Source organism: Apium graveolens, chromosome 9, assembly GCF_009905375.1.
Source record: "Apium graveolens cultivar Ventura chromosome 9, ASM990537v1, whole genome shotgun sequence".
Classification (NCBI taxonomy): Eukaryota; Viridiplantae; Streptophyta; class Magnoliopsida; order Apiales; family Apiaceae; genus Apium; species Apium graveolens.
The window spans coordinates 20,191,933-20,264,021 of NC_133655.1; the positions used below are offsets into that span (position 1 = coordinate 20,191,933).

The 72,089-nt window shown below is 35.3% G+C and overlaps 3 protein-coding genes, 1 long non-coding RNA gene and 1 pseudogene across 6 annotated transcripts; 3 read left to right on the plus strand and 2 right to left on the minus strand.

Moving 5' to 3' along the window:
- Positions 1-36,712: 36,712 nt before the first annotated feature.
- LOC141687509 (transcription factor GTE8-like) lies at positions 36,713-44,003 on the plus strand. 3 transcript variants are annotated; one of them, XM_074492808.1, is made up of 12 exons: positions 36,721-36,857; positions 37,042-37,077; positions 37,385-38,615; positions 38,721-38,769; positions 38,860-38,991; positions 40,998-41,074; positions 41,166-41,238; positions 42,706-42,783; positions 42,851-42,981; positions 43,087-43,153; positions 43,292-43,422; positions 43,507-44,003. In XM_074492808.1, the coding sequence occupies exons 3-12, from the start codon at positions 37,416-37,418 to the stop codon at positions 43,756-43,758; spliced, it is 2,190 nt and encodes a 729-aa protein (XP_074348909.1). In that variant the 5' UTR covers positions 36,721-36,857; positions 37,042-37,077; positions 37,385-37,415; the 3' UTR covers positions 43,759-44,003. The 3 variants fall into 3 exon arrangements, with proteins under 3 accessions (XP_074348910.1, XP_074348911.1, XP_074348909.1); XM_074492809.1 differs by having other exon boundaries at positions 36,713-37,077; positions 41,172-41,238; XM_074492810.1 differs by having other exon boundaries at positions 36,716-37,077; positions 42,866-42,981.
- On the plus strand, positions 41,253-42,572 carry LOC141687510 (uncharacterized). Its single transcript, XR_012561033.1, has 2 exons — positions 41,253-41,814; positions 41,931-42,572. It is a non-coding gene; the product is annotated as an uncharacterized LOC141687510 (long non-coding RNA).
- Positions 44,004-44,743: 740 nt separating the features above from the next.
- On the plus strand, positions 44,744-45,763 carry LOC141684626 (TLC domain-containing protein At5g14285-like). Its single transcript, XM_074489689.1, has one exon. The coding sequence runs from the start codon at positions 44,918-44,920 to the stop codon at positions 45,659-45,661; it is 744 nt and encodes a 247-aa protein (XP_074345790.1). The 5' UTR covers positions 44,744-44,917; the 3' UTR covers positions 45,662-45,763.
- A 3,565-nt stretch (positions 45,764-49,328) lies between these two features.
- LOC141685086 (lysine histidine transporter 1-like) lies at positions 49,329-53,009 on the minus strand (annotated as a pseudogene).
- Positions 53,010-53,223: 214 nt separating this feature from the next.
- On the minus strand, positions 53,224-57,235 carry LOC141687145 (lysine histidine transporter 1-like). Its single transcript, XM_074492313.1, has 8 exons — positions 57,058-57,235; positions 55,597-55,754; positions 54,852-55,238; positions 54,243-54,636; positions 54,044-54,149; positions 53,879-53,970; positions 53,716-53,784; positions 53,224-53,617 (listed from the first exon to the last, which is right to left on the minus strand). The coding sequence occupies exons 1-8, from the start codon at positions 57,100-57,102 to the stop codon at positions 53,519-53,521; spliced, it is 1,350 nt and encodes a 449-aa protein (XP_074348414.1). The 5' UTR covers positions 57,103-57,235; the 3' UTR covers positions 53,224-53,518.
- Positions 57,236-72,089: the final 14,854 nt, after the last annotated feature.

Sequence of the window (72,089 nt, forward strand, 5' to 3'; positions counted from 1 at the left end):
GTTCAGGACATATGACTGGAAATAAAGTCTTGCTATCAGACTTTGTGGAGAAAGTTGGCCCAAGTGTTTCTTATGGAGATGGCAATATTGGAAAAACATTGGGATATGGCAATATCAATCTTGGGAATATCATCATTAAATAAGTAGCTCTAGTCTCAGGACTTAAACACAATCTGCTGAGTATAAGTCAAATCTGTGACAGAGGTTATCATGTTGATTTCTTTGAAGAACATTGTGAAGTTGTGAGTAAATCTAAAGGAAAAGTTGTTCTGAAAGGATACAGGCATGGTAACATTTATGAAGCTAAGCTTTCAACAAGTACTGATGGTTCTGCAATCTATCTGATGAGTAGAGCATCAATTGAAGAAAGCTGGAATTGGCACAAGAAACTCTCTCATTTAAATTTTAACAATATAAATGAACTAGTCAAGAAAGATCTTGTGAGAGGACTGCCAAAGTCTGTATTTGCTCCTGATGGCCTTTGTGATTCTTGTCAGAAGGCCAAACAAAGAAAATCTTCATTCAAGAGCAAGACTGAATCATCAATTCTTGAGCCTTATCATCTACTACATATTGATCTATTTGGTCCAGTGAATGTCATGTCTATTGCAAAGAAGAAATATGCCTTGGTCATAGTAGATGAGTTCACTAGATACACATGGGTGTATTTCTTGCACACAAAAAGTAAAACTGCATCTATCTTGATTGATCATGTCAAACATCTGGATATATTGGTCAAAGACTCTGTGAAAACCATAAGGAGTGATAATGGCACTGAATTCAAGAATTTGATAATGGAAGAGTTCTGCAAAAACCATGGAATTAAGCAGGAATTCTCTGCTCCTGGAACTCCACGGCAAAATGGAGTTGTTGAAAGAAAGAATAGAACTCTCATTGAAGTTGCACGTACAATACTTGAAGAAGCAAAGCTTCCAACCTATTTTTGGGCAGAAGCTGTGCAGACTGCTTGTTTTACTCAAAATGCAACACTCATTAACAAGCAAGGAAAGACACCATATGAGATGGTGAAGAAAAAGAAGCCAAATCTAAAGTATTTTCATGTATTTGGACGCAAGTGTTTTGTTCTCAAGACTCATCCTAAACAGCTATCCAAATTTGATCTAAAAGCTGATGAAGGAATCTTTGTTGGATATCCACTTTCCACAAAAGCCTTCAGAGTCTATAATCCGAGAACAAGAGTGATCATGGAATCTATCAATGTCTCTTTTGATGACAAGAAGATTACTGGACTTGAAGATTTTATTGATCATGATCAGTTGAGATTTGAAAATGAAGACTCAAATTCTGATACTGAAAATCCTGACAGTCTAAGTCATGATATTGTAAACTCTGATGGATTAAACTCTGATGTTATTGAAACTGTGGTGACTACGCCAAAGGAAGATGCACCTATGCAGGGGGAGCATACTCAAGATCTTACCACATCTCAAGAAGCATCAGAACATACATCTGGCTCTTCAAGTTCTGATCCGTCAAGTTCTGATAAGCCAAGTTCTGATAGTTCTGAAAATCTAAATTCTGAAGAATCCAACTCAGAGAGCATAGTTTCAGGGGGAGCACCAGAAAATGAAAATGAAGACAACATGGATCATGGGGGAGCATCCAGTTCTAGAGAAAACCTTCCATCTGCAAGGAAGTGGACTAAATCACATACACCTGATTTGATAATTGGAAATCCTGATGCAGGTGTCAGAACTAGAACAGGCACTTCAAACGAATGTCTTTACAATTCTTTTCTCTCTCAGACTGAGCCAAAGAAAGTGGAAGAAGCTCTTCAAGATGCTGATTGGGTGCAAGCAATGCAGGAAGAGCTAAATGAATTTGAAAGAAACAAAGTCTGGACCCTAGTGCCAAGACCAAAGAATAGATCTGTTGTTGGTACAAAGTGGGTATTCAGAAACAAAACTGATAGTGATGGCATAATTACAAGGTATAAGGCAAGGCTGGTTGCAAAAGGATATTCTCAACATGAGGGAATTGATTATGATGAAACATTTGCACCAGTTGCTAGGTTAGAAGCCATAAGGATATTTTTGGCTTATGCTGCTCACGAAAAGTTTACTGTCTTTCAAATGGATGTGAAAAGTGCTTTTCTCAATGGAGAATTGGAGGAGAAAATATATGTCGAACAACCTCCAGGCTTTGTAGATTCCAAATATCCAGATTATGTCTACAGGCTAGATAAAGCACTTTATGGACTTACGCAAGCTCCTAGAGCATGGTATGAGACTTTAGCTCAGTTTCTTCTGGAAAGTGGATTTAACAGAGGAACAATAGACAAAACACTGTTCTACCTCAACCATGGAAAGGACTTACTTCTGGTCCAGATTTATATTGATGATATCATTTTTGGATCAACAAATGACAGACTTTGCAAAAAGTTTGCCAAACTGATGCAGTCAAGGTATCAGATGAGTATGATGGGGGAACTTAGCTATTTTCTGGGCCTTCAAGTCATGCAGAATGAAGAAGGCACTTTTATTTGTCAAACTAAGTACACCAGAAACTTGCTGAAGAAATTTGGAATACAAGATTGTTCAAGTGCATCCACTCCCATGGCCACTGCAATAAAACTGGACAAGGATACTGGTAAATCAGTAGATATTACTGATTACAGAGGTATGATTGGCTCTCTACTCTATCTAACTGCTAGTAGACCTGATATCATGTATGCTACCTGTCTTTGTGCAAGATTTCAAGCAGATCCTAGAGAACCTCACTTAACAGCTGTAAAAAGAATATTCAAGTATCTTAAGGGAACAGCTGATCTGGGATTGTGGTATCCTAGAGAATCAGATTTTAAACTAATAGGTTACTCTGATGCAGATTTTGCAGGTTGCAAAATTGACAGGAAAAGCACAAGTGGAAGCTGCCAATTTCTTGGAGGCAGATTGGTTTCTTGGTTTAGCAAAAAACAAAAGTCAATTTCCACATCAACTGCAGAAGCATAGTATATTGCTGCAGGAAGTTGTTGTGCACGGATTCTTTGGATGAAGAATTAGTTACTGGATTATGGGTTAACATATTTCAAAATCCCTATTTACTGTGATAATCAAAGTGCTATTGCTATGACAGGTAATCCAGTTCAACACTCTATGACAAAGCACATCAGCATCAGGTACCACTTCATCAGGGAACATGTGGATGAAGGTACAGTGGAATTGCACTTTGTTCCAACAGATCAACAACTAGAAGATATCTTCACAAAACCACTGTGTGAAGCTACCTTTACAAGATTGGTAAATGAACTTGGAATGATTTCAGGTTCTTTCTCTAAATCTGCTTAGTTTTGTTCAGATGCATTAGACCTTATGATCAGTATTTACAGAAATGACTCTTTTTGTGTATTCTGTGCTTAATTGAAAATTTGCTAAAGTACTGACTGTTGTCTGATGTAAGTTTCTAAACTCTGATTGTGATATGTCTGTTAATATAATTACTCAATCCTATGAGGATACTTGTGCTAGATGCTGACCTAGTAATCTTCAATATACTAATGATCCAATGTTAGAAGTAATTATTTCTGTGGAAATCTATTGACACTAGCAAATTCTGATATTGAGCTTAGTTGAATTTACTTTGTCTATCTTATTATTAAGTCACAAACTAGAATAATACTACTCATCTGTTAAGTTCTGATGCTAATAAATCTGTTGAATGTACTAAGTGCTGATAAACCTCACTTATCAAAAGAAATAGAAAAAGAAACAAGGATTAAAAATCAGGTACTCCTTTGAGATCTAGAGTAAAAAATGTGGAAGGGAAGACCCAAGTGCATTGCTGGTATTAAGTAATATGTATCAGAAAAGCAAATAAAATATTTTCTTGGTGACTTTTCACACTCTATGATTACTCGAGAAATACTCTGATAATAGCATAAATTCTGATAAGCAGTCGTGACTCACTTACACAGAGAAGCCACTGTAAACTGGAATTTAAAAAGATGCACAAAATTAGCACAAAATAGTTGAGGTGGACTCAAGCATGAATTCATTCAATAGTAGGTTTCAGAATAATGACAGGTTTTTAGTAAAGTTTTAGTTATGCCTTATTTCTAAGATGTACTGAAGGGAATCAGAATTTTCTCTTTGTCTGATATTTAGCTTAATGCACACACTAAACACTCCATATGAATGATGAACATTACTGTGGTGATCTATGTTATTTTGGATGAACAGTTATTGTGTCACATTGCACAAATTCTGAGGACAAGTTCTGATTGCACGTTCTGATGATTAAGTTCTGAAGAACCTATATCAGAACTTGTGTGAGGACTTACTAAGATAGGCACTCATTTATCAAGTTAAGAAATTATGTTCTGATGACTGTTAAGTTCTTATATAAGTCTAAAGTTCTTATATTAAATTTTGATTCTCTATTTGACTTATTTGTGGATAAAATTTGCAAACAGTCTCAGTTTAAACCAGAAAATGTTGAAGTGGAAGATTAACAGTCACTATATTTAGGGATAGTGATACTCGTACATGCACAGTCAATTTTTACTTGCTACTTGTGTGCATTAAACCATTTTTTACCTTTCCAATGACTGTTTTTCTTTTTCCAAGTCTGGGGAGACGAGGTAGAATTAATTCTACCTGTCAGCATTAAATTTCTTTGCGTCTCCTAGCATTCTCTTGCCTATATAAACAACCACTTCACATTAGCCTTCCCATCAAATCTTTTATCACAAACTCACCTTCATAATCTTTATATCAACAACACCATGGTCAATTATAATATGTTTTTGAACTATGAAACATTCAACATGGAGCTGAGTTGTGCCGATTAACAGCAGGAATGGCACATCACTGTCATTCCTGATAGATATGGGACTCAGTTCCCCAGAAGGTACTCACCCACCTCATGTTCTTCTACATGGACTACCATCGCCATCTGGAGCGATTGGAGGAGGAAAGGCTGGAAGCTCTCCGCCAGCAAGAGCGAATCATACGACTCGCTATTCTGTTTGTCGAGAGTAGGAAGAAGAAATGATTTATTTTCTTCTTCCTATTTTTCTTCATCATCAGCCTTGCCCTGCTTCTTGAGCTAGGACAAAGGCTGTTGACGTTAGGTTTAGCAGCTTAGGACAATCTTGTAAAAGTTCTGATGTAATTTAAATTTCATGAATGTATTCTCTTGATATATTAATGAAATTTGTTTTTTTCAAGATCTTGTCTCTGAGATATTCTGTAATGCATTGATAAATCCTGATAAATATTCATATTCTATTGACCATATAAATTTTGTTTTAAATTAAGTTCTGATTTTACTTTATCAGTACTTGCTCATCTGATTTATTTTGGTCATTTTTACTCGATTTTTTTTTCAGAATATTGGTGTTGCAGTAAAAAAAAAATTGAATAAGTGGGAACAGTTTCAATTCTGAATTAAAATTGATTTACCTTGTTTAATGGAATAACTGGGTAAGTGGAACGGTTTTTCCTTGAAAAACTGCAAGTGGGTAAGTAATGATTACTGTTTTCCTGTGCCCATTAACTATTCGTTATTACTGCATGTCTGACAGGTGTCCAACGGTTACATTTTTTCAAAAGTATAAGTAAGACAGAGAGAGGATTTTCTAATCTTTTATTCACTTTTATACTTTTTCTCTCTATTTGCTTTTACTCTCTTTCTTCTTCTAACGTTGGTTTTTCATATAGACATTCTATCAAACACCTAACAGGCACTTATAAATCTTGATTAATTTCATGACACCTAAGGATTTAATCATTGATGGAGCTAAATTTGTTCCAAACAACTATGCTGCAATTCTTGATAATGCTGAAGCTCCGTCTGAATTGCATTTTGTGCAAGATCTTCTTGCACACAGTGAAATCGGGTATACATTGACCCAACCTTCAGTCTTCTCAAGCCAACAAGTTCTGACATTCTAGAGGACTGGAAACTTTGATAATGGTGGTCAAAATGGTACTCCTAGTATTATTTTCGAAGTGGGTGATTCTTCATATGCAGTCACTCCTGGTACAATACGCAAGGCTCTACATCTACCAGAAGGATGTACTTTTTCAACTCCAGAGGAATCAGCTCTTCAGGAGGTAATGGCCAGTTTGGGGTATGAGCAGAGTTTGGCCAAGCTTGGGCAGTTGAAACGGGCTCATATCAGGAGGGAATGGAGCTTCTTCTTCGACTGCATCACTAAAGCTTTTGGGAACAAGTGTTCAAATTTTGATGCCATCCCTATAATGAGTCAGCACATCGGGTATGCCATCATTAACCAAACTCATTTTGATTTTGCAACTGCTGTAATAGGTTTTATTGGGGATAGGATGACAGAAGATAGGAATGTTGTCTACTTTGCTAGATTCTGTCAACTTATATATACTTTTTGTACTGATGAACCTTGACTAGCCAGTACCTTAACTCCACCTTTCAAAGTTGCAAAACGTTACTTTAATGACCTGGTAAATGCTGACACTAAGAAACAAGTGGTCAGACCTTTACAAATTCCTCAGTCTGTAAAACAGATCTTAGTAAATGTTGATCCTGAATCCTATAGATCTGTTTATCCTGATGTTCAACCAACAACAACCTCCCAAACACCACAACAACCATCAGAACATACTACCCATACTACTCAACCAACCCTCAGGCAATATCTCAAATCATATCTCACCACTTCACAGAAAGTTCAATCTTCATCCTCAGAACCTACTGTGAAGCCTTCATCTTCCAAGCCTAAGAGGACAAAGACTGTTCCTCAAACACCTCAAAAGAGAAGAAGGATTGCTTTGAGAGATGAGTCAGACAGTGAGGAACAGGTTTCTACATCAGAACCTGTTGTCAAAGAAGCAGAGAAAGTGACTTCTCAGAAGGATTCTGGAATTGGGGGATCTAAGCTTCTCAAAAGGCTTAGAAGAATGAATGTTGCTGAAACTCCCAAGGAATCCATATCTTCAAAGAGGTACAAGAAACAGAGGGCAAAAAGCCAATTTCAGATGATGAGGAAGCAGTAGCTAAGGAAGGAGATCAGGAATCTCTGATCTCACAAGAACCAGAATCTGCTAAAGCCACTGTTTCTCCATCAACTCCAACTCAGGAAGCTGTTACTGAAAATGCCAACACACCATCTGTGTCTCCTAAGACTTTATCTCCTGTTAATACAGGCACAAGTGCTGATATAGATATCCAGACCTTGGTTGTGCCTGAAGTAATTTTCTTAGAAGCTCCAATAGCAACTAATCCATCAACAACACCTGTTACTGATGCTGCTCAAACTCCAGAATTATCTACTACACTTTCTCTGCATCTACATGCTGATGATCAGAATATAGGTGAGCATCAGGATATGGCTGTTGATCAGAACTTGGAACCAGATCAGCAATTAGAGGATGCTGAAGCCTCCATTGCTACTCACACTGTTATTTTATCAGAAGATACTGATTCTGTAAATTCTGATGCTGCAAATGCTGGAGATACTGGTGATGCTGCTCCAAATGCAGATGCTGATGAAGCAGGTCCTTCAGGACATGCCCCTCAACAAACTGTTCTTAAATCTGAACTTGTTAAAAAGTTTGTTACAAGAGAAGCACCAGTGCCTTGGAGTGAAACTCCTGCAGGACAGGAGTGGACTAAGGAATGGAACTCAATTACTTGTGTTCCATCTGCAAAGAATCTGGCTGAGTAATTGACAAAACCTGATGAGATGTTAAATACTGATGATTTCAAAACACAGCTTAGAGTCACTGCATTGAGTACTAAACATCTACAAGGTCTTCATTCTACTACTCATGAGAGCTACACAAGATTCATGAAGAATTCATCAAACAAGAACAAATTCAAAAGATTGATAAGAAAAAGTTCTTCCAACCTACCTTTGATAGGATTGCTTATATTGAGAAGACTCAAGAGACTCAACAATCTCAGATTGATGATATTCTGAAAAATCAAGCTTCTCAGCAATCTCAACTTAATGAAATCCAAGCCTCAGTGGAATTGCTTGTCTCTCTTCTATTACGTGCTGATGCCAAAAAGGGGGAGAAAGTAATTAAGTCCAAATGCAAGACTGATAAGACACTGCAAGGGAAGGATGATGAAAGGGATGATCAAGGAAACAGGAAACTCTGGAATGGGTAGAGGTCATAGTCGAGGTAGAGGTTTCTCATCAAGAAAAGCTGAAATCACAAGTCACGGGACAAGTTCTGATACTGGGAAAAGAATTAGTTCTGCTACTGGTAAAAGGAAAAGTTCTGATGAACTTTTAGATCTTGATGAAGAAATGTCAAGACAGTTATTTCTTCAGGAAAATCCAGGAATGGACTTGGAGAGTTTAATGGAAGAAGAAGCCAGACTTAAATCAGAGAAAGTCACATCTAAATCTGAAGCTTCTGGTGAAAAGACACTTCCAAAACTCAAAGGCATTGTGATAAAAGAAAGGACAAATACTGAAACAATATTGGCTAAATCACAACCGCAGATAGATCCAAGATCCAAGGGTAAAGAAAAGGTTGATGAACCTATCAAGGTTTATGTGCCTCCTGAGAATGAAGAAATCACTGATGAAAAGGATGATCTTGCTCTGACTTCAAGAAAAGTTCTTAAAACAACCTCTGACATGGCTCAAGTTGTTCAGAGTCAAGAGACTGTAAGATCTGATATTTTGAAGAAGCAAGTAACCTCTGACACAGCTCAAGTTAACTTGATATCAGAAGATAGATCAAAGAAACTCCTACCAGGATTCACTAAAGCAAAACAGACTCAACCTTTGAAGACTGCTGTAAGTGATTTTGAAGCAAGAGTAGTTACTGGAAAGGAAGCAAGAGATAAAACTGGATTGGGAAGTGCTGATGAAAGAAGAATACAGAACACTACCAGTGATCCAACTTCCTTGAGTGAACCAGGTATTGGAGCAACTCCTGAGAGATTGAATCAACTGGAATCTGTACAAATGGTTTACCATACCTACTTGAAAGAACACATCTTGTTGTACTTCATGACAGATGGTAGGGTTTATCATATAAGGCCAAATGCCATTCCATTGAAGTATTTTGAAGAATTGGAGCATGTATTATTCTTACTTCAAGTGGATGACAGATTGATAGGAATTGCTGCAAACTATTTGAAAGATCAGATTCAGAGACAGAAAAGGCTTTATTCTGTTAAGTTTGACAGCACATATGTTCCAAAGTACAGAGATCACAAGGGTGATATAGTTGAAATGAAGCCCAACACTGCTAAAATTATAACTACCTTTCTGGGTTACAGGGCTGTGGAATTCAATCTTGAGTCTGATAAGGCATATTTGATCAGACTGGATCAGGATATAAGAAAAGCCAAGATTAATGATCTCAGGGCTGCAATCTTTCAAATTGGTGAAGATACTCCAGAGCTTAAAGATGCTAAAAGGAGGATGATTGATGAACTTAGATATGTTGAGAGATGTTTGTTGAAGAACTATCTCAGAACAACTCCTGACATCAGAGAGATCAGAAGATGAAGCCAAGTCGAGATCTACAACTGATTAAATTCTGATATTTGTACAGACCGAAGCTGTTATCAGAAGTTAAATATTGGTAAAGCTTTAAGGACTGTAAGTTATAGTTATCTAGTCTAATTCTCATGCATTTGTACTTAATGTTTTTGACATCATCAAATATCTATTAAACTTGTATATTATGCTAATTTACAAGTTGGGGGATATTGTTAGATATATTTGATAATGTCATGGCTAATATGATTTATGTTTAGATCTTACTTTTATAGGATAAATCAGTACTTACTGGAGGTCAGGACTTAAGGATATCAGTACTTATATTATCATGAGATAATCATCAGAAGATGGATATCAGAACTTAAGTGTTGAAGGACGTTCAGATAAGGACAGTAGCTGATTAAAGGAAAGAAGATCGAGATAAACATAAGAAGAGATATGCATGAAGAAGGAATTCTATGAAGAATAGAATACTTGGAAGAAAAGATATCTGATTGATATATTTTAGGAAGCAGAATTATATTTTATATCAATTAGCGATTATCTTGTAACCGTGTAGTATATAAACACAAACATAGGGTTTACACTATAAGTGTTATCATATTTTGAGAAGATTATTCATTGTAACCCTAGCAGCTCTCGTGATATTTATTCATCACTGAGAGGTAACAGTTCCATACTGTAACAGAGTTTATTGTTTCAATAAAGTTTGTTTTCTGTTACTTGAGTTTTTAGAGTTCGATTTGATTGTACTTTACACTGTATTCACCCCCTCTACAGTGTGTGTGATCTAACAAGCTTCTTTCTACAAACTAACTAAAGGAAAGTTTAAAATTACCTAGATATCGCTTATCAACTTTTCCTTCCTTTTGGATCCATATCTATCAATCATAAATCATTACACTTTCATCTTTTCATATCAATCAATTAATGCAGTGAAAAAACAATTAAAGATTATGAATCAAGTTTTTGACCAAGCATTAAAATCTCTTATAGCTGTGATTTTGTACAAGGTCATCCTTAAGAGACATAATGTTAATATTATTACTTTTAGTTTCATATTTTTCACATAATAATTTATAACTTATTAACAATTATTGCACTTTTATATTTTTGAAAGTCTCAATAACAATAACCAATTTTCCTACATCAAAAATATATCTTAATCCTGATTTGGAGGTGGTAATAATAATGAGAGAAAAGGTGTTTTTATTATAAGTTATGTTATATTAATATTAAATATTAAATATCTTAACTTTATTTATTTATTTATTTATTTACTTTTAAATTATAGTTATATTGTTTATACCTTTTTCTTGTTAATATCTTATCAAGTTTTTTTGTTTCAATCTTGAATTTGAAGGATTTGATGAACCGCTTTTTGCGAGTAAAACTATTAGTCATCATCAAAGATCTTGAGGATTTAAAATTGCCAATATATTCGATAAAATATTAATACCGAAGTATTTTCAAATGCGCAGTGATATTGGATATTGGATGTTTTAACCAGTTCATTGAATGTTTGTGGTGGGAATTCATAAAACATTATAAATTTTATTTATATTTATTAGCAATTTATCAATATTATGTCTTTAAATTATTATACAGTATTGTATTGCACGCACAATTTGTTTTAGTGATGTAATTTAACTAACATAATTAATTTAAAATTATTTTTAACAAATTTAAAGTTTAATCCGTGTACATTTTCATAATCGTAAATAATTAAATATAATTATGTGTTTCAACATACTAATTCAAGTATCAACCACCTATGCTAACCTTTGCATTTTTTTAAAAATACCAAGGTATGATGAATTTTGCGATATTGCACTAAATTTTTTTTAAAATAAATTTTGTATATTGCAAGAAATTCCCGTGTGCGAAGCACGGGCTATATTACTAGTTGATATTGTAAAAGAAAGATATTGAGTTTATATAGCATCTTGTGTTAGTGTTGTTTACAACTACTAGCATAAGTGGAATGCTTGTGTAGCCTAGTGCTAGTGGGAACTCTTATATTTTTCTTTTCAATTACAAGTTTAATTATTTATATTGTTTATTTAATTATTAATATTAAATATATTGAGTAAGGATTATTTTAATCATACTATGAATATATTTTGTAATATTAATATTAATTAATCAGGATATAATATAAATAACAAGAAAAACCCATTTTGTTTACTTTTTCTGTTTTGTTACTTGAGATACCACATCAAGTAAAATAGAAGAGCAACTTGAGATGCCTATATATTAAGAGGTATACTGAAAAAAAACACAAGTCTCGGTGCCTACCTCGCAAACATATATGAGTTGCATAGGTTTTTTATGGGCAAACTGAGGTGCAAATCGTCGTTGATCTTTGTTGGTTCTGTGGTCAGATTGGTTTGTTGTTGTTTTATCCTGAAAGCAATATTGCTGCATTCCATCACATCTTAAGTGGGGGTCAATAATCTCTTCAAGAACAGTCAAGTCCTCTTGAAGGGTTTGGCGACTCAGCTGTTGTGTTCTTCTTCTTATCAGAATTTGGAAAGCGATAAGAGATCAGTTTTCCTTACTTTCTTTGTCAATTACAGTCTTTATAGTTTGTTATTGCCTTCGTGTTTTGTTTCGTTAGTTGGTTATTTAGTTATTTGCCTTGTTCTTGTTATTATATATATAACTGCTCATTGTTGTTGTGTAGTTAGAATTATACCCAACAATCTTGAAGAGATTATAGTTATATATAGTTAATTATCAAGATGGTTAATGAAACTGGTGATGTTTCTAAAACTGTTGAGACTGGTTCTGGTTCTAGTGTACTACTACCATTGAAACCATGTATCATTTTCCCCAGCCAATTGATTTATCGGGCATGCCTAATAAATTCAGTGGTGGAGCTTTTTTTTCTCGTTTGCAGAAAAAGATGAAGCTCTGGTTAACGGTTAAGGGTCTATGGTTAGTGGTACAATATGATCCTCCTGGGTTAGATCAAGAGAAGACTGAATCTATTAAGGCATATGCTTTATTGGCTGAGAAGGATGGGGTGGCTAGGGTAGCCATATTGGCAGCCTTGGAGAACACCTTATTCGATGTTTATTCATCAAATGCTTATACTGCTAAGGTCTTATGGTATAAGCTGGACCAAACCCATAATACCGATTCTCATGGACTTGATAAGTATTATGTGGCTAGGTTTCTTGAATTCAAGCTGGTGGATGGAAAATCCATGATTGAACAGGTTCATGAGTTTGAGATGTTAGTTCATGCTTTGGGTGAGTCCGGTATGGTCTTGCCTGAGAAGTTTTGAGTGATGTCTGTGATTGAAAAGCTCCCTAAATCTTGGGAAGAGTTTGCTCTCTCCCTGAAATAACAGAAATGAGAGATCACTTGGAATAACTTGATGTTAGACATCTATGTGCATGAGCAGCACAAGTCTAAACAAGAACATGTGATGCATGTGGAACATGGGAGCTCGAAGGTGAATTTAGTGACTGTAGGACAGAAAAGAAAGGTAGTCACTAAGAAGGCTAACATTAAACCTGACAAGACCAAAGCTAAGAAACCAAAGGCAAACAAACCGTGTTGGTCTTGTGGACAGGTTGGTCATTGGAGCAAGGACTGTTCAAGTAAGAAAGCTAAGAAAGCTGGAGTGGTAGCTCAAGCAAATACTGTGCTTGGACTTGGAACCACGAGTGGGCCAGTAGCTAACATGGTCATTGGTGAGGTTGTTGCCTCTGCGACCGATGACGAGTATTTTACTTACAACCCTTTACTACTTTCCACTTATCTGTCACATGAGTGGTTGATTGATACTAGAGCTAATGTACATATTTGTGCTGATATTAGCTTGTTTGTATCTTATCAACAGATTCATGGAGTGACAGTGACGATGGGGAATGCTAGTGTTGCACAAGTGCTTGGAATAGGAAACGTTGACCTGAAGTTTGATTCTGGGCGGATTCTATCTCTCACTAGAGTGCATCATGTTCCCTCTATTCGTAGAAATATTATAAGTGGAAGTTGTTTAGTTAAAAACGGCTTTGAACTTTCTTTGAAGTGTAATAAAGTAGTTATTACTCATACTGATACATTCTTTGGTAAGAGTTACTTGTATGATGGTTTGTTTTTAATAAATGTTGAACCCATTTTGGGTGGTTTTATGAATGATAGTATTGCACCTTCAGTTTATTGTGTAGAATCATCTGATTTGTGGCACTTACGACTTGATCATTTAAATTTTGGTGCTCTAAATAATATGATGAATTTAGAGTTGATTCCAAAGTACCCCATTGATAAGAAATCTAAGTGTCAAGTGTGTGTAATTGCTAAACAAATAAGGAAACCTTTTCATAATGTTGTTAGGGATTCAGACTTGTTAGATTTATTGCACTCAGATATATGTGAATTTGGTGATGTGTTGACTAAGGATCATTGTAGATATTTCATTACCTTTATAGATGACTGTAGTAGATATTGTTATGTTTATTTTCTTAAACATAAGGATGAATCACTAGATAAATTCATTATGTATAAAAATAAAGCTGAAACACAAACTGGCAAAGTACTTAAACGTTTGAGATCTGATAGAGGTAGTGAGTATACGAGTACCTTGTTTAATGAATTTTGTGCAAGCAATGGTATAGTTCATGAGGTTACTCCACAATACACACATGAGTCCAATGGGGTGGCAGAGCGAAAGAACAGAACTTTTAAAGATATGATTAACAGTATGCTAATTAATTCTGGGTTGCCTAAGTACATGTGGGGATAGGCTCTGAATTCGGCTTGCCATAATCTGAATAGAGTCGCTCTGAAACATATGGACAAGATACCATATGAATTATGGAGAAAGCGTAGGACAAGTTTGAGTTATCTTCGTGTGTGGGGGTGCCTTGCTAAGGTGCATGTCCCTGAACACAAGAGAAAGAAACTGGGTCCAAAAATTGTTGATTGCATCTTTATGGGTTATCTTGAAACCACAACTGCTATGAGATTTTTAGTATTAAAATCTGACATAGATGGTATTGTGGAGAATACGATAGTTGAGTTTCGTGATGCAACTTTCTTTGAGGAAGTATTCCTTATAAAGACTGGTATACCTTTGGGTAGTTCTGAGGATGATCCCACTCACACATCGAGTTCTATTCCTGACCATGTGGAAAATATGACAAATGTGGGGGTGGATCCTGGTAGTAGCTCTACTCCTAACGAAGTAGAGGAACCTAGAAGGAGTAAGTGTGCAAAGGTAGTCAAGGACTTTGGAAGTGACTTTATCACTTACAATGTCGAGGATGAGCCTTTAACTTTCCGTTAAGCCATGGATTCTTCGAAGTTAAGGCATTGGAAAGGCACTGTAAAGAGTGAAATTGACTCAATTGTTTCAAATGGAACATGGGAGTTATTTGATCTCCCTCCTGGGTGTTCTACTATTGGATGTAAATGGATCTTCAGGAGGAAGCTAAACCCTGATGGCTCAATAGATAAGTACAAAGTTAGGCTAGTTGCTAAGGGCTTTAGGCAAAGGGAAGGCATTGATTATTTTGATACATATTCTCCAGTTGCCCGAATGATAACAATCAGAATACTTATTGCATTGGCTTTTGTACATGGTCTTATCATCCATCAAATGTATGTAAAGACATCTTTTCTTCATGGTGACCTTGAAGAAGAGATTTATATGGATTAGCCCGAGTAATTTGTTGCTTCTGGTAATGAGAGGAAAGTATGTAGACTAGTCAAGTCCATCTATGGCCTTAAACAAGCACCTATAGACTAGCATAAAAAGTATGATGAAACTATTTTAGACTTCGAGTTTTTAGTTAATAAAAGTGAAAAGTGTGTCTACTATAAGGTTAGAGGTAATGATTGTGTGATTGTGTGCTTGTATGTAGATGATATCTTGTTATTTGGAACCAATATTGAGATTATTAATGAGATAAAGAGTTTCTTGAAGAGGCTCTTTGAGATGAAGGATATGGGTGAGGCTAGTGTGATTCTTGGGATCAAGTTAACTCAGTCAACTGATGGAATAACCTTGTCACGGTCTCAATATATAGAGAAATCTATACTTGAGAAGTACAGTTATTCAAATTGTAGAATCTCTAGTACACCATATGATTCAAAAGTTGCCTTAGTCAAGAATATTTCAGGAGTTCCTATGTCTCACTTAAGGTATTCTCAGATTATTGGGAGTTTGCAATATGTTGCTAATGTGACTAGGCCAGATATTTCTTATTATGTGTCTAAGTTGGCTAGATTTACAAGCTGTCCAAACAAGTCTCATTGGGAGACACTGGATAGAGTTCTTAAATATCTGAAGGGAACTATTTCCCTTGACTTGCATAACCGAAGATTTCCGGGGTACTCGAGGGGTACAATGATGCAAGTTGGATAGCTAAGAAATCTGGTTCCAATGGAGTGACTGGATATGTGTTTACCCTTGCGGTGGAGCAGTGTCCTGGAAGTCTTCAAGACAGACTTTGATTACTCGGTCTACTTTTGAGGCTGAGTTGTGTGCACTTGATGCCACAGGGACGGAGGCTGAATGGATACATGGACTCATGTCAATGTTACCTGTAGTAAGCAAGCCGCTTCCCGCCATTTTTGTTCACTGTGATAGTCGTACAACTATCGACAAGATCAGAAGTGTGAAGTATAATGCTAAAACAAAGAGACAGATCCAAGTTAGACTGAAGTCTATAAGGGTTCTTGTGTCTGATAGGATTATTGCTATAGAGTTCATATGAACTCGGGATATATAGCTGATTCGCTGACTAAGGGGCTTGAGCATGCTGTAGTCCTTAAGTCGAGGTTGGGGATAGGACTGGTAACCCATCATAATTCATCGACAGCGGGAACTCAATACATCTGAGAGGAGATCCCTCGAAGTGTATTCAGTGTGGTAATAAAAAGTTGTAAGGATGAATTGGTAGTACCTCTACCATATACATTTAGATACTTATGTATCTGAGTCTATCCCCTGTAAATCATAAGAGGTACTTGAACTGCTAGTTAGCAAGAGTTTTAATAACTCTGATTATAACAGTTTTGGATCAGGATTTGATAAATTCTGATGGACCAAATACCGTGTCAGAATTTGTAAACTCTGAATGGGGTCAAGTCGAAAGACGAGATGTTAGCAGTACATATTTGGAGATGCCCAACTAAGCGAATGTAATTGTGTGGTCACAATTAGAGAAAATGGTTATTCCTCGAAACATTTGACGAACAGGATCGAGACATGACCATTAGAGTCTCAAAGCCGTAGATTGGCACCATAGCCTTTGACTTGTCGTCGTCTATGGAGTGTGGTTACACCCAACGAATAAAGATTCAAGGTGAAACATTCCATCTGTATCTGGTAGCCATCGAAGTAGAGGACTTAGGAGGGTTCAAACCCGGAAGGGTACCGACAATTATGGATTTGTGGGGGATTGTTAAAAATGGAAAGTTTGAGTAATATTTTATATATGTTCTTGATATGATTTCCGGAAGCTAACACTTAGAGGTTGTTCCTTGACATGAGGACTTAAACTTTCGTATTTGGATCTCAGACATTTTCTTAGTGGAATCCATGAATATATTGAGACAAAGTTGTTTGTTTGAAATGGGTTATGGGGATTGTGTTCCATATTGATATTGTAAAAGAAAGATATTTAGTTTATATAGCATCTTGTGTTAGTGTTGTTTACAACTACTAGCATAAGTGGAATGCTTGTGTGACCTAGTGCTAGTAGGAACTCTTATGTTTTTCTTTTTAATTACAAGTTTAATTATTTATATTGATTATTTAATTATTAATATTAAATATATTGAGTAAGGATTATTTTAATCATACACTGAATATATTTTGTAATATTAATATTAATTAATCAGGATATAATATAAATAATAAGGAAAACCCTTTTTGTTTACTTTTCCTGTTTTGTTACTTGAGATACCACATCGAGTAAAATAGAAGAAGAGCAACTTGAGATGCCTATATATTGAGAGGTATACTTGAGATAAAAATAATAATAATAACACAAGTCCCGGTGCCTACCTCGCAAACATATATGAGTTGCATAGGTTTTTTATGGATAAACTGAGGTGCGAGTCACCGTTGATCATTGTTGGTTCTGTGGTCAGATTGATCTGTTGTTGTTTTATACTGGAAGCGATATTGCTGCATTCCATTATAGCTAAAGTGGGGGCAATAATCTCTTCAAGAATAGTTAAGTCCTCTTGAAGGGTTTGGCGACTTAGCTGTTGTGTTCTTCTTCTTATCAGAATTTGGAAAGCTATAAGAGATAAGTTTTCCTTACTTTCTTTGTCAATTACAGTCTTTATATTATGTTATTGCCTTCTTGTTTTATTTCGTTAGTTGGTTATTTGGTTATTTGCCTTGTTCTTGTTATTATATATATAACTGCCCATTGTTATTGTGTAGTTAAAATTATACCCAACAATATCATCAAAGATTGTCTCATCCGGCCTCCAAAGAAATCTGGAACTGCCTACATCGCCTCAGTTGGATCCACAAATGCTCCTAATTTTGGTCAGTCTTCTGTTACTCCTGAAATGATCCCGCAAATGATAGTTAATGCTTTTTCAACCTTAGGCATATCAGGTAAAAAAAATTTGCTCATAAGCCTTGGTATTTTGATTCTGCTGCTTCAAATCACATGACTAGCTCAATATTATCTCTGAATAATGTTTAAAAATATAAAGGAGATCTTCAAATCCAAACTGCCGATGGTAAAACTTTATCTATAAATGCTATTGAAGATATCTCAAGCTCTCTAAATAATGTTTTTGTGTCACCAAAGTTGTCCACTAATATTATATCTGTTGGCCAATTAGTTGACAACAATTGTACTTTTCAATTTTCAAACTTTGGTTGCCTTATGCAGGATCAAGTATCTGGGAAGATGATCGCGAAGGGGCTTAAAGTGGAACGTCTATTTCCTTTACTTGTATCACCCTCTCTAGTGTCAAATAATGTTTCTTGTAATGTTGTTGAGTGTAATAATCAAGTGTGACATAAGGGGTTGGGTCACTCGAATCCTCATGTTCTTGGTATTTTGCTTAAATGTGGTGTACATGGGAATAAAATTTCAACTTCTTCAAATAAAGATATTGTTGGGTGTGCATCTTGTAAACTTGGCAAAAGTAAAACACTTCCTTTTCACTAAATAAATCATGCACCACCACAACTTTTGAACTCGTATATACTGATGTTTGGTGCATTGCACCTGTGATTTCTCATCAACATTACACATATTTTGTTACTTTTATAGACAATTTCACTCATTTATATGGGTATATTTTCATTGATCCGTAAGTGAGGTTTTTCATGTATTTAAAACCTTCCATGCATTAATTGAAATGCAATTTTCCAGTGAAGGTCAAAATCGTACAGTCTGATTCAGGTGGTGCATATATGTCAAATGAATTTCAATCTTTCCTTCAAAATTATGGGACTATATCTCAACGTTCTTGTCTTTCAACTCCACAACAAAATGGTGTCTCTGAAAGAAAGAATCGTCATCTTCTTGATGATGTTTGCACTATTCTTATTGAGTCTTATGTATTGTCTCAATTCTGGTGTGAAGCTTTGTCTACTGTTATCTATTTGATTAATAGATTACCATCTCCTAACTTGAACAACGAATCAGTTAACTTTCATTTGTTTAAAGATGCACCGGATTATTTCAATCTACATATTTTTGGATGAGTTTGCTTCGTTCACCTTCAACCACGTGAAAGGAATAAACTTATTGCCCGATCAGCCTAGTGTGCTTTCTTAGGATATAGTGGCCCTTAAAAAGGTTTTCTTTGCTATGTCCATAATGTTCATAAAATTCATGTATCTAGAAATGTGATTTTCTAGAAATGTGATTTTCTTTGAAAATCAACTGTTCTTTAGCACACAAATTATTTCAGAACCCTCATCTATAACTACATTGCCACATTTTTCTGAGTCATCATCATCAAAAGAAAGATTTAAACCTGGTCATATTTATAATAGACGCACTTTGGCTCCTCAGAATCTTCTTGAAGTATCTGATCTTGTGATATCTACTTCTAATGATCAACCTCCTCCTCGGAGAAGTTCTGTAATTCAAAACTCCCTGACAAGTATGGTTTTTCAAACCAAGTAGCCATGCCCGGTACTCTGTCTTCTATTATTATCTATACTTGTTATAAACATGCCATAAAATATGAGTAGTGGAAACAAGAAATGGAAACGAAACATCAAGCTCTTGCTAAAAATCATACTTGGGACATTATTTCTTTACCTCCAAATGTCAAGTCAATTGGTAGTGAATGGGTCTACATTGTGAAATTCAAGTCTGATGGCTCCTTAGAAAGATACAAAAGTTGAATGGTTGCACTTGATAATAAGGAAGAATATGGCATTTGTTGTGCAAGACATGCCTGATTATAAGGAGACTAAGTCAAATTTACAACCCTAAGATTTAGTTGTCTAATAGTCTAAATATGTATTATGTATTGTATTACTTGAGTCTGTAAAAGGTTAAAGATTATACTAGAGTATTTTTTTGTAAACAGCTTCAAGGCTAAGAATAAACTCTGGAAGAAGATCAAGTAAAGATCATGCCTCGGAAAAAAGATGAAAAAGCTTGGAGTTGAATAAATATATTTTATGAAAAATGTTGTAAGTCAAGATATCTACAAATCACATATCAATTCGTATAGAGAAGTTATTAGAGAAATCCAGAATGACTTATCGAGAAGTACAAAATGGCTTATAAAGAGGTTACAGAGATATCGACAAGTCAATGAAGATGTGAAAATTTGGAGACTTCGACAAGTCAAGTTCACTTATAGAGAACTCAGAGACCTCGATAAGTCAAAGACACTTATAGAGAACTCAGAAATATCGACAAAGGAATTATACTTATCAAGATGTCAGTTTTCCATAGAACAAACTGAAGATCTCGATATGAACCTCAAGTACAAAATGCAGACAAGAAAAAGATTTAAGATTATCAATCAACAAATGATCTAATCACTTAGATTTAAAAGTCTACAAAAGCAGCTTGAAGAGTGCAAGATCAAGGGCCAAGATTAACTGACAAAGGATGGTCACAGACCTACAAGATTTGAAAAAGATTTATTAAGCCATAAATAGAAAGATTCAGTGTTAGCTTAAAAAAGGGTTTAGTACATCTTATCGCATGCTATGTAAACCAGTGTTCTACTAATCTACAAAATAAACATTGGTTCTTTGTTTTTAGGAGTAACAAACAGATTCAAGTTTCTTGAATTCTCTCAAGATAGTAGCTGAGTTCTTTACTTAAAAAGAACCCATGATTTGTAGCAATGCCTAACTTAATTTTAATACAAAATTAAGTGAGTTTTGAAATATTGTGTATGATATTTTATTTCTGCTAACATAATATAACTGCATCTTTTATCTGCTTTGTTCACACAACCAAATAAATTGAAAAAGGCTTAAAAATATCCAAAACACATTCACCTCCACTATGTGTTGTATTCAATATCTAACAAGTGGTATCAGAGCTGAATCTGAAAGTAAACATATTAAGATCTTGGAAGAATGAATATCCAAAAGATAAGAAGTATCAAGATACCATCCTTTGATAAAATCAACTACACAATATGGAAGAAAAATATGATGTTATTTCTAAGGATGGCCAACCCTATGTACATCCAGATTCTGAAGAATAGACCTTTTATTCTTATGGAAATGATTGAGGAATCAACAGATGGAGACATGGTCATCCCAGCTCATTATGGTCCTAAAGATCCTTCAAAATTCACAAAAACTGAAAAAGAAAAAGTCTCTCTTGACAATGGCCTACAATTAATTCTAATAGAGTCACTTGTGTACAACAATATTTTCAACTGTGACACAACCAAGCAAATTTGGGAAAAGATTGAGATAATGTGTGAAGGTATAGAGGAAGTTAGGTCAAATCAAAGGAGAATATTGGTATCTCAATATAAGGTCTCTCAGTATATTTCATTCTCCTTTGATAAACCTCTATAGTTCAAAGGTAGACTCCAAAACAAATATTTTGTGACCATATTTTTTTTTAAAAAAATGTTATTTTCTCTCCTTCTCATTTCGTGTAAACTGAGAAGCACAACCCTTCCAGAAGGGGAGGTATTACTGAATGACTATCTATCTGTGTGATAGAAGCCTAGTAGGATACCATATGTTGTTTAATTGCTTGTCGAGTACTAAAGGCTGGTCACCTTCTGTACTAACTATGCGATGTAACAAGTGTTCATGATCATAGTGACCTCTCAATAAATTCTTTTAATTCTATACGATGGATCAAGCTTCAAAGATGGAAGCAGCTAGAAATGAAGTAGTATCGGTGTGGTGGTATTCTGATTCTAACACTTTCATGATACTAAGGTTGACGCGTTTATTAAAAAGTTATAGAACGCTAGTGAGCAAAAGTGTAACCAGTATAATATTAGGTACGGAAGATAGTAACGATTACGAACTGGAAAAGAATGGGTATTGAGAAGCAAAAGCTATAGTGCTAGAAACTATGATAAGAATTTGTATGAAAGACTTGAAAGAAATTTGGAATGATCACTTAGCACGGATTGAGTTTTCTTATGACAATGGATGATATGACAATATCGGAATGTCGCCTTACGAGGCCTTGTACATAAAAAGATGTCGATCTCCCTTGTATCAGAATGAAGTTGGAGAGCGCAAGATGTTCGGACCCGAAGTGGTCCAAAGGACCAAAGACATAGTGGATCCAATCAGAGGACGGATGGTAGCAACCTCGGGATGGACAAAAGAGGTATGCTGATTTGACTCGAAAGGATAAAGAGTATGAAATAGGGGACCTAGTGATGTTAAAAGTATCCCCTTGGAAAGGATTGATGAGGTTCGGAAAGAAAGGAAAGCTAAGTCCACGATTTGTTGGACCCCTGGAGATATTAAGACGTATTGGGAAGTTAGCATATGAGCTAGCCCTACCCTCGAACCTGCAGCAAGTTCACAATAAGTTCCAAGTATTAATGTTAAGGAAGTATGATCCAGAGGCGAGACACGTAGGGGAATATGAACACGTAAACCTCCGACCAGACTTAACCAATGTGGAGCAACCAGGGTTATGAATCAAAAAGGAACAAGTGCTTAGGAACATGGTTATCAAACTAGTTAGAGTTTGGTGGTAGAACCACCATGTGGGGAAAATTGACTTGGGAGTTAGAAAGTGCAATGCTAGAAAAGTATTCCCAACTATTTTCTATCTGATTCCGAGACAGAATCCTTTTTAGGAGGGGAGACTGTAATAACCCCAATTTTTGAAACCCTGATGAATATTAACTTTTTGCTGATGATGCTGATTAAGGAAAATTATCATACCACGCTATATAGGAGTACTGTTATAGAAATTCTAAGATCATATTAGTATTCCATAAAATAAATGAGTGTATGTAAAGGTCGTTAGAATTCGAATCCGGGCACTTTGATTTTTCCCGAAAATCTATCAGATAATGAAAGAATTGAGTATAAGGTAACATGATTAAAAGGATTTAAATTCAAGTGTAATAAGAGAGGATCATAAAAGGAATATAAAATATTGAGAAAGCTTTAGTAGCACCCAAGTAATAAGATCCCGGATATGATCCCTCAAACGATAAACAGAAACGAAAGTTAAGCGAACCGTATAACAGATAAGCGGTCATTAGCCAAGTAATTAAGGGTTAATCAAAGAGATTAGTGGATGATGATTTCATCACATCTCAAGGATAAACCATGTGTTAAAATATGACACAAGCATGGTGACATAAGCATGACAAGGAGTTTTGATTTGTTGGTTGATTTATAGCCAAGTAAAACTTACCATGGTAAAAAGCTATTAATTTGCCAAGCCAAAAGGAAAGCAACCAAGCATTTCATTTCACACTTCCCAAAATCAACCAAGCAAACTCTCTCTTCTTCCCCCCATTGTTTTGCTTCGACTTCTTCTTGAAAAAAGCAAGGAGAAATTTTCAAAACTCAAGCTACACACCTTCAAAAACTAAGAGGTTTGTTTCCTTAGCTTCCATAATTCATGACTTAGTTATGTTATGAGTTTGAAGCCAAGAATTCCAAGGTTTACTAAGCTAATCAATCCATCAAAATTCTTGATGAATAGTGTTTTCAAGAAACTAACTTTGTGTTTTCTTATATTTTCTTCTAGATCTAAGCTTAGTAGAGATAATTAGTGGTTATTCAAGGCTCCCTAAGTGATTTTCCACTCTCCAAGGGAGGTATAACTTCTCAAACCCTTAGTCTTAAGTTTTGTTTATTTGGATTTCCTAATGTTTAGATGATGGGTTAGTGTAATGGGTGTGTAATCATGTTTAGAGCTTTGTTTAGTAAGTGGTTTTGTTGATTTTGGAGTTAGGAGTGTTACTTGTTAGATTTGAAGTTCTTGGTCACATTTTGACTTGGTTTAGATGAATAAGTTGAGGTCTTGAGTTATGGTTGAATGATCTTGTATTGTGGTTGAATGATGGTGGAATGGTGTTGATTGGTGGTGGTTTGATATTGTATTGATTTGGTAAAATTTGGGAATCGCTAAGTTATAGCCGTCGTAATGCCCAATTTTCCTTAGACTATTTTGTGCATGACTTTTACACCCGAACACTCCCTGCCATGAACTAACCATTACCATGCTTAGAAAGTTTATGATTCAAGATTCGTTTTGATATGTCGTTCGCTTAGATACGATTTACGGTTTAGGAGAAACGACCATTTTAAGTAATGGCGTTTCGCGAGCGAACTCCGAAACCTCGAGTTACTTTGAGACCATAATTGAGACCCGTAAATGATTAATCGAAACATGAAACAATTATGAAAGGTGGATTAGGCAGTTGGTAAAGTACTCGCGAAAAAGTTGCCTTAAAATTCGTAACGGTTAATTTATTAAAATTGGTGGAGTCGAGGGTACGCAAGCGATTTACGCAAATCGTTAAGCGTATAAGCGACCGTTAGGGTATGAGTGAGTTTTGACTAGTTTCTTAAGCGACCGTGGTCTAATTCCGGATTATGTTATTGTTCATAGGTTACCAGACCCACTCTAAGCTTAAGTCTATCCCGGAACACTCAGGCAAGTTTTCTACCCGTTATACTGTTGTTGTGATGTAAATATATTGATGCATTATCTTGAGATAAGTGCATGACTGTTATTAGCAAATCTTGCGATATATTGGAGCACGTTAATATGGTATATATATGCATGTTGTGAAATCTTGATATTCTATTATCAATTCAAATGCTTATAACTGCATAATACCTATGCTAGAGATAAGCAGTGGTTGCATATACCCTTAGTATAGGGGACCCAAAGGTGAACATTTTTCTAAACCGGGAGTCGATGTTCCCGAGTATAATAATGTATATATATATATATAGTTTTCTATAACTATTAATCGAATAAGTTATATTCGATGGTTTTGAATAATAATCAAACTTATTTTCGATTATTCAAATAAGGATCGTACTTTCGTATAAGTATATTTTTTGTTATTTATTATTCGTTTCAAGTATGAGTTTTAAAACTTTTACTTCAATTATTTTTATAAATATTATCCTTTATGGGAATATTATTTAAATAATAATATTCAGATATTTTCTAATATATCGGGACTGATTTATTTTATTAAATCATCATTACTCTAAACATTCTTCAAAATGTTTTCGAGTCTTCAAAATGATTTTAAAAGTTAGAGCGGATTCCAAAACTCGTTTTCAAATTTAAGATCTCCCTTTTGAAGGGGACTTGAATACTCGCTCAAAAATCTAAGGGATCCGGCTCTGTGCTTACATTTTTACTAAACCTTTGGATGAATCAACTTTCATCAGACTTGTTAGTGAAATTGGAATGTTAAATTCATCATCCTAAAGGCAAGAAGTAAGCTAATTTATTGCGGCAAATTAATTTCTAGTAAATCAAAATTAATTTGATTTAATTGGAAATTAACTGAAATATGAGTTATAAATATTTCAGAATCCTCTGTATATTTATTTTTCAAAATTCATAATTTAGCTTGGAATTTTTCAAATTCTAAGAAAACTCTCTAAGCATAAGACAGAATCAAAAAGCAACAAAAGTATATAGAGAACTGAGTTCTCGATAAGTCTAATTGACTTCTCGACAAGTCATTTTGAGACTTCTCGATAGAGTTCTTGATAAGTCTTTTTCTAGACCTCTCGAATGACTTATCGACAAGCTTCATTATGACTTCTCGATAGGTCATTGTAGAGATCTCGATAAGTCATTTTGAGACTTCTCGATAAAGTTCTCTACAAGTATCATTCTTAGACTTCTCGATAACTCAGAACTGAAATAATTTAAGTCAATAAATTTTTTTAGTGAAATACTTTTGATATAAAATCATTCTAATTTTACTTTGATTTATTCAAATAAAAATTAAAAAAAATCAGTCCATTCAGGACAAACTAGGTATTTATTTGACATCTCGATAAGTCACTTTTTAGTTCTCGATAAGAGTCAGGAAAGTGATATATCGATATGTATCTATTCCCACATGTGGCTTCTCGATAAGCAAATCTCAACCGTCTATTCCTACTTCTCGACAAGTCATTAAACTTTTACCATAAATAATGAGACATCTCGACATACACCTCTTTACGCCTTTGAGATCTCTAAGTGACCTAATTTCTGCAAACCCAAACCGTTTTCTCTCATTTCAAACTCTTTCTCTCTAATTTTTCTTACCCACTCAAATTCAAACACTTAAAATGGCATCAAACACAATTAGAGAGTTTATTTCAAATGACAGCACCAACTACCTTGCGTTTATAGATGTTAACCAAGCTCCCGATAGCTTCAAGAGCTTTGTGAAGTTCCTTTCTGAAACATACTTTGCAGGTGCTCTAACTGCAAATCCAATTCTGTATTTGGATGTTCTCAGTGATTTTTGGAACTCAGCTGTGATGAGGACAATAATGCATGAGAACCAAGCTATATCCATGGTGGTTAACTGCTCCATTCAAGGCCAACAGGTGGAGTTTTCTGAGAATGATTTCAATTTGGCTTTGGGCATCCCTACTGAAAACCTGGTGGAGGTCCCAACTCAAGAAGAGCTAGCTAAGTTCATGGACTTCATCAACTACAGTGAGAAGATCAACTTGGCAAGCTTGAATAAGAAGCATTTGAGGAGGGAATGGTCTTTCATGTTTGACTCAATTGTGAGGGCCTTCGCCTGCAGGAAGACAGGGTATGACTATATTTCAAGTGTTGTTCAGAAGCTGGTATTCTCCATGGCTCACAACAGACACCTCAATGTAGGACTTTTAATAATGGATTAACTTAGCACCAGGCTCACAATGCCCTTGGCATCAAGATGTTAGGATATATTTCTTCCTAGATTTATAATGTCTGCTTTAAACCATAAAGTGCAAGACAATCATTAAATTAATGGTATAGATCGGATACAAATAGGCAATTGTAAACAGGTGTCCAAAATTCTATTTAGCTCACTTATTACAAAAAAATAAGGTACTTGTAAGTCTTAGAATCACTCCATTTATGTTTACGAGATTCAGGACTTACCATTACCCTATGCCTGACATGAGATCAAATGTTCAATCTAGTACAATTATGGCTCATGTGCCTGTGGAAGAACAAACACAAGAATATCAACATGGGCCTTCCCAAACAGAAACCCTTCTTTCTTTACCATTAGAAGCTAAGAAACCAACCACTTCATCCTCTCAAAAGGGTGAAGTGAGTAAAAAGAAGAGAAAGCAGGTACCCCTAACTGTTATTAATGAGAGTGGTGAGGATCAAACACCTATTGAGTCTAAACTGGTCAAGAAACCAAAGAAGATAAAGAAATCTGAGTTGACCACTCATTTTGCCATTTCTGCATCCTTTCAAAAAGATGTAGTTGAAAATGAGGGATTAAAACAGACTCTAGAGGTATCCTCTCAACAGGGTGTCTCTATTGAAAAGAGCACTCTCCCTAGTGCATCATGTAAAAAGTCTACACCATCACTTAAGCACATTCAAGTGTATGAAAGAAGAAATAAGGATGACACACACTCTGAAAGCCCATTTTTTGAAGTTCCCTCATCTATTCAGGGGGAGCTGCCAACACTCAATTCTGACATTAAAAATATTATTTCTAAAATTTCTTCTTCAAATAATAAGACACTTGAACATATTTCTCAAGTGTCACCAAAATCAAGTGACACAGTTCAAGAAAATGTGCTCACCACCCAGGAACCACATTCAGTTGGTGAGAGGCTACAAGCTGGGATAAACCTTGCTGACACCAACAAAAATACAGGGGTTTCATCAGTTTTTACTGAAGACCCTGTGAGTGTCACAAATGCACCTTCATGTGCAAATCAATCTTCACAGATTGAAAGGTTTGAGGGCAGTACTCCTGGGGGGGGGCTATCTAAATCCTCTCCAATTCAATTGGAGGTTCCTCATAGAAGGACAACTCCCCTCAAAACCCTGGCTGAAATTTCCTTAGCAGTTGAAGCTAGGAGTCCAATTTCCCATGATCCAATCATAGGGGAGGCAAGCTTAGCGCATTCAATTTCCAGCTCTTTGCAAGAAGAGCAAATGTTTGAGGTCATGGTACATTACAGTGACCTGGTCAAATATCATCCAATTCAATTTGAGGTCCCCATTATTGGTGAACAACATACTATCACAACCACAGTTCCAACCGTGAGTCAAACTGTGGCATCTGTCACAGGTGTTGTTCATGAACCCCAACCTTACACCTCAAACTCAAAAAACATGCCTTCTACATCTAACCCCTCATAACAACCTTCACACCACATTTCCCAGTGGTTGCAGGATGCCCATGCCCAACCAATAATAATGAATGACCTTTTGATAGATCAACTTTCTAGCCTTGCCAACATTACCCAACAGCTTCTCACAACTGATATGTCAAATCAAGACTATCAGGCAATCTTGTTCTCCGAAAAAGAAGATATTGAAAAACAGCAGCATAAGATTATAAATGAAGCTGAGTAGGGTGCGAATGTAGATGCTTGGTTAGACAATGATTTCAACTTAAGCATGTACGAGGTCTTAGCAAAATTTAAAGAAGAATATGTCACTATCTTGGGAAGCAATGCCAAGGCTCTCAGTCCACATGAAGTGTATGATGTTGTGACAGAAATCTACAAAGCTCAACTCAAAGCTTTTCATCTCATAAGTAAAGCACTTCAACAAACTCTGGACAACCATCAAGACAAAATTAGAAGATTGGTGAAAGACAAGTTGGATGACCTTGTGCCTACTCAAGTAGAGGTCAAGAATAAATTCCAGAAATTTGCTGATTAAATGACAAGGTTTGACATGACCAGTATGGAGCAGATCATCATAAAACTAAATCAATCCTTTGTGGCTCTGCATGAAGTTGTCCAGAATTACATCACTAGTAACAATGACACAAGGTTCAAACTGGATCAACTTCATCAAGCTACGTATGAACCTTCATCTCTTTTGATGAAGGGCATCAAGGACTCTGTTCAAGCCACATTTGGTGTTTTTATCTCTTCAAGCTCTCAACCACCAATGTTAACATCCACTAATCTACAAATCCAAGCTCTTCAAACTCAAGTTTTATCTCTATAGTCATCCAATGATTCCCTTACAACACAAGTCTCTCAACTCACAGCCTTGGTGCAAAGTCAACAGGATGATATCAAGACTTTGGTAGATTCCCATAAGCATCTTCAAATATAAAATTCAGTTTTATTGGGAGCTATCATGGGTTCTCTAAATATCCATTTGCCTGTACTTCCTGAAGCTGTGAGGCCTGAAATTCCTACACTTCTTCTCTTGCCTGCTACCAAGACTAAGGGGGAGATAGATGCTAGGTTGCTAAAATCATCTATCCAAATTCAAAAAGCCAAAGCTAAGGAAACTAAATAGCAAGATGTTGGAATGGAGAGGCTAATGAAAGCAGCTGAGGGACCCATTTTGAGTAAAGAATTTGATGAACTGCTAAGGGCTCTCAGAGTTTCTCTAAACAACAACTTTTTCACCTACAAGAAAGTTTGGGACAAGACAGTCAATTTCTTAAGGGTAATCTTGGTAACCAAAGATGACTTTCAGGAGAGAAGAATTGTTGTCAATATAAATGACTCTGGTGTGGATAGGTGTATGCAGGTGTCCCTCAATTATCTCATAACAAAGAGGTCATCTAAATTGGACATTTTAATCAACAAGGTTAATAAAGTGATTCATGAAGACACTCTCTTGCTCAATAAATTGAAAAATGCTCAAGTAGTTGCTTTTCCAGAGGCATATCTCCAACTAAGCAAGGGAATGGCATACATCTGTCCATCCACCAAACATTGCAAACATTTTCAGATTCCAAAGCAATGTGTCATGGTAAACAAGAAGCTGATGATGACTTTAGAAACAGACTTGAAGACAAAGCAAATGAAGACTGTTGAAGATGAGGAAATGATCAAAATGCTGGGGAGTTACTTGAGAAATGCTGAAACCAAGTCGCCTAAAACTCAAATAAACACTAAGGATGATTTGGATGATGATGAGCAGAAGAAAGATGATCAAAAACCTTCTAGCTCAAATCCAAGTCAATCCGTCAAGGCAACTGGCAGCAAGGTGTATGAGAAAAACAAGAGCAAAGATGACAAGAAGGATGATGGAAAATGAAGTAGAAAAGGTGGAGAAGGGGATTCTAAGAAGATAAATGTCCAGGAATTACAAGTCAAGATTCAACCTACTCAAACCTTCAAGCCTGCAAGCTCAAACAATTAACCACCTTTAACCTCTAAGACTAAAATTTTGTACAAACAAACTTTAAACACCTTACTCAAAATACCAATCACCTCTAGACAAACCACCCTAAAGAAAATCTCAAACTTACCTTCATTTAAGCCACCAATCAAGACTCATTTAAAGACTGCTAGGAGAAAACCAAAGAAGCCGCAAGTTGGAAATGAGATCATCTGGAATTGCTTTAATCAGACTGATTTTCTACCTCTAAACTGGTGTATCACAGATGATGACTACTTTCAATAATTATCTGAAGAAATGGTTAAAGTTTGGGTTGTATCATTGAGAAAAATCAGAATCTATTATCAGGATGGCTCATTCACTCTACTTAGCAGGGATTTAATAGATACACTTTCAACCACAAAATTTAAGAGGATGATTAGTTTAATGAAGGACAAGGACACAAGTATAAGGGCATGGAAGGCTGTGATGTGTGTATGATCGAGAGAAATGGATGATAAAAAGAAAAAAACAAGGGCTGAAAAAGAGGAAAGGGAAAGAAAATATGCAAAGGAGATAGAAATGTTTGAGCAGATATCTAATGAACTCAAGGCAAAAGGGCTGAGCAAAATATCTAAGGATAAACATTTTCTAAACATACAAGTTGGAAGGTACTCAAGATTCATAGTTAGTTACTTGAATAATTATTCATTGGATGATTGGCTCAAGCTTGTGGAAGCTCTAAGAGGGACTGAAATCATAGAGAAACTTCAAGTACTTGTAAATCTAAAGAACCTTATTAGAAAAAAATCAGGCTATGAAAATTTCATGTGATGAATGTACTTTGTTAGGTCACACACACTGTAGAGGGGGTGAATACAGTGTATAATACAATCAAATCGAACTTTAATATCTTAAGTAACAGAAAACAAACTTTATTGAAATAATAAACTATGTTACAGTATGGAACTGTTACCTCTCAGTGATGAACAAATATCACGAGAGTTGCTAGGGTTACAATGAATAATCTTCTTGAATATGATAACACTTATAGTGTAAACCCTATGTCTGTGTTTATATACTACACAGTTACAAGATAATCGCTAATTGATATGGAATATAATTCTGCTTCCTAAAATATATCAATCAGATATCTTTTCTTCCAAGTATTCCATTCTTCACGGAACTCCTTCTTCATACATATCTCTTCTTATGTTTATCTCGATCTTCTTTCCTTTAATCAGCTACTGTCCTTATCTGAACGTCCTTCAGCACTTAAGTGCTGATATCTAACTTCTGATTATTATCTCCTGATAATATAAGTACTGATATCCTTAAGTCCTGACTTCCAGTATAAGTACTGATTAATGGTTAAGTACTGACTTGTCCTGTTAAGTAAGATCTGAAATCTAAATATAAATCATATTAGCCATGACATTATCAAATATATCTAACATACTTATTCAACTCATGTAATCACTCAGTGTATAAAAGCTGTATTTGTTATTTTGTAAGTTTTATGTAATCATTTTTTTAACTTGGGGTTAGTCTTGTTGCTAGGCATGAATTTGTGATAAGCAATCTTCTCACAAATTGGGGGAGATTGTTGTGCAAGACATGCCTGCATCATAACAAGACTAAGTCACATTGACAATCCTAAGATTTTCTGTATTATGTATTGTATTACTTGAGTTTATAAAAAGGTTAAAGATTAGACTGGAGTATTTTTCTGTAAACAGTTTCAAGCCTAAGAATAAACTTTGGAAGAAGATCAAGCAAAGATCATACCTCAGAGAAAAGATGAAGAAGCTTGTAGTTGAATAAATATGTTTTATGAAAATTGTTTTAAGTCAAGATATCTACAAGTCACAGATCAAGTCATATAGATAAGTCATTCGAGAACTCCAGAATGACTTATCAAGAAGTCCAAAATGGCTAATAGAGAAGTTTCAAAGATATTGACAAGTCAATGAAGATGTGAAAATTTGGAGACTTCGACAAGTCAAGTTCACTTATAGAGAACTCAAAGACCTTGATAAGTCAAAGACACTTATAGATAACTCAGAGATCTTGATAAGACATTATACTTATCGAGATGTCAGTTTTCTATAGAACAAACTGGAGATCTCGATATGAACCTCAAGTACAGAATGTAGACAATAAAAAGATTCAAGATTATCAATCAACAAACTATCTAATCACTTAGATTGAAAAGTCTACAAAAGTAGCTTAAAGCGTGCAAGATCATGATCAAAGATTAACTGACAAATAATGGTCACAGACCTACAAGATTTGTAAAAGATTTATTATGTCATAAATAGAAAGATTTATAGTTAGCTTAGAAAAGGGTTTAGTACATATCATTGCATGCTGTGTAAACCAGTGTTTTACTAATCTATAAAGTAAACACTGCTCCTTTATTTTTAGGAGTAACAAACAGATTCAAGTTTCTTGCATTCTCTCAAGGTAGTAGTTGAGTTCTCTACTTAAAAAGAACCCAAAATTTATAGCAAGGCCTAACTTAATTTTAATACAAAATTAAGTGAGTTTTGAAATATTATGTTTGTATTATTTTATTTCTGCTAACATAATATAATTGCATTTCTTATCTGCTTTGTTCACACAACCAAACAAATTGAAAAAAGACTTAAAAATATCCAAAACACATTCACCCCCCTCTGTGTTGTATTCAATATCTAACAGACTTAACTACCAAGAGACATTTACGCCAGTTGCTAAGATGACTATAGTAAGAACCATTCTTGTTGTTGCTGCTTCTAAATCTCGGCCATTACATTAGATGGATGTAAAAAATGAATTCTTAAATGGGGATCTCAAAGAGGAAATTTACATGAAGCTTCCACATGGTATGGCATTGATAGCTCCAAACAAAGTTTGCAGGTTAAGACGCACGTTGTATGGGTTGAGGTAGTCTCCTAGAGAGTGGTTCGATAGGTTTCGTAGGGCTCTTATCAACTTCTTTTTTATACAAAGTCATTATGATTCATCTCTATTCTTTCATAAGACACCGGCAGGTATGGCCTTTGTCTTAGTTTATGTCGATGATATTATCATCACTGGTGATGACTTTGTGCTAATATGAAAACTCAAACATATGTTGCATGGTGCATTTCAAATGAAAGATCTAGGGAATATAATTATTTTTTGGGTCTAGAAGTTCATTCTCGAGAACAAGGTGTATTCCTCAATCAACATAAATATATCAAAGATGTTATTGAGTTGGTTGGTTTAAGGAAGGCTACTGCTGTTGATACCCGATGGAGGTGAATGTCAAATATTAAAAAGTGGGAGCTTTTGCATAATCCTTATTTATATCGACAACTAGTTGGAAGTCTTATTTATCTCACTATTATGAGACCTGATATCTCATATGATGTCCATATTGTTAGCAGATTCATGCAATCACTTCGACATCTTCATCTTATTGCAGTTAAGCATATTATTCGATATTTAATTGGATCACCTGCCCATGGACTATTTTTCCCCACACAATTTGATCGTCAGTTGACAGCATATAGTGATGTTGATTGGGCTGGTTTCCCAGATACTAGAAAATCTACAACTGGATGGTGTATATTTCTCGGAGATGCCTCGATCTCATGAAAGTGCAAGAAGCAAGACTATATCTCCAAATCTTCCACGGAGTCGAAATATACAGCGATGTCTGCAGCTTGTTCTGAAATTGTATGGTTACGTGGTCTTCTTTATGAGTCATGAGTGTCTCAAATTAATCCTACTCCACTCTATGCCGATAATAAAAGCGCAATTCAAATTGCTACAAATCCGGTCTCTCACGAACGTACAAAACACATTGAAATGGATTGACAATATATTAGAGATGCATTTACTCGTGGTGTTATCAAACTTTCTCATGTTAGCACTAATTTTCAAATAGCTGATGTTTTCACCAAAGCCTTGACGCGCCAAAGACACCTGTTTTTTAGTGACAAATTGATGCTGCTAGATTTACCAACATCAATTTGAGGGGGATGTCAATATTATTCTGCCAGATTGTATGTATATTGTAACAACTGTAAATCTGCATTGATACCACGTAGGTAACAGGAGAAAAAGGCCAAAATAGCACAAAAATAAGATAAAATATCCAAAATAGCACTCCCCGATAAGCTGGCCTTTGACTGGCACGTGCATAACGGAACCAAAACTTGCGTTATGTTGTATATATTCTTTCTTAGATATCACCACCTTAAACAAGAGGGAAAAGCTAGGGAACAAGTGGGCAACATCAGCACTGAAGGCATTGACTGTAAAACCAGGGAACTAGTACTGATATAAGGACGTGAGTAATACATGCGCCAAAAGATTAACGCATGCCCTACATGCGTTGAATTTTTCTAACGTATTACCATTATGCGTTTGGGTGTTCAACGCATCTGATACATACGTTTTGGCTGCTAAACACATGTATAAACTAGACTTAGACGCAGTAAAGGCATGCGTTACCTGTTAACGAGAGTTTTATATGCGTGACCCGTGTGCTATCAGAGGGCCAAACTTTTTTGCTGTGCTATTTTGGACATTTAATTTTAAAATTGTGCCATTAAGGGCCAACACCAGGTAACAGCTGCACATAGATAACAGTTGTATTCAGCTGATTTTATAGGCAGATAAAATCATGTTATTTAAAAGTAATATATTACGTAAAATATTGTAAAACATATCATTTTTTGAATCATATTATTCTTATATCAGTATTTTAATGATAATTTTGTAAATCTCATATATTTTACAAGTAAAATATTGCAAAAAATATTATTCTATAGAACATACTTAGTTTGCAAAAAATTCATGTTTACGTTGCATAACATACTATATTTTATAATATTCTACTTAAAAATATACGAGATTTGCAAGATTCATATTTAAATACTAATGTTTCTATAACATTATTCATAAAATAATATATTTTGTAATATTTTATTTTAAAAAAATATAAATTTCAGGATCTCAATAAAAATGATGGACTACATAAAAATTAACTCTTTTATTATTTTAAAAAAAATCCAAATATCACAATATACAAGAGATTATGTGCCCGTTTGGGAAATTTTAAAATAAGTAACTTATAACTTAAAATGAATAAATGATTTATAAGTGATAAGTGGATAAATAATTATAAGTTATATAAGTGTTTGGATAATTTTACTTATAAGTCACAAAAAAATCTTAAATTAACTAAAATAAACAAATTTTAAATAAATTTATCTTAATACCTGAATTTTAAATTAGAAAAATATTTTAAAATATATATTTTAAAATTACACATAATAAAAAATTAAAAAATCAAATAAGTTAAGAAAAAGTACGTTGTTACTAACATTCAACTTATCAGCTTATAAGTTGTAAATTCAACTTATAAGTTGGGTCGACAAACAGTCACGATAAGCTGTTTTGAACTACTAGCTTACGGCCCGTGCGATGCACATGTCTTGGTTAATATTTATATATTTTTATTTTCATTTTATATAAATAATTAAATACTAAATAATGATTATATAATTATAATTTATTGTGTATAATTTCAAATTAAGTTCAAAAAGTATAAATATTATATGTGTGATGAGATCTTATTCATAAATAATAATGTAAATATTTATTGTTGGTAAGTTTGAACCCGAGAACTTATATGTATCTTTCTAAATTATAATAAAAATGTTTGTTGTTGACGGGATTCGAACCTGAGAACTTGTGGACTGTATTTTTTAGTATTTGAATCTAACGGCTTTGATTATTTGGTGAAGAAGATTCAACGGTCGTGGGTCAACCAAACTACAAATTATAGACCATTCTGGTTATTATAATATAGTTTTGATAAGCTAATTTATAAGTGATCTATAAAGTGTTTCTAAAATTCTTAACACTTTATATTCCAATAAATCCAAAAGAAAATTTTACTTTTAATAATCCTACTTTGAAATTGGCATGTGAAAAGGAAACCCAACCCGTAAATTCTCACTTTACTTAAAAGTAGAGCGGTCAATTTGGTACACGACACGAAATGATATGAAAAATACGGATATAAGTTTTAATTTTTGGTACACAAAATACGATGTACACGAACATGAAATTACACGATAGATTTAATATCAGATATGAGTTTCAATTTAGATACACGAAATTACACGAGATAAATATATTTATAAATTAATATATATAATACATGCATATATTTATGTATATAATATAAATATAATATAAATATTTACAAGTTTTTATAGAATACTATGTAAATATATATATATATATACACACTCTACATATTTCATTAAATTATACATTAAAATAAATTTTGTATATATTATATGTATATATATATATTATAATAATCTTTTATTTAATATACACGACACGATTCGAATCGGATATGAGTTTCATATATGGGTACACGAAATCATTTCGGGTCGGATATGAGTTTCATGTTTACATACCGAAACACAAAATTACACGGCACGAAAGTGCACGCCGCGACCTGATTAACGGGCACTTGCATTATTTTATCTCTCTACAAACAAGAGAGATAGACAAGAGAGATAGATACGAGTAGTCGAGTATACATACAAACACACTGTTGAAGAAGCTGCTCTGCTCGCGATCCACTTCGCCGCTTTTTCAGTATTTACTTCTTTAGGGTTTATTTAATCTCTCTCTCTCTCTCTCTATCTATTTGATTAAATTAATAGCCGTGTGATCTAGGGTTTGTTGTTTTCATTTCCAATTGAATTTTCATTTGGAGTGTGTGTGCGTGTATATATAAATATATTAATAAAAATCTTTGTTGGCGTGGTTGTATTTGTACGGGATTGATCACCAAAGAAGCCACTTGATTGATTCTTCTTCCGCCAGCTCAAGGTTAGGGCTTTTTTTTAATACTAAATTTGAGTTTTAATTTGGGCGATTTTTTGTTAATTAATTAATTAATTAAAGTCATGATTTTTGATAGTTTTAAGGAATTATATAAAAATTTAATTGGTTGAATTGGATTTTTGAAGCAAGTTTGTGTATTTATTTTATTAGCTATTATTCGTTAGTATGATTTGGGGGAATTTTAGTTATTAATGAGTTGTTGTAATTGATGGTGGTTTTCCATAGTTGTAAGGAATTAAATAGAGATTTGCTTGGTAAAATTGGGTTTTGATGTATAATATGTATGGATCAGTGCGAACAACCCGGTCTTGGGTTGATACGGTATGGACAAGAAGAATAGGTTTCGCGAAGGATATTCCTCGTCAGATGATGAGTCTGGTAGCTCCGGACGAGTTGATACTGAAATTTCTGCTTCTGAGAACTGTAGTGTTCCTAGGAAGAAATGGATAATGTTGAATCCTGCGACTAAAGATGGGTTTGGTGTACCGGTTAAAGTGTTGCCACTGTCGAAATTGTCACATCCTGATAGAGAGAGTCTGGTACAATGTCTAAGGGCAGAACTTGTACAGATTGGGTTCTTGAGGAAGAAATTTGAGGCACGTAATATGGCTACCCTTTCGGTGTCATCATCTACTAATGTTCTTAGCTGCAATAATGCTCAAAGTGTGCTTAAGACTGGGAATGTGAGGCGATCGTCAGCAGGGATTGATGGGAATGCTAAAAAGTTGAAGCCTAGTGGCTTGACTAGGGGCACATCAGGGAGGTTTCAGTCCTCAAATAAGTCTTCAGAACCATCTTCTTTGAACTCGTCTCTGATGAGACAGTGTGAGAATTTGTTGAAGAAGTTGATGTCGCATGAATATGGTTGGGTGTTTAATAGTCCTGTGGATCCGGTGAAGTTAAAGCTTCCTGATTATTTTGATGTTATTAAGAATCCCATGGATCTGGGGACTGTAAAAACAAAACTCTCTTCATCAGTGTATACAAGTCCGTTGGATTTCGTCGCTGATGTTAGGCTTGCATTCGCCAATGCCATGACCTATAATCCTCCTGCAAATGATGTCCATTTGATGGCTGCTACTCTTAGTAAATTTTTCGAGGTCAGATGGAAGGTTATTGAGAAAAAGCTTTCTGCAAATGTTCCTCAACAAATACCTCGAGTATACAGTGTTCACATGGAAGCTGAAAAGGTCAAGCCAGCGCCTTCATCAAAAAAGAGAAAACATTCTTCAACCCAGCTTATAGTTTTACCGGAGCCTGTATGTGAGCCTGTGAAATTTATGACTGCTGAAGAAAAACAAAAGTTAAGTAGAGAGTTGGAATCTACATTGTCAGATCTACCAGATAATATTATAGAGTTTCTGAGGGAACAAAGTTCTGCAGGGAAAGATGCAGGGGAGGATGAGATTGAGATTGATATTGACAGTCTTACTGATGATACCTTGTTCAAATTGCAGAAGTTATTAGATAATCATCTGGCTGAGAAACAAAAGCGTGCAAAAAGTGAACCTTGTGAGATAGAGGTAAGCTATGTGTCCCTTCTGTATTCTCAGTAGAACTATCGGACTAAGACTGGATTAGTATTTTTACTTTGTATGCTTACCATTTTTCCCCCATGTCTCGTACAGTTGTTGAATGAATCTGGCGTTAGCAATTCATCCATGCAGTTAGACAAAGGTTATTATCCATTAAAATGTCTTTTTTCCCAATAAATAAGATTCTATCTTGCATGTGAAATCATCACATCAAATGCCATTCGACTTATAGGGAATGAACTTGTCAAAAAGAATGTTGATCTTGTTGGAAATGAGCCTCCTGTCTCCAGCTATCCTCCTACTGAGATAATAAATGATTCAGGCGGTAGAAGCAACAAATGTATTAGCCCAGGAACTTCAAGCGGTAATACAGCTCACTTATCTATATTAGTTATATGTGGTTGCTGCATTAAAATATTAGTAATTAGTATTTTGTTTGTCAAACTCAATAAAATTGGTGGCTCAACTCCTGTGTGTGCATGTGAGTGAGCAATTGCATTTTCATCTCCAGCTTATGAGATTGTTATGTAATATTTATTGTGTTTAATTTAGAGTTTCCATGACTTTGGGCGGGATTGCCTAGTCATTGACTTTGGTGGCTCATCTCCTGTGTGTGCATGTGATGACTTATCTATATTAGTTATATGTGGTTGCTGAATTTCAGTAATTAGTATTTTGTTTGTCAAACTCAATTAAATTGGTGGCTCAACTCCTGTGTGTGCATGTGAGCGAGCAATTGCATTTTCATCTCCAGCTTATGAGATTGTTATGTAATATTTATTGTGTTTAATTTAGAGTTTCCAGGACTTTGGGTGGGAATGCCTAGGCATTGACTGTGTTCAAATGTGGATTTAGATTATTTCAGTGGAAGTGTGGTTGGGAATATCACGGAGTACAGATAATGTGTCCCATTTTGTGGGATTTTTCAAAATGCACACAGTAAAGAAAAAGAATAGAATAAATGGATGTTAATTTTACTGGCTTTCATTGATTAAGGAACATGTTCGCTTTTTTTATTAAATAAAATAAAATAAGCTGCAAATTTGTTCTTTTCCCTTGTACTTCTCAGAAAGAAGAGTATTATTATTATTACTTATTAAATACATCCCTTGTAGTTAGTGTATTGCTTTGTTCTTTCTCTGCAGTCTTGATTTGAAGTCAGGATGTTATTTTTTGCTCCTAATGAGATGGTCATTATAGAATGTCCTGTATTTCCATCAATGTGTCTTCTTTATGACAATATACAAGACACCGTAGTTGTTACAAACTCTCTTCATGATAGCATAGAGCCAAACACTTATGATGTTCAATTCTTTATCCACATGTTCATGTTTATGTAGCACATTGATATTTTTTCCTAATGACTTTGATTTATGTAATTGTTTGTTATTGCTACTATGCCATGGTGCACTTTTAACTATTTGTTTTCGATAATCAAGTTAGTGCATGCACTATTCAGCTGTTCATAAAACAAAAGGATCTAAATGCGTCAGGTGGATTATTAATTTTATATTAGAATGGAATGGATAATTCTGCTTTTTTAGCCATCACTAAAAGCTGTGTTTGACACAGAACAAAAGCCGCAGATGTGTAAAATACTGCCAAAATAAATAAAAAAAATCAAGACTCCTTTGATGTTTATTGGGTGCAATTTTCTGAAATGCTTACATGATACAGGACTTCACTATACAAGTGAAAATTGATTCGTAAAAGATAAAAGACCAAATAATGCTCATCACAAGTCTTCTTTGGGATTTCTAGATTCCGAAAAGCTGTTTTACTATTTAATTTATATGGTCTCCGACAAGGTGGGCCATTTCTCCACAGTCCACCTATAACTACTTTCACCTTGTTCTTCACAAGATCTTTTAATTATGTCCTGGATATCCTGAAATATTGTAACATGGAAAAGGATTGCCATCTTCATTTGAACACAAGAGAATCCTAGTTAATGTTTCGTGCTGACTACACAATCCTCAACAGAGGCAAGCTACCTAGTTGACTGATAGTCCGGCTTGAACATTAACAGCTCATAGGTCTTTCTTTTAGCATCTACTATTCCTTGAAGCAGTACATTAATATGTTAAATGAATCACTTGATTTGTTAAGTACAACCAAGTTGCTTCCGTAGCTTTGAATATGTTAAAACTGGTCATGGTATAAATTTAGTAACTCGGAAACTATTATTACTCATACTCACATGCATCATAATTTGGTTTTGCTACCTTTGAAGGTTTATACGCTAAGATGGAATAATTGTTGATTTGCTGCTGAATGTTGCAATATGTATTTGTAGTATACTTGTAATAATTTTATATGATCATGTTTTCTTTTGATTTGAAGTTTTGTGTTTCTTGTTATTTTGCACAGATTCAGATTCCAGGAGTTTTCCTGCCATGGTAGCAGATGTTGCTAAAGCCTCCTCTAGCCCAGTAAAGCAGTCAAAGGTATACCATGTTACATATTGGGTTTATTCACTTTTTTTTGGGTCATATTTCATGGGTTCAATTATAGAACTATGTACTCTGTTACTGTTAGATACAGGCCGATACTGATCATGGAGGAGATTTGGACGAGAATGCTGATCCTGGAGACCTTGTCGATGGAAATCGTGAGTTACTAATGTATTAGTATAATGTCATTATATTAGCTATGACTACTTTAGTTGGTTTATTATTTAAAGAATTAACACATTCCACATCTTACTTCCCTTACAGTTAGGCTTGAGTAAAACCAGATTTCTGGTTTTGTCAGTTCACTATGATTCCAATCCGGTCCCGGTTCAGTTTGACTGGATATTCGGTTTACTTGGATCGGTTATCCGGATATGATTTAATAGTGCATAAGGCGAAGCGAAGCTTTTTTGTTTTTCGAACCTTACTCTTTTTTCTGAATCGTTACAAGCCCTTGTGTTCTTTTTCGAAACAAAAAAAGTGCCTGCATGATAGAAAATGTGTATAGTACTACTAAGTTTAAAGCAAGCGAGTCAATTAAGACTACTTTTTCCCTTTCTCAGTTTCAGACGAGCCATGGATTTAGTCCCTAACTCTATTATTTACATGACTTTAGTTTGCTTAATTAGGTTCTCTGATTTGGACCACCAAGAAGGTTGTAATCCCACAGTTTGATGAAACAAATGATGCTGTCAAAAGTTTTAAATACACTTCCTCGATTCTTTATTTCTTAGGTATTTTTGTAAATAATACTACTCTAAAGACAAACATGTTCCTTAAACCAAGATCTCAGTAGATCCATACAAATTTAACAATCCTGTCAGTTTACCTTCTATATTGGTTTACGTAGGGATTGAGAAAACTCAAATGTGCTGGGGAGATGTTGAATCATTGAAATCAGGAATATTTATGTCGACTAGTCAACAAGTGAGCTTGTAGAATATGATATGAACTACAAGAGAAGTTAGAAAGTTGCATTGGCTGCCGAGGATGCTGGAAGTGATCCCGTATTTGCATCATTGTAGTCAATAGTTCATTAACTAAATAGTCATGGCATCTGTAACTGTGTAGATGAAAGTTATATGGACTCTGTGGAGTGATCATTCTGTGTAATTACATTTGTCTTTGAGTGGTATGGGGGATATGCTTTATTGGCGAAGTAGAAACATTAGCAGGAGTGGCTTGAAAGGTTTACAGCGATGTCAGTTTTATCAAACTTGAGATCTTTTTAGTTGGTCCAAATTAGGGAACTTCGATGACTGTATTATATCTTAAAAGTTGGCACAATCTTTCTCGTTGTTAAGTGCACAAGTATGAGTTGTAACCTCTTGAGCTTATAATGTTGCATCAAATATTTTTACTACAAACCTAACACTTCAAGGAGTAACGTCCTAAGGAAAGTAAGATGATATGATAGTCCTGGGACTTATCTTCTTATTATCCTTATGTTTTTTGGGGCTTGCGCCTTTCTCTTTTGCTCATGTCAATAACCCTTGTTCAATTTGTTGGCTGTCAGTCCTTTGTATAAGATATGTAGGAACGCAAAATAGACATGGAATGTAACTGATTTTAGTTGTTCAATTCTTGATTAATTTACCTAGTTGCTCCTTGTTGTGGCTTGTCAGAGTCAGTCAGCGGTTTGGACCAACTTGAACCTTCTCAGCAGAAGCCAACCTCAGTTGAGTCGGATAGTTGTCAGGATGGTAAGCATACCATGAAGATATTTTATTATATTAATTTAGTTGTTGACCTTTATGTTTTGTCTAACAGAATCAATGATTCCAGGGGATAGTGCTCCAGCAGAGAGGCCCGTTTCACCTGATAAACTTTACAGGGTTGCCCTTCTGAAAAATCGATTTGCAGATACAATTTTAAAAGCTCAAGAAAAGACTCTCAAACAGGTAGTACAATGATCGTTTTGTAGTCTCATTCTTTTTGTGCTTGAGCTATATTGCAGGAATCTATTTCTGTATTTGAACTTTGCAATTTGTCATTCGGGAATACAGGGAGAAAAGGTAGATCCTGAGAAACTCCGACTTGAGAGGGAGATAATCGAGTCTCAGAAAAGGAAAGGTAGTTTCAGCTTATTTGTGTAGAATGGATTATAGTTATCAATTTGCATTGTTAGCTTGGTCCTCGGATTGAGGGGGTTAAGTGATGTAGTGCTGTAAATTTTTTGGGGTGCTAAACTCTGTAATTAATGTCCGATAGAGAAAGCTCGGCTGCAATCTGAAGCCAAGGCTGCTGAAATTGCAAGGAGACAAGCGGAAGCCGAAGCTGCAGCAGAATCCAAGCGCCAAAGGGAGCTGGAAAGAGAAGCAGCTCGTCAGGCACTGTTAAAGGTAGGCATTTTGATATATGTAAACCAGTTACATTGAACTTAATTCTATTAGACGACCATCACTTGTATTTTCTCAATCCTGCAGATGGAAAAGACAGTTGAAATTAATGGGACATCCCGGTTTCTTGAAGACCTAGAAATGCTAAGAACGGTCCCGTCTGAGCAGTTACTGAGCTCAGTAGACGAGGCAAGCCCAGGCGAGTCACTGGATTGCTTCAAGTTTGAAGGGAGTAACCCCTTGGAACAGCTTGGTCTGTACATGAAAGTGGATGACGAAGATGAAGAAATTGAGGCGCCCAGCAATGACGTGGATGTAGAGGAAGGAGAGATTGACTGAATCCATTTTCTGCTACTGTATCAATCAAGAAGCGCAAGAAAAAATACTTTAAAAAATATTAGACAAATTTGCGTTGACAGTGTCATCGTATGTGTATGTATAATTTAGGCCTTTCCTACATAGGTCAAAACTGTAATTTTATAAGACAGTAGCAACTGATAATGGATGTAAAAAGACGAGACTCAAAAAAAAAAAAAACAAATTCGCACAAAGTTGTATTTATAGACTTTTTAGTTATTGGTGTAGAGCTCGTAGCAGTGAGAAAGTATAGGTTGTTTTGCAGCAGAAATCCAAGTTTGTTTGTGAAGTGTAAACTCCATTTGTGAAGAATAGACAGAAGGACGATCCTACGAGTCTCTTGAACACATCAGCGTGTTTTGAATCTCTTCCTATTGTTACTACATATATTATTCATAAATGAATAATTATTTTGAAAGAGATTATTCCAAACACTGTAAATATGCTACTCTCTCCGTTCCAAAATACAAGTTTGTTTAAGTCGTATAAAAGTCATAAAGTTATAACTTCACATATTTTTTTCTAAATTTTTTTCTGCTTAAATTAAAATTTAATATGTATATTTTTATTTAGAAAAATAAAATTTAAAAAATAATTTATGGAATTATTTTTTATTCATTTTAGAATACGCATAAAAAATCGAAGTGACTTATATTTTTAGACGAGAGAGTATAATAACCTAATTGACTTGCTCTGATTTGTAAGTCTTTTGATAATAGGGTAGTCCTGTAGTATAATTTCTTTTAAAAAAATTTGCACACTTGTTATTATCAAAGCTTCTGGTGCCTACAAAGTACAAACTACAGTCATGTCTTAAACACTTATATTATGCATTTAAATAAAAAAAAAATGCCAAATATTCTCAACTTCTGTCTTTTAAGTATCATGATAAGCTACCCTCTTTGTAGTTTTGTACACGCAACAGAATAGCCTTGAACCTAACCCAATAAATAGACTTCAAGTCCTCAAGTCCTCAACCATTTAACCAATCTCTAACCAAAACTCTCTTACTCACATTATTATTACTGCAACTACTACCCCACACACTTTTCATCTTCCCTAAAAACCTTCTTGAAATTCTCACCTATACACACAAACTCTTACATATACCAAAACCCCATTTGCCCATCTCCAAGATTTGATGGAATTCTCAACCCCATCTCTCCAAAATCTCATCTTTTTCTTCTCAATCTACTTGACAATCTACCTCACAGCCCACTTTCTTGTTTTCAAGAACTGGAGCTCCAAGCTCCGACCCGAAGCTGCTTCTTGTTTAATCTCTTTTGCTCATGGCACACCTGCTGTTTTCTTGGCCATTTCAGCTATTCTTTCTGATCCAAATCGTGGGTTTGCTTCAATTAACACAAATTATCAAACCCTTGTGTTGGATTATAGCATTGCTTACTTTTTAATGGACTTGACCCATTACTTAATTTTCTACCCAAGTGATGTTCTTTTTATAGCTCATCATTTAGCTACATTATTTGTGTTTATGACTTGTAGATTTTTGGTGTTTCATGGGGCTTATGCAATCTTGATGCTTCTTATAATTGCTGAAGTTACTAGCTTTTGTCAGAACACTTGGACTTTGGCTTGTGCAAGGAAAGGCGATTCGCAATTCGCAAACAAGGTGTTTCGTATTCTGTCTCCTCCATTTTATGTGCTTTATAGTGTTGTTAGAGGCTTTTTTGGGCCTTGGTTTTTGTTTGAGATGGGTAAGTTTTATGCGAGTGGGGCTGCGTCTAATGTGATTCCTACTTGGGTTTGGGGGTCTTGGATTTTGGTTGTTTTGATGGCGATTGTTGTTAGTATGTTGTGGATTACTAATCTTTGGGTAGAGCTGTATAGGGAAAGAAATGGGAAATTAGAGAAGAAGGTTAGGTAGAAGATTATGATAAGGGGCTTCGAGTTCCTATTAGTTGTATACCCATTCTTTGGGAATTTATTGGAAATCAATATATATATCAACTTCTTACTTTATCAACAATGTGGCTTTTAGTATTTTATATTGTTAGCTTGTCTCATACTTTATATGTGATGAATTCGCATGCATTATTTATCGAAAAGAATCTGCTTCCGATAGTAAGAAACTACTCGCATTGGCCTTCTTGGAATTTCACATTAAAGAAGAAACGTTGGTAGTACTGCATTTGAAGGTTCAAGTGTACAAACACTTAGTGTGCTCTTAGCTAGGACTAAGAAGCCGTGTGTTTTTGTTCTGAAAGGTTAACATGTGCAACATTCAACTTTCTACAATGCATTTAAGCTAATATAAGAACCTTGAGAGGCCCAACTGAACAATCCATTTCAAATAGTACTCTTCATTACTAATGTTCTAATGCACTTCCAATTTTGGTTTATCTGAGCTGGCTTAAAATTTTCCAAGATTCTGTCTGAATTATTCAAGGTTATGACAGCCTGACACTTATGCTAACCTCAGCATATAAACTCAATTCTTATATAAAATATAGAAAATATATTGTTTTATATTGTTTCTCTATAATTATAATCAAATATGAATTAGTTTAGTGAACTTTATGCATTGCAATACATGAATCTATATAATTAAGGTTATCAAGAAAGTAAAATTACTTTAGAAAGGATTGAGCTATTAGTTGCTTGTAATCGACCTTATACTTATATGGGATTAAATATCCAGAGTTAGTTGATTTCTCTTCCATCATAGTAATTTGAGCAGACCTTATTGAACTATTATAGAGCCTTAGGATAGACCCTTTCAAAAAATATAAACATAACTATACAAAAACTAAAGATTTTCTAAATTTTTTTATCCTTTTTGTTAAAGGGTCACTTAAGTTAAATTTTTATTATATTATTATGAAATAAATTGTTGATAGATAATTTATGTTTTGCATGAGTAATATGTGTGTGTGTGTTTTCTGCCCCATATTGCACAAGTATTTCAACTTGGTAATTGCTCTTAAATTTCACAGTAGTGGTAAGATATCTATCCTATAGTCATCCACTAAGCAACTGTTCATCTTCTACAAAAGTTATCTTCGCATCAATTTGATCGGAGACTTCCTAAGTTTCTATAAATCTCTGTATTTAATAATATTGCATACTCCTATAGCATTTTTTATGTTGACTCAGTATTTTAGGCATCACGTCCTCGGTTAATCTTTGATAATAAACAATTTCAGCCATTGATCAAATTTTAGGTTTGCTATTAATGCTGAGCAAATCTTATTTGGTCCATGTTTATTACAGATTATCTTTTATAATGGTCAACTACAGAAATTCAAATACTCTCAGACCCATTTCCACTAGGTTTGAACCCTCAATATTGTTACCTAGAATAGGGGTTCTCACTAGGCTACACTACAATAGTACAATGCCAGGGAGGGATGATATTTTGGTCTTCTTGTTTGGTCATTTAGAAGAGGAAAATAGATTTAGAACCTGTTTGGCATCCCTTTAAAAAAGTTACTTGTTACCTAAGCCCCTGCTCCCGAGTTTTAAAAAGGGAAGAAAACAAGTGTAAGACAAGTAAAGTAGTTTCATTTCCCCTCGTAGTTGTGCTCCCGAGTTTTTAAAATGAACAAAAACAAGTGGTAATGAATGAAAATTTGAGACATTTTCACTCCAAAAATAGGATGAAAGTACTTTACTTCCTAATCACTTGTTTCCTTCCCTTAAAAAAACTCGGGAGCAAGGCTAAGTCTTAGAGGTAAGGTGTAATCATGTCTTTGATATGCCTTACAATTAATTGTGCTTTTTAGAGAGCCATACCTGCAACTAATAAACAATCTATAACCATAGAAAAATGTATCAATTACTAAAACTTGTTTTAAAGTACAAACTTTATTTGGGCAATGGAATGATATAGATTGATAATGTGTAGACAGCTTGCATGGATAAGTATCATGCTGAAGTCGGCCAACAAAGGCTCCTAATATGGATCACTGCACAATTGTATTTTTTTTTTAATTTTGATGGAGACTAGAGTAATTTGAAAAAGATAGTATTAGACTATTAGTTATGTATGCTAGAGGTAGTCTTGCTATAAGCTGATTGCATCCAGTAATGTAAATGTTTGGGAACAGAAACAGATTTAATGCTTTTATTAGAAATTTAGTTGTATACTAAGAGAAGTATTGATGTAATTTTTTTTGGCAATATTAAATTTAAGAATTCATTATTATTTAGGATTTTTATTTTTATTAGAATATTAAGAGTATTTTGTTGTCTTATTCTATAAGATAGGTCATATGTACCTTTTTATAAATATTTTAAAAGATAGACTATTGATTTTTTTTTCTTTAATAATATGCTGCAGTTTACACTTTTTCTTCCTTGTGCAGTCGGAAAATTTGTATTATTTTTAAGGGCATTTTTTCTGCCTGGATTTTTTTTATTGTTTTTACTCAATACATACATCCTTACTTCTAGTTATGGTTTCAAGTCAATAAAATCCGACCAAAATGTTAGTTGTAGCAACAATGCAGGCTCTTTACTGGGATAAGGATGTTGTCTTGAACAATATCTTCGGATATCCAGTCTGATTAAGGCAATATTTAAGTAGTATTTGCAACAAGAAACGCTGCAAGTAACTTAGCAAAAAAAATGAAATCCTTTCTGACAAGAGTCCGTTATCGCCTATCAGCCGTGGAAAGATTGGGGTCAACACCACACCATGCCTAGCATGCTGATGAATCTAGATCAGCCAAATTGTTGAAGAAATGACATTTTACCTCTAGTTGCAAATTCTTGTAGATGGAAGCCAAGAAACCAATTGTGGAGTTTCTATATGTTAAAACTTCCATGAAGAGCTCATATCAACTGAAATGCTTAAACTCGGAATTGTGGGATATGTTTACAACATGACTGTCTAATGTCCAACAGCAAGACCCTCAATATGGAGCTGAAGCTTGAAGGTGAGGAAATATGCATGGAAGGCTGGAAGCAAACATCAGTATGTAAGTATGCATTTGATAAAGCATCTTTGTTTGCAGTTGCAACTAAAATAACACAAAATTCTAAAGTACCAAACTTTTTGTCCACTCTGCAAATATGTGGTTAGATAACCCTAATATTACCATTTGTACTGAGAGTTGTTTACAACTGCAGATCCTTTTCTGGAGTATGTACAACTAACAGTCATGTAGTATTTATTTAAATAGATTTGCTCATTTGCACTTTATGGATAGATGTGGACAATAAAGTTATCTTGATAAAATAATTTCTTGTGCTGCCCCTTACTACCTTAGACTCAGTCATATACTTGATATTACAAATTCGAGTGGTAACATTATATGTCCATTATCTGCAGTATTTGTGAGGTCATACACATGTAAGACCAAAAACAATTATACTTGGATCAGACTTGTTTCGCATGTAGTATAACTCATCTTTCGCACATGACTTGTGCTACTGTTTCAGGTTAAAGGCTTACTTAGATTGAGGCTGTCAACCGGTAGATGAGTAAAGAGACAATTAATGGGATTGGTGGTATCAATCCATGAGTGGATGCCAGCATCAGATTTTGGGTATGCAGTCTACTTGTATTCTGTGTAAGTTGTACACTTGTCTTACTTTATATAAACCTTGCTAGCAGATTTTTCTCTATGATATAATTTTATATTGACATTAAGAGCCCATTGTATTCTTTAACAAATTTCTGCTCATAGGTTCATCTTTAAACAGGATGCAGATAATTTAAAATCCAATAGAACTATCACCACAAATACAACACTGAGAAACCATATCTTAAGTTTACACATTTGTAACGGTAGGAAAAAAAACCAAATTAACAAAAGCCGTCTGCATGATAAATGTTTCTATGTTGACACTTGACAGGCACCTATGAGATTAATCCATAGGTCTTGGCCCAAATTATGATCTGCCTTGGCCTTCCAATAGGTGATAAAATCATCAGTAACACACCCATAATGATACAAACCTGATATTTTGGAATGCAAATCAAACGAATTCAGACCTATGTCAAGGCATAATGTAAAAATAATAACTTTTGACAATGTTATGTTGTACATACCCAGTTGGCAACCCAAGACAGGCTGAACTTTTTTGGTTTGGAGATTGCAAGCCACATAATACATGGGAGCTAAAAAGAAGGAAAAAAAATGTTTGGAGATAAATATAACCTGTGTTAGTAAACCGATATTAAAACCCTTTGATGATGTAAATGTCAATTGTCAGCGTTGCTTATTGCTTACGAAATATGTGGCACGGGCAAAGGCGAATGCTCCAAAAAATCCTAGAAGACCACCGAAAATAGGGAAACAAATGCCAGCAAACATGGTAAAGCTGAAAGAAAGAAACGTTATAAGCAACCTCAAATGAACCATCACACTTGAAAGTATATCAATGTCACTTACCAACGTATAGGTTCCTTGAAATAAATCGCAGTGCAAAACTTGGTGTGAATTTTAGTAAAGTAGGACCAGTCTGATATCTTTGCAATCATTTTTGCAGACTAAATAATGAAATTTCTGCAGAGATTTTCCTCCAGTGACCATGTAGACTATGTTCACCCCAACTTCTACCATTTGCTGTTGAGGCACCACAATGAAGAGACCAAGCTTTTCCCCAAATGCATACTGGCCCAACTCATGGTACCTGTCCGAAACGTCTCCCAGGAACCCTCTCATGCATCTCTACCATCTGCCACATTGTGTATAATGTGACAACCCAGGAAATCACTAGAGCAGCTATACCAGGACCCCTAAATATTTTGGACAACAATCAATACGGGAAAAGAGTTTTCCAAATTAACAAGGTGATTTTATTATATGATTGTCCTGATTTAGATCTTTTATTTCATTTTGTTTATTATTAACACCAGTATGGTTAGACTATTACAACATAATTAATTTATGAAGTTCTTTCAACAATTCAACAATTGTGTATGATATACATTAGTTCTGGGGAAATTTTGTATCTAGCTCTAACATTATCCAATCTATGCATGAATTTTATAATCTTTGTGTTATCAATAGAACTCTTAATCTCTTGTTACCTAGAGTATAAAGATATTTACTAGGGGTACAATGCTAGGCATCATTGTATCTGATTAGGGATGGACGTAAAGACATAAGGATATGATGAAACTTGATCCAAGAACAAAGTTGAGAAAGGCATCGAGGAAATCTAGACAGAGATCATTTCGAGGATCTTATGGAAGCTGGAAAATTACATTTTTGTTGCTACGCAGAAAAATCATTACTTATTAATGCAACGAGTTTTGTAAATAGAGCAATGTACCATCCGAGTTGTGACATGGCATACGGAAGGCTGAGAACTCCAGCTCCCCAACCATGGCGGTGACATTGTGGAAGGCTGAGTACCACCATTTTGCTTCCCTTGACGATGTAATGGGAAGCCAATCATCTATAGCTTTTTCTTTTGCAGTCCGTCGATCAACCTGTTGGCGATTATTAGATCAAAATCTGCGAATAAGAGAAAATTATGCTCAGGGGAGCAGGGAAAAAAATTATGCTCCATTTTTTAACAGGTAAAATTTTTGTTTTCCAAAAAATATCAAATCTTCTTCTCAGAAAGTACTAGGTCAAGATTTAGATTTCCAACATATTATTTGATTTTCAACGAAAATAAGTTGAATTCCACCAAGAAATTCTATACTACACTATTTATGATAGACGAAAAATTGAAAATTTAACGGCACGTTGTTTTTAATACACGCTGATTTATCGAATTAGTAATGGAATTATATTTCAACATATATTTTTAACTAAATAACATGTTAACTGTTCACTCCCAACTAAAATGATTCCAAATATCACGGTCAAGTCTATTTTAATAAAATAAAATAATAAATTATAGCTTTTATTTCCTTTTTAAGTTTAAACATGTTACCTTTTTTATCTATTTTTTCTAACCAAATTCTTTTTTTTTTTTTAAAAAAATTCAAATTAAATTGAAAAAATCAAACAATACTAAACAAAGTCTGTACATCACACGAAATTCAAGCCAGTAAAAAATAAATTAGAAAATATGGAAATTTGACAGTCAAGAATGTGGTTGCATACTTGCATCAACAGGCTAACCAATTTCATAAATGTATAACCCCGTAATTATGACAGAACATGAAATAGTACACACTTGTAAAGTGGAGAGTACTAAATATCACCATTGTTCATTGACTCTAAATCTGTTCGGTTTCTCGGTCAACTGTATGCAGCAACGGAGTCGATAGTGATCACAGGGTGACTAGTGATAATTCGGATAATCGTTAGCAACACTACTTACATTGGACACTAAATTTTAAAACAATATTCAACAAAAATACTTCTGGAACTGCTACTTTATAACTTTAATACGGTGCAGAGAATTATAAAATTTACCAAACTTATGTCGTGCTCCCAAATTTTGTATGAAAAAAGAGAACGGAAAGAAGATAAACAATTTTTTTTTTAAGATGTTCCCGAGTTATTTCTTGTAAATGATAGAAAATTTTAAAAATATTGATTTGAAGGGAAATATTTTGAAAAGGATGTGAGAGTTTCATCCCAAATCATCCCATTTTTTAGAAGAAACTTTTGGGTGGAAAATTTTGAAAATTTTCTCTCTCAAACTTTTCTCCTCTCCTAAAAAAACCGGGGAGCACAACTATGAAGGAAAATTATAAAAGTTTCTTTTCTTTTCTCTCCTGATTTGAACTCTTGAGCACAACGTTAATGCCCATTTAAAAAATCTTAAAATAAATAACTTATGAGTTAAAATGAATAAGTAATTTATAAGTGATGAGCAGATAAATACTTATAAATTACACAAGTTTTTGGACAATTTCATTTTTAAGTCGGATTTTTTTTTATTTAAATAAATCAAAATAAATAATTTTTAAATAAAATCATATTATTTCATGAATTTTAGATTAGATTAATATTTAAAAATATATATTTTTTAAATTAAAATTAATAAAAAAATAAAAAATCAAAATAAATTGAGAAAAAAATACGTCGTTAATAACATTCAACTTATTAGCTTATAAGTTGAAAATCAAACTTATAAGTTAGGTACACAAACACTAAGTACTTACGGATCTATAAGTGAATAAGTTAGGTGTTGGGCAAACAAGGCCTTAAAACTGAGCAAACCCGAAATATATCTGAAATGGACACTGCAACACTGGCATGCCAGACACTCCATAACTATACTGTAACTCCACAAACCTTCCCCGTTCCTTCGTTCACTTGCTTAAAACTGATCAATTCTGATTTCCTGGTGGTCATAAGTAGCAACTTTCGATGCCAAAGACACTTTTCTTGGTTTGAGTTCTGATTTGTCTTAGACCTCCAATAGGAGATTAAAAGGTGAAACCATTAGCAAAATGCCGATAGTGATGCATATCGCAGAAAAATAATGCCTGGTATATTATTTTTGTTCATAGGTTCATCACTAATCACAAATGCTCTATCATCACACATATACAAACCACGAAGAAGACAAAGCCCAAACTTATCTTTATATTACACCGTACAATCGTATCTTCAGTTGCATACACAATATACCAAGGGAAAATATAAACATAAACAGAAAAAGGCACCTGCATGATTAAGTTCCATGTAGATAAAACCTGGCATATCAAATATTTTCGGATTCTAGACAGTACAAGTCTTCCCAATTCCTTGTCATAAAATTTTGTTTTGATTTTTTCGTAGTAATCACAAGTAGAATGATATTCTAAGACATGTTTTGAGCACTCCTATGACATAAAATGTCTTCTGAAACTCGGAGACATTTATGAGAAGAATTTGTAATCCTTGGCCTGAATTATGATCTGCCTTAGCCCTCCAATAGGTGATAAAATCATCAGTAAGACTCCCATTATGATGCAAATCTGATATCCAGGAATTCATATCAAACGAAATTAAACGTAATTCCAAGGCATAATGTTAAAATAAGAACTGTAAACATATACTGCTACTGTAAACATACCCAGTTGGCAATCCAAGATAAGCTAAATCTCCTTGGTTTGTAGATAGCCAGCCACATAACACAAGGCAGCTAAAAATAACAAAAAATTTCGAAGAGTTAGAAATAAGCTTCTTGTTCTGAAGCCAATATTCCTTTGCATAATGGAAAAGGCTGAGTTGCTTACGAAATACGTAGTTGGGGCGAAGGCAAAGCCTCCGAAAAATCCTAGAAGACCACCGAAGAAAGGGAAACAGATGGCAACAAACATGGTAAAAGCTGAAAGCAAGAAACATTATAATCAATATCAAATAAATCATCAGACTTGCAAGTATATCACCATGTCGCTTACCAACGTATAGATTCCTTGAAACAAAGCGCAGGCCAAAACTTGGTGGAAATTTTAATTTCTTGACCAAGACTGTTTCTATCATATCAAATACTGGCATTGCATAAATCTGACAATGACAAACAAGAAATGTCAGTATCAAATGCTAGAAGAAAATCATTGATCTTTGCACAAATGTATAACTTTTAGCAATTTTAGTTACCTGATAGCTTCCAATAACGTGGAAAACAACAAACATGTTGGCCATCGCGATGAGCCAATCCGGGTTTTTTAAGGTAATGAGTATGTTATCTGAAACTGCATTTCCAAACATCCAATATCCTATTAGAGCAACAGGGAAGTAGCACAAGGCCACAACTATGTATGCCACAACTACTCCCTTCCACATTGGACCCTTGGATGGCTTCTCGGGGGTAGAAGGGATTGTTGCTTGAATCTCCAGAACCACATTGTGCCCAGCATACGCAAAAGCAACATCTCCTAATGCACTAAAGAAGCCAAAAACTGTTCCAGCAGTAGACTTGGCTTTGTAGCCATATTCCACATCTGGTTGAACTCCTTTCTTAACAGAGGCTGTCCAAGCGATGGTAGAGTAACTGCATTATAAAAAAATTAAATCAAATAATTGAGTCATTTCAATTAAAAATTATCAGGTCAGATAGGTGTAAGGCTATTGATCCTGTTAGTGAACTACTTTCCCACTTGGTAGGTTTTGTTTACAGCGCTTTTGGAATTCAAGCATTCTATAACTCTTCTTGAACTTTGGTCAGAAGGAAGCATACAGATGAGGCTTTTCAGAATTTTATCATACCTTAAGGACATGATTGCTGCAACTAACGAAACCCATGAAATGGAGTTGAAGTTAGGGAGATGGGAGATGACAAAATGGACAGAAGCAAATATCATAATGAAGTAGGTCAGCTTGATATCTTTGCAATCATTTTTGCAGACTAAGTTATGGAATTTCTGCAGAGATTTGCCTCCGGTGACCATGTAGACTATGTCCACCCCAACTTCTACAATAAGCTGTTGAGGCACCACAATGTAGAGACCAAGCTTCTCTCCAAAAGCGTACTGGCCTAGCTCATGATACCTGTCGAAACGTCTCCCAGGAACCATCTCATGCATCTCTACCATCTGCCACAATGTGTATAATGTGACAACCCAAGATATCACCAGTACAGCTACACCAGGACCCCTGAAAAAATAGGAGAACAGTTAGTTAGACGTTCACATGTATTTTCATATTTTTACCCTGATTGAAGCTAGAACCTTCCATATCTTGTTAAGAGAGAAGATAGGTCTCCACTAGGTCACAATGCTGAATATTCATTTCAAACTGGAAATATCTAACCTTAACCGAAAAACAACCATGGGAATTGGAAGACATGAAAAATAAACTTGGCAGATATCATGTAGACGGTTTTATGGAAGCTGGAAAAGTAAATTCTTCTACTCTGCAGATGATCTTATGCCTTCTATACCTACTAGAAGTATAGTTCAATTTTTGTTATGAGTGTTTCTATTTGCCTAGTAATGGCATTAAAAATATGTACCATCCGAGCTCTGACATAGCATAAGGGAGGCTGAGAACTCCAGCTCCAACCATAGCAGTGACATTGTGGAATGCTGAGTACCACCATTTTGCTTCCCTTGACGATGTAATGGGAAGCCAATCGTCTATGGCTTTCTCTTTTGCAGTTCGTCGATCAACCTGTTGATGTTCATACATCATATTTAGCGGAAATTCAACATAAATTAAACAGAAGATCAAGTCACTGATGGTAATCTGGTAGTAATCTGCATATTCAAGTGGTCTATTGTTATTATCATCACTTAAAAGAGCAAATATCAGATCGAACCAGAGATATTCTCAACACCGTAAATTTTCAGATATTTCCTGCAATTCTACAGAACCATTTTATCTAGAAATTGGGTTGCACCTTGCAATTATTAAGTCACAAATTTTCAAAGATACAGAACATCACTAAGTTGAAGGTTCATGAATGTACAGATGTTGTTCAGTTGTTGATATCTCCAAGTATTTGGGAACTTTTTAGTGTTGCCTTTTTAACAGGTACACAGAATTGCTTTCCATAAAGTAGATCTTCTACTCAAAAAGTAGATCATCCAGATAGGAACCTCGGTATTTCATTTAATTTCACTCAAAAAAGGTAACAACATCATTATTTTTCAAAATAAATAAACAAAACATATCATTAATAATTATAAATAATCTTAAGACCATAAAACACTCGTGATACTGGATAAAATAAGAAAAGCATGATAGTTATAACACTCCTACCAAGTTGAGCTCCATAGGAAAATAACAACAATTAATCAAATAAAAATAATATAAAAAAATGAGAAAAATTGTCAACCAAGAACGTGGTTGCATGAGAGCAATAAGCTAACAGATTTAATTAATGTGACATATCAAGATCATGACCGCACATGCTATGCCTTAATCACTGCCTTAATATACACACACATATTATTTTATTTCTATATATGATTATTTCCCACAAAGACAGAAGAGTTAATTAGTCAACTAAACGCAGCAGATGGGAGTAATTTATAATCCATTTCATTACTTTATTTTAGGGTGTGCGCTTTCATGCCGTACAGATTTGGACTCATAAGAGATGATATCACATTTATGAATATTATATTAAAAAAACTAAAAATAACAAGATTAGTTTAAGATGATCTAAAGGCTCGAACAATGTGTTTAGTGAAATTTTATGGATATCATGTCCATTTAGTCTTTCTTGCTAAATTATAAAAATGATTATAACATTTGTGGATACAGACAGTTTACACATAATTAAAATGATCCTCTGTACTCTCATCATCCTTAAGCAGAGTGATATTGAATTTCAGTCCAACTATGTTTACAACTACAGAACAAAGAGAAAAACAGAATGACCAAAAGTAGTAAGAGAAAAACAAGCCAGGGAGAGAGAGGGGGGCGGAGAGAGAGAGAGAGAGAGAGAGAGAGAGAGAGAGAGAGTTACATTGCTATTGTTGTGGCGGTGATTAGTGTCGGATGGGTTAACCATGGTTGCAGGAACAGCAAACAGAGATTTAGGAGGACTACCTTAATAAAAGAGAACAGAGGAATGCAGAGAGAACAAACTATCAAAGGTTTTTTTAAAACTCACAGAACATGTTGACTCTTCATGTCTTTGCATGTATCTCTCCTTTATATAGAACTTACAATTATGTAATTAGACAGTTTACAATTTCATTTCATCGCGTGATTAGATTAAATTGGTCAAACAGTTGTATTGGTTGAAATTAAATTGGTAACAACAAGTATAACAATCATCATTTTTAATGACAATTATCTTCCTCGTTATATTTTTGGAAACAAAAATCAATTATTGGTTTTAACGATTCTATAAGTATCTTTAACTTTAATAATGCATGCATGAAATACTAATTTGTGATTAGTGATGAAATTTATAACATTTTCCATAATGATGTTTCTATTGCTGCGCGATTCTAGCAAATATATCTAATCTTTGTTTACAGCCACATAAATGCGACTCTTTAATGAACGATTTAATAATTTTTTTTAACTGAAATATAAAACTTTAATATCTTTATAAAATATTGGTATAAAATTTGTACATATTAACACCGATGAAAGTGTAAACGTAATGAAAAAAATCTCATAAAAAAGGTTTGAAATAAAATAGATCAAATGTTAAAAAAAATAAAACTTAACAAAAAAAATAAAAAAAATAAACATGTACCGAACTTTTTATATTATTTAAAGCGAGCAAGACATATATGGTATTACAATTACAAAGATTGTTATAATGGTCGGGACTTACTTTTCGAATATTAAGAATTTGATTTGTGACTAGTATGTTTTTTTTATAAATATTATATGTAATCTTATATATTTTTATAAATTTTTAAAATAAGTCAGGATTGAATGTAGGACCTGTAACGATATAAACACCTAACTATTTGAATTATCTAATTGTGCTTGTGACAAGTCCGTTTTTAGTTATAAGGGAAAAAATTGTAATTGACATGACTTGCAAAATCAACTTGAAAAATGAAGTTTCCGGGAAAGAAGAAAGAATCAAAATAGAGGGGGTGCAGGTCCCATATTTGACACTGTTGCGAGGAAGTTGTTTTCATCTCATTTCAACAAGAATCGGAAAACACTAATTAGTAGGAAAAACACTCTTTTGTCTTTCTCCACCTACTTTCTTTGCTTTCCCTTTTCTTACTAATTCCAAGATAAATTCCTAAACATAAATGGGAGAGTTTCAAATATTTGTTTTCTTAGTAAACATTTGATTGGTCAAGATTTCTGTACATATATATGGGGTCCATCATTATTAATGAACACTCCATTAATTATATTTTTACAATTCATCTATCACACTTTCTAAACAAGTTTTCATGAAATTCTTATTAATTTATTAAAATAGTTCTTGAGAGATATTCAAATTTTTAATTATTTTTTATCTTCACTTGATAAGCGAATGAAGAGAGAGATACACAGAGATCATTGACTTTTTCTTGTTCCGTATTATCCAATCAAGTACTAGTGAATAGATAGCACTAGCACGGACCATGCAGCCTACAGTTTACAGGCTACAGCTTTTGTATAGATGGTTCGTTAAAACAAATTTCCAAAATTGATATCGCTTCAGCCTTCAAGGCATAAATCGTGTCGTTTCGATCGGGTGTGAAACGGACTTCATTCTAAAAACATTTATTATGCCAATTGACACACCATTAGACCCATCAATATTTATTATTATTGGGGTATTCCTCCTATTAAGGTTTTATACAGAGCGCTTACGTAATATTATACTCATCAATTTTGTATACGTTACGACTTACACGTCACGAAAATTTAGTATTTTTATTTTTGTTTTTTAGTACATGAACATGAAAGTACACATTCGATATTTAGTGTCGGTTTTGAGTTTGGCTTTTGGATATACAACATGACACGAAGTATAAGATATAAATAAATATTATAATTAAATAATAATATTTACGATAAATATATGTAAATTTATTATAAATATATGTGATATGGTTATAAAATACATCATAAATACAAATTAAATGTCAAATTTATTACGCTTGGAATTCATGTCTAAAGCCCACTACAAACCAGGACGGTAAAGGCCTGTCACGAACTAAAAACAACCCAAGTCGTCAAGGTCCACGAACATAAATTGTTCACGGGCTAGGCCCAATACGGGTGGAAGACTAGAGACATGAGGTCTAACATGGTCACTAACTCCTACAAGAAAGGATTTAGAATATGCTGCCTTATAAGAGTCCTAATTACCATCTAAGTTGGAGACTTGTTCGCCAAGTCTTCCAACCTAAGTCTAACCCTAGACTCACCACTATATAAAGGGATATACCCCTCAACCTAGAATTAAGTTTTGGACTTGATTCTCTACAACACAGAGATTCATAGGAATATTGCGAGGACATCCAGTCCACAAACGCGAGAACAACCATTAAACCTCGAAAATCACAAACCCGAGCATTAAATACTAACGAAACCTAGTTTTTATTCTACAACATTTGGCGCTATTTCTAGGAATACAACAACAACCATGGTGAACACACGGAACATAACTAGCACTGGAACCAGCTAAGCAATCCCCACGACGACACTCATGTCCTCTATTGAGATTCTAGTACACTCAACCTATGCCACTCAAGGTGAAGGAATTCTAGCGGCGACTACTGACGCCAACCTCAAGAGACGAATCTCCTTATCCAAAATTCACATTTAGGGAAGAATCTCCATCTTCAACAGGTGCATGTGCCGTTAAAATCTCATCCCATCGGGTATGAGTACTCAACTATCGTGACCCTAGGAGCCACCGACCCTCCATACGGGATGCCTTTGTACCCTGAGGTTGGAGGAAGTGGTCCATATAATCAAGGCGAAGGATAAGGGTGGACGCCCCAATACTCTCGTGGTTTGACTCCAATCCCTGAAGATCGAGATTTCTCTGGGCCTTACTCTGCTAGAGACTCGGATTCATCGGAGGAGGATACTGTCCCAAGAAGAAGGCATGCTTGGAAAAGAGCCCCAACATACAGGATACCAGCATCCCCGGAGCAACCAAGGGACACGTCCCCGGGACGTACAAGAGAGGATCAGGGCTCATGAAGCTGAGATTAGAAGGTTGAAGCGTGATCTGGAGATGCACCAGACACCAAGGCTCCCACCTGTAGCAAGATCAAGGGATTTTTCCTCCCGTCATAGACCTGAAAGGTCCAACACCAAGGCAAAGGGTGGCGATCCCAAGGGCCGACCCGAATGACTTAATGCCCCTAGGAGATCTTGATGATCCAAACCCTCCATTCACTGAAGAGATTATGAACGTCTACATCTCGAGGAAGTTCAAGATGCCCACTATCAAGGTGTATGATAGTACTAGAGACCCATCTAATCATGTTTGGACGTTCTCAAACGCTCTGTTGCTACAGCCCGTGAACGACGCTATGAAGTGTTGGGCATTTCCCCAAACCCTGTCTAGTATGGCTCAAAGATGGTATAGCCATCTACCCCCCAATTCAATTGGATCCTTCAGAGATCTGAGTCAGGCCTTCATAATGTAATTTATTAGTGGCAGAGTTCATGAGAAGAGCTCGGTTTCTTTTGTGGGTCTTGTCCAAGGAGCAAAGAAGCCCCTTAGAGACTACTTAAACCATTTCACAAAAGAGGCCTTGAAAGTCCCGGATCTTGACGAAAAGGTAGTTATGATATCCCTACAACAAGGGACTAGGGTTGAATTCTTCAAGATGTCCCTGACCAAACGCCCTCCTGAAAGCATGCTATAGCTCAAGGATAGGATCAGAATATATATCAAGGTGGAGGAAAGTATGAAGAAGGCGGTGGTAAATAATGAACATGTGGGAACAAAAAGTGAAAGACGGATCAAGAGTATGATGCCAAGGACAAATATCCTCGAACAAGCAAGAACTCTGACTCCACTTCTAAGAAGAATTAACCACCAAGATTCACTGAGTATCCAAGGAAATAGATTCTTTTAGAAATTGAGAAGGACAAAGAGTTTAGATGGCCAACGCCATTAAGGGGAGACCCCGAGAGGAGAAATAAGAACCAGTTCTGCAGGTTCCATAGGGATGTTGGTAATGACACTGACGATTGTAGAAAGCTCAAGGATGAAATCGAGTATCTAATCTGAAGAGGAAAGTTTGGGCGTTTCACCAAGGGTGAAGATGTTGGAGGCCAAGGAAGAAATAACTATCGAAGAGATGATCATGGAGGAGGTAAAGACCAAGATCTTAACCCATAGATCCGAGGGCCAGTTATCAATACGATATCTGGAAGATCAACAACTGCTGGGATAACAAGGAACTCTCGAAAAGCCTACGTGAGAGAAGTGATGAATATAGTCGGAGAGGCGCCTAAGCGTGCTAAGACTGAGATGACGCTTGAGTTCGGCGGCCACGACCTTGAAGATTTGAAATTTTCCAAGGCCGATCCTCTAGTTATCACCCCTATAATTGGAAATTATCCTGCTAAGAGGGTTCTAGTTGACAATGGAGCTTCCTTAGATATTTTTTCCATGACACATTTCTGAGGATGGGGTACAATAACTCACAACTTACTCCTTCCCACGTACCCATCTACGGGTTCAATGGAGTGGAATGCTAAGTCGAAGGAGCAATTCAACTTCCTGTGACTATTAGGGAAGAGCTCATAGAGGCCACACAGATGTTAAACTTTCAGGTTATAAAGGCAACCTCAACTTACAACGCTATCATGGGAAGAAAATGGATTCATGCGTTCAAAGCCGTGCTCTCAATCTACCATATGATGCTGAAGTTCTCTACCAGAAATGGTGTCAGTGGGGCAAAAGGAGATCAGAATATGGTCCACAATTTCTATAGTGCTGCACTTAGGCCCGATGGAACCGAGGGACAGTTTCTCCTAATTAAAGACATGGATGTCCGCGCGAATGAAAAACTTCGGGGGAAGCCAACTGAGGACTTGGTTCCAATCACCTCGGACTCCTTAGACCTAGACAAGGTCACATAAATTGGAACATATTTGGATAAGGCCCTGAAGGGCTAACTGACTACGTTACTACAAGAAAATAGTGATATTTTTGCTTGGACCGCAGTTGGCATTCCTGGAGTTGACCACGACCTTATAACCCACAAGTTGAATGTCGATCCAACTCGAAAGGTTGTCAAGTAGAAGAAGAGAACTTACATCCCTGATAGGCTGGAAGCCATCAAGCAAGAGGTCGAGAAGCTCCTAGAAGCTGGATTTATTGAGGAAGTGCAATTCCCCGAGTAGTTGTCTAACCCTATGATGGTCAAGAAATCTAATAGAAAGTGGAGGGTGTGCATTGATTTCACTGATCTAAACGATGCATGCCCAAATGACTGATATCCCCTACCTAGGATTGATACCTTAATCGATGCCACCGCTGGGCACGAGATACTGAGCTTCATAGATGGCTTCAACGATTACAATCGGATCAAAATGCACAAAAATGACACCCTCAAGGTATCTTTATAATCGATTTTGGTGTTTTTTGTTATCTTGTTATGACTATTGGACTTAAAATGCAGGAGATACTTATCAGAGGTTGGTGAATAAGATTTTAGCCTATCTAATTGGAAATACCATGGAGGTCTATGTTGATGATATGTTAGTCAAAAGCCTAGCCAAGTTCGATCATATTAATCACCTAAGAGAGGCATTCGAAGTGCTGAGGCACCACACGATAATGTTAAACCCTGCCAAGTGTGCTTTTGATGTTGGGTTTGGAAAATTTTAGGTCACATGGTCTCAAAAATAGGAATCGAGGCCAACCTCGATAAAATCAAATACATCCTAGATATGGAGCCACCATACTCCATCAAGGATGTTCAGAAGCTGACTTGAAGAATTGCGGCTCAAAGCAGGGTTATCTCCAAGTCTGGAGACAAATGCCTGCCCTTTTTCAAAATCCTGAAGAAGGTGAAGAACTTTGAGTGGACAACTAAGAGCCAAGATACCTTTGAGAAACTAAAGAAGTACATGACTGAGGCCCCGTTGTTGGCAAAACCTAGTCCGGAGGACATCCTTTACTTGTACCTCGCAGTCTCTGAGCAAGATGTGAGTGTCGTCCTACTAAAGGAAGAACATAAGCTCCATAATCCTGTCTACTATATGAGCAAGATGCTCCACGGATTAGAGTTGAACTTTTCCACCACTGAGAAGTTTGCACTTGCCCTAGTCACAAATTCGAGGAAGTTGAGACCATACTTTCAGGCTCATAAGATCGAAGTCCTGATGGACTAACCTTTGAGAAATATTCTTCATAGCTTGAAAGCAAGTGGAAGGCTAATAAAATGGGCAATTGAGTTGGATGAATTTGACATCAAATACAAGTCTCGAACAGCCATCATGGCTCAGGCCTTAGCATATTTCATGGTCGAATACACCATTAGCGACCAAGAAGTCGGGGCAAGAAATAGTAACCCCAGAAGGGGAAAAGAAAAAGAAAGATGAAGATTTGACTCTGAAAGAGTATTGGGTTCTCCATTTTGATGGATCTTCCAAAACAAAATCTAGTGGTGCAGGCCTAGTCTTGCAAAGCCCCGAAGGGTTCATGATTGAGTATGCTTTGAAGTTGGACTTCCAAACTACCAACAACAAAGCGGAATACGAAGCTTTGATAGTCGACTTAGGCTTGTCTAGAGCCGTGAGGCCAAGAACCTTAAAGTTTGTTGAGATTCAAGACTTGTTGTTGCTCAAGTCAATGGAGAGTTTGAGACCAAGGATGACACAATGGCCAGGTACCTGAGACTCGTGAAGGGAATACTGACTCAGTTTGATGAATGGTACGCTGAATATGGTCCGAGAGAGGAAAACACCACGGCCGATGCCTTATCCAAGTTTGCCTCATCTGAAATCGAGAACTACCCGAAAAGTATCTACTTCCAAGTCCCGAAGACCTCTATCATACATGTCATAAATTTGATAGCACCAATTAGTGTACAAGTTGTTGGATTGATCCAATCAAGACTGACCTTGAGACTCGATGGCTCTCCGGCGATGCCCATGAGGCACGCAAATTGTCGGTAAGAGCATTGAGATATTCGTTTATTAAAGGTATTCTGTACAAAAGGTCTTTCGTCATTCCATACTTAAAGTGCTTAAGACATCTTGAAGCAGAGGAGGCACTTAAAGAAGCCCATTAGGGGATTTGTAGACAACACTTGGGGGCAGGGCCCTCGCTCACAAGATAACTTGACTGGGGTTCCATTGACCAACAATGTTAGCCGATGCAAATGCTTATGTGAATAAATATAACAAATGCTAGAGGCACGCTCCTGTAGTATGACAGCCCCCAAAGAGGTTTACATCCATCAGCACACCCATTCCTTTTGTAATATGGGGAATGGATATACTTGGTCCATTTCATGTAGCATCGGGACAAAGGAAGTTCATCATGGTAGCCATAGACTACTTCAAAAAGTAGGTTGAGTCGAATGCACTAGCCAAGATAACATCTCATCAAATTTCCCATTTCCTATGAGAGAATGTGATATGCAGGTTTGAAATCCCACGCATCCTTATCACGGATAATGGCCAAAACTTTAATAATGCACAGTTGAAGGAGTACTGTAATGATAACATCATAGAGCTCCATTTCACCTCGGGTGCGCATCCACAAGCAAATGGGCATGCATAAGTTATTAATAGAATTATTCTAGATGTACTTAAGAAAAGGGTCGAACGCTCGAGGAACACTTGGGTGGATGAACTGATGTCTATACTATGGGCATGTCGTACCACCTGTAAAGTGACAACTGTAGCTACCCCATTCATGCTGGCTTATAGAGCCGAAGTTGTGGTACCCATAGAGATCACCCATGGATCGCCTGGGGTCGAAGCTCATGAACCAGAGACCAATAAAAAAGGCACGAGGCTCGCTCTCGATCTCATTAACGAGGTCAGAGATGAATCCAACGCCCTCTATGTGGAGCATCAGCGAAAAACATCCCTTTATTATAATAAAATAGTTAAGGAAAGGTTCTTTCAGCAAGAAGACTTGATCTTAAGGAAGATTGTGGCGTTAGAAGACATGAAGAAAGAAAAGATATCCCCTAACTGGTAAGGGCCTTATAAGGTAAAGAAGATATTAGGATGAGGATCCTACAAATTAGAGACCTTGAACGGTGCTGAAGTGCCTCGCACTTGGCACGATTGCACTTGGCACGATTCAAACCTAAAGGTTTATTATGTTTAAGAAGTTCATAACTTGTTCCTAGTACTTAGTAGTAGATGTAGAAATAAGGTCCACGAAACCATTTTATGTAAGGGTTGAACCCATTTTACAAAGATATTATCTATTTATGCAAGTTTGTTTCTATCATCTTATCTACTAATTTATTTAAGTACGAATATCTTATGAATGCAAGTCCCGAATGACGAAATGCTAAAAATAAAAGACAAGTATGAAATTGAGCTAATGATGCATTGAAATAAGATAAGATTCCGAAGGATCGCAAATTAGTCCCAAGGGACAGTTAGGTTATAGACCATAAAAGTTCAAATTCTAAAAAGTATTGTAAATAAATAAATTTCTAAATATAAAAGCCATATGTGGCATCTAAAGTCATGCAATGCCATCATAATCAATCATCTGAAGAATTTTCTTCCTCCTTATTGCCTACTTTCTGGATGATCTCACGCTCCCCATCTTTATTCTCCTCTTTATCATCTTCGTCTGAACCGAACTCGATAGAAGAGCCACTACTCCCTGATACTGGCTCCCGGATCTTCCCATAAAGATCCCCCCGGGAGTTGGGCCTTCCCAAATGAGCTTTTCCTTTAGATCCAGAATCCCTACGGCTCGAGTTGGGGGAGGATTATTGAAGAGCGGCCTTGTGTGCGGACCCGGAAGCCTGTCTAGAGGGGGCGATCACAGGAGTTGCCCAATGGCAAGAGAAAAGGCTCGGTCGATCACGTCTGCATACATGCTATGAAAGTCCTTGATGCCCTTGTTTAATCCAATTTTCATATTCACAGGATGTATCTGATCATCATGATCATCCATCAGCTTAAGAAACTCTTCAGACTTATGATACTGGTCGACAAGAGTCCTCCATTACATTTATTCTTATTCTAATTTCCCTGGAATGCTTCTTCTCGAAGATAATAGTTTTTTATTCCGCCTTGTGTGCCTTGAACTCCCATTCCTGAGAGGATACCTTCATCTTCTCCACCGAGACTTGCAATGCTGCATAATCGCTCCTCATTTTACAGCAAAGTAGGCATTGGCCTGGCAAAAAAAACAAAAAGAGAATTTGTAAAAACCAACTCCACGAAAATCTAGGCTGACCAAGAGTCCTTGGGGATGACTCCTCCATATGAAGAGTCTAGGCCGACCAGGACCTTCACGGAGGTCTGGTCCCGGTCGACCAAGACTCAAAGGGGCCGACCCCAACACATGGAGGGTTTAGGCCGACCAAGACCCCCACGAGAGGTTGTCTTAGTTGGTCCGAAATCTCCCAAGATAAAGAAAAATGCTCTCGAACAAAAACTTTACAAATTACGATTACCTGGTATAAGGCGTGAGCCCCTAACGCCTCGGCCTCGGGTAGCTTCTCACCCGAGAAAACATGAAGAAGGTCTGGGGGAGTAATGCAATTTCTGGACCACTCAAAGGTAAGAGATGGACTCCTGAATACTGAGTATTGGCTGGATATGCCTCATAAAGGCTCGAAGGGGGTCTTGAAACTTCCATATGAGCCCTTGACTCTTTTATTCCCGGAACCTGAAGCCTCAAGGAACGCGAGGACTTTAGGAATGCAGTTCACCTGCTCGGTGGCCTTCCTTTCCATCCTACCGTAATCGCGTCACCCTTGTTGTTCTATGCATTCAAAGCTTCCGCGGCTGAAACAAAATAAAGGAAGAATTGGTATAAGAACAAACTTGACCAAGTCTAGGGTAGAATGAAAATAAATACCCTCTTTAGAGAGGCTGCTAATGTCGGCCTTCATGAGTTTCGTCTATGTGACAAAGCGTCAATAAGGTGTTTGCACATTGTCCTTAATAAGACGATCACGAGCATAAAGCTCTTCAGTCGTGAGATGTAGAATGTAGTGGGCGTTATCGACAGAGCAGCTGAAGTCACATGTAAAATACAATCCTCGGTCTCCTTCCTCCACTATAGGACCATAACTTTTTGTTCCATTGGTGGATAGAGTCATGAACGGAGTGAGTGTTCACGATGTGAAGAACACGAGGTATGTGTTAAATCAGAACCTAGTCGGATCTAGTAGAATGAGAGCTCTTCAGCAAAATTAAACTTCTAAACAACATGACACTTAAAGGAATGCCAAGGTCATTGCACCTCATGATAAATACAATAATGAAGACCCATCCATTGGGATAAATCTGATAAGGGTAAACCTCCAACTCAACAAGAAGTCTAAAAATAAATGAATGTAAGGGAACCCTTAACCCAGCCTACAGCTCCGCTTTATACACATATAGTCCGGTGCGACTCAAGCTACAAGTCCTCTCGTTGGACTTAGCTTTGCTAAATCTGATACATTTAGGGAAGGAGTAGCTCGACCTGATCGTATTGATGTCCTCGTTGCTAAACATGCTTCTATGCTGGAAGGCGTCAAGATGCACAGTGCTCGGGTTCTCATCATCTAGTTTATCAAGCATGTTCTTTAAGCTGTTTGAACAACTATTAAGAGAGTATGAGGAAACGAAATATACCTTTCAATGACCACATCGTGGAACGCTTGTGCATCACTTCCTAAGCCTGTATAAAAGGTTTGTTGAAATGGTCTTGAGACATTTTAGAACACTTAGGAAGTTGAGATCTTTTGAGCTAGAGAGAGTTTGAGAGAAGTTGATAAATGAAGGTGTGAATGAAAATGAGCACTATATAACCTGTAACGCCCCCAAATCTGGGGTCAGAGGATTAGGTCGTCACTATGAAACCTCAATCCAAAATAACCTGTTAAATCAAAATGCAAATGCCATCGAAAGATATTTAGCATCTATGACCCCAAACTAATCCAATTCGACTGCACACACTCTGGGAAAAACAGACCCATTCACGGCAATAACAACCGATCTCCCCTCTGATATATCTGGCAAAATCGATGAAATTCCGGCCAAATTTAAGAACAAACCGATCAAAACTCGAACTCGCTTAAAACTTAACCAAATTCAACGCTACGCATGTCAAATCGAAACTCAGGATACGAATAATCGAACCCAATGATCATAATCAACAGCAAATTCATGAACAATCCAAAAATTGAAAATAAAGAAACAATTAAAACAAATAACTCGACCTAGCTTTCTAGAAACAAAATCAACATAAAATTAATAAGAATATACTCAACAGATTAAGGTGAAGCTATTACCATCATCAATAACATTCAAAAAGCCCCAGAAATCCAAAAACTCGAATTCAAGTTTATGAACATGAAAAATCGAATAAGATTCGATTACCTTCAGATAATGAAATTGATATCAATACAAAGAGCTCGATGAGAGCTTCAGATTGGTTATTCGAGCATCAAAAACGGATAACAGAATCACTCACAATCATTGATCAAAACTATGCTCAAGAATTTCACCCCTAAACTTTGTTCTTGGTTTCTTTCTATTTTCTGAATTTTTATGAAAATAAATAATTAAAATGGAAATTTTGCAGCTATCTATATTTACAGAAAAATTAATACCCTAAAAAAAATTAAGGGTGTTTTTATCCCTTAATTAAAATAATTAGTCCCAAAAATAATAATTATGGGGAATATTTTAAAAGCAATAAAATACAAAATTTATATCAAAATTCCCCAAAAATTACGAATAATTTAGAAATACAAAGATAACGGGTATTTGAAATACGAATGATTTTATAAAAATAAAAATATGAATTTTGTGGGTTTTGACGTCCCGGTGGGGTCCCGGTCCGTTTATTTTTGAAAAACAGGATTGATTCCTAAATTAACAGAAAACCCCGAAAACATATAAAATACATTCAAACGCACATAAAACGAGATAAAACGAGTAACTCGATAAAGACGCTAATAACACGCATCCAAATTACGGATCGATTCATAAAATGCATATTAAACATGTAACGAGTATCCCATTGGATATTATCGGATCCGAAAATAGATTACTTAGTCGCTAAGTAACTATAGAAACGATACAATTTAATATCAGATTTGGATAATTATCAAAATCGGGCTTCTTATAAAACACTTTATACGAAAATAATGTAATAATATCACGTCGATAATAAGGGTTTTGTTGTTTTATCAAAACGATTATCGTATTGAAAATTTTACACCGGGGACGCGTACGGGTCAAACCGTAATCCGGCTTGAAAAAGTCAAAACATGGAAAATGTCCGGAATTACCAGTTTAGGTTAAGAAGGAGTTTTCGGAAGAGTTTCAGGTTGTAAAAATGCAAAAACGGTTAAAATTGGACGATTCCGGGCTTCACAAAATAGTTTTGTAATTATTTAGAAAATAACTATTAAATCTATAAATCTTTATAAAATCATATAACAATCCTAAAATTACGAGAAAAATACCATAATTATCTATACTTTATTCTGGACATATAAAATTAGAATATTCAAACAATATCACATATAAACATCCTAAACATCAACTCATATTACCAGATAATTCACTAAAATTCACATAAAAATTGTAATATCCCATATTTTCAAATATTATTATTATTATTATTTGGAATTATTTATGTGATTTTATATGAATTTTGGTGAATTATCTGATAAGTGGAATTGATGTTTGGGGTGTTTAGATGTGATATTATTTGAGTATTTTAATTTTTATATGTCCAAAATAAAATATGGATAATTGTCATATCTTCCTAATTATTTTTATGTTGATTTATGGATTTATACGGATCATATGAAATTTATAAAAAATTTTTTTTCGGGAATTTAAAATCTATTTTTATAAAACGGGAACCAACCGACGTCAGTCGTTGTTGCGTTTTTACAACCCGAAACTCTTCCGAAAACTCCTTCCTAACCTAATCTGGCAATTCCGGACATTTTCCGTGTTTTGACTTTTTCAATCCGGATTACGGTTTGACCTGTGCGCGGCCCGGCGCAATATTTTCGATACGATAGTTATTTCGGTAATCAATAAAACCCGTATTCTCGAGAGACGAGATATTTTTATATTATTCTCGTATATAATATTTTATAAAAAGCTCGGTTTTGATAATTATCCAATTTTGGTATTGAATCGGATCGTTATTGCAGTTACTTAGCGGCTAAATAATGTATTTTCGGATCCGATATGATCCAATGTGATGCTGGTTATGTGTTTTCGGGACGTCAAACCCTACAAAATTCGTGTTTTTATTTTTATAAAATCAATCGTATTTAAAATACCCAGTATTTCTGCATCTTTGCATTATTCGCAAATTTCGGGAAATTTCGATACAAATTTTATATTTTATCGCTTTTAAAAAAAAAAATTATTTCCCCCCCCCCCCCGTAATTAGTATTTTTGGGACCTAATTATTTTAAAAAGGGGATAAAAACACCCTTAATTAATTTTTGGGGATATAATTTTCTGTAAGTATAAATAGGTGTAGAATTTTTATTTTATTCATTTTATTTATTAAAATTCAGAAAAATAGAAAGATTTTTGGGGGTGAAATTTCTTGTCCAACCTTTGATTCATGATTTTGATCGATTTATGGAACCAAATCAGGCGTTCTACCTATCAAATCAATCCTTGTTTTAAGCCCGTTCTATTGGTACCAAAATCTCGAATCGAGGTTAAGTATTAAGAAAAATCGAATTTCATGTTCTTGATGTAGAAATCGTTTTTGATTTTTGAATGAGTATTGATTGATTTTGGTGCTACAGATAGCTTTGTAATGATCAGTAGAATCGATTTATGTGTTTGTTTGACTTGTTTTAGTCTCGTAATTATCTAACCAAGTTTTGGTTTTTATATAACATTTGAATCGATTTTAGAGTTATTTATGAATTTGTGATTGTGTTTGAGGTTGTGAATAGATTTTAAAGAGTTAGGGGATTAATTTGAGCTATGAATCATCGAATTTGGTTCAGAAACGGAGGATTTGTATTGTGGTCGGAGCTCGCCGGCGTTAATGGAGTTTCCGATCGGAAACTGCGATCCCGACGCCGGTGGAGAGGATAGAGGTGTGTTCTGGGCAGCTGGATGGGTACTGATTGTGTCAAGTTCGAAAACCAGGTGGAACGGGAGGTGTTAAGGGTTAATCGGGGTTCGTCGGAACCACCGAGAACAAGGCAGAATCTGCAGATTTTCCGGCAAGTTCTTGGTGTTCTTGGCAACCCAATTACCCAAGAACCGACCCGTTTCTATCCTGGCAGACCCGACTTTAATCCCCTTGACCCAAGTTAATTTCTAAAATTCTGTTTTGGGGATTTTCTGTTTTAAAAATAATTAAAAATTCAGTTGTTATTTCTAAAATTGATTTATAATTTCAAAAATTAATTTGGTTAATTAGTTTGATAATTAACTGAATAATTTTAAATTCCAAAAATTATTTTATTTTATTATTTTCCAAAATCCAGATTTGATTTGATTATTTATAATTTATTTTAATTAATTATTTATGATTTAATTAATTGATTAATTTATTTAATCAATTAATTTTATTTATAAATAATTAAATAAAACACAATTATTTAGAATTAATTCAAATAATTCCTCAAAATTATTTTTAAGCTTTTAAAAATTATATTGTGGTATTTAAAAATCAATTAATATTATTATTAATTGATTTAATTCTATTTATTTCTTATTTTATTCATAATAATTAAACCGTTCGTCCGTTTAATACGAAACGAACGCCTCTAGACTCAGAAAAATATTCCGCTTTCATTAAAAATACTTTCGAGACCCAAATCCTTTTGTTTCGAAAGGTCGTATGTTTTACGAATCATTCCAAGTCAATTATTTATCGATAAATCATAATTTTGACCCGATTTCAGT

Bases quoted from the DNA above. Each gene is read 5' to 3' on its own strand.
- LOC141687509 (XM_074492808.1), top strand. From the start codon at position 37,416: ATGGACAAGAAGAATAGGTTTCGCGAAGGATATTCCTCGTCAGATGAT. The intron at 38,616-38,720 runs GTAAGCTATGTG...TGTCTCGTACAG, and splicing joins GTGAACCTTGTGAGATAGAG to TTGTTGAATGAATCTGGCGT. The intron at 42,784-42,850 runs GTAAGCATACCA...TTTGTCTAACAG, and splicing joins GTCGGATAGTTGTCAGGATG to AATCAATGATTCCAGGGGAT.
- LOC141684626 (XM_074489689.1), top strand. From the start codon at position 44,918: ATGGAATTCTCAACCCCATCTCTCCAAAATCTCATCTTTTTCTTCTCA.
- LOC141687145 (XM_074492313.1), bottom strand. From the start codon at position 57,102: ATGGTTAACCCATCCGACACTAATCACCGCCACAACAATAGCAAT. The intron at 55,239-55,596 runs GTACATATTTTT...CTATTTTTTCAG, and splicing joins GCTATGTCAGAGCTCGGATG to GGGTCCTGGTGTAGCTGTAC. The intron at 53,971-54,043 runs GTAAGCGACATG...TCTTGCTTTCAG, and splicing joins TTCAAGGAATCTATACGTTG to CTTTTACCATGTTTGTTGCC.